At 52.7% G+C, this 72,089-nt stretch overlaps 1 protein-coding gene across 1 annotated transcript; it reads left to right on the top strand.

Moving 5' to 3' along the window:
* The first annotated feature begins 12,386 nt into the window (after nucleotides 1-12,386).
* Nucleotides 12,387-37,568, top strand: LOC140724677 (tumor protein p63-regulated gene 1-like protein). Its single transcript, XM_073039102.1, has 4 exons — nucleotides 12,387-12,461; nucleotides 12,922-13,017; nucleotides 14,025-14,351; nucleotides 36,863-37,568. The coding sequence occupies exons 1-4, from the start codon at nucleotides 12,387-12,389 to the stop codon at nucleotides 37,055-37,057; spliced, it is 693 nt and encodes a 230-aa protein (XP_072895203.1). The 3' UTR covers nucleotides 37,058-37,568.
* Nucleotides 37,569-72,089: the final 34,521 nt, after the last annotated feature.

Raw genomic sequence — 72,089 nt, 5'->3', positions numbered from 1 at the left:
ACAAAGTAATAACCCTCCTGCCACCTCCTTCAGTAGATCGATGGTAGCTGTCGGCAGGAAAAGCCCACAACAGTCTGACCTTTCCCTTGTGATCGATCACAGGACCCTGTTGGACACTGGTACTGCAGTTCACATTCACTGAGACCGAAGGCAGGGGAGGTGTGTGGCCTCGGTTGTAACGTGGACCTGTTGCAGCCGTCCGGGGAGGAGACACTGGGGGTGGTGTGGCATGGGGGTGTCCGTACTGGTGTGGGGGGCTGTGGGGTGTTCACACTGCAGAATGCATCAGACAGCGCAGAGTTGATCAGAGGGGAGGAGATAGTTACACCAGTAAGGGAAGTGATTAACATGAAGCTGCCTGTGTTAGACCAGGGTATGTGGACATTTGTCTTACAGATTTCCTCTTGATCCGTTAGAGGTCGAGGATGAGGACAGGCAGGCAACGACTTCTGTGATGCAACCGAGTCTCGAAGTAGGGCACATTACATTGTGGGAACATACTGACACAACAGAGGAAAGGTTTCTAAAGAAGCAATGTTCTTGCAAATACATTCAGAAGAACACTTGTTAGTCTATAGATGATCAAACCATAAGACATAGGAGCAGAATTAGGCCATTCAGCCCATTGAGTCTGCCCCACCATTCCATCATGGCTGATTTATTATCCCTCCTGATCCCATTCTCCTGCCTTCCCCCATAACATTTGACTCCCCGATTAATCAACAAGCAATTAAACTCTGCTTTAAATATACCCAGAGACTTGGCCTACAGAGCTTCCACAGATTCACCACCCTCTGTCTAAAGTAATTCCTCCTCATCTCTGATCCAAATGGACGTCCCTCCATTCTGAGGCTGTGCCCTCTGGACCTAGACTCTTCCACTATAGGAAACATCCTCTCCACATCCACTCTATCTGTGTCCCTAGACTCCCCCACTACAGGAAACATCCTCTCCACATCCACTCTATCTGTGTCCCTAGACTCCCCCACTACAGGAAACATCCTCTCCACATCCACTCTATCTGTGCCCTCTGGTCCTAGACTCCCCCACTATAGGAAACATCCTCTCCACATCCACTCTATCTGTGTCCTCTGGTCCTAGACTCCCCCACTACAGGAAACATCCTCTCCACATCCACTCTATCTGTGCCCTCTGGTCCTAGACTCCCCCACTATAGGAAACATCCTCTCCACATCCACTCTATCTGTGCCCTCTGGTCCTAGACTCCCCCACTATAGGAAACATCCTCTCCACATCCACTCTATCTGTGCCCTCTGGACCTAGACTCCCCCACTATAGGAAACATCCTCTCCACATCCACTCTATCTGTGTCCTCTGGTCCTAGACTCCCCCACTACAGGAAACATCCTCTCCACATCCACTCTATCTGTGCCCTCTGGACCTAGACTCCCCCACTATAGGAAACATCCTCTCCACATCCACTCTATCTGTGTCCTCTGGTCCTAGACTCCCCACTATAGGAAACATCCTCTCCACATCCACTCTATCTGTGTCCTCTGGTCCTAGACTCTTCCACTATAGGAAACATCCTCTCCACATCCACTCTATCTGTGTCCTCTGGTCCTAGACTCCCCCACTATAGGAAACATCCTCTCCACATCCACTCTATCTGTGACCCTAGACTCTTCCACTATAGGAAACATCCTCTACACATCCACTCTATCTGTGCCCTCTGGTCCTAGACTCTTCCACTATAGGAAACATCCTCTCCACATCCACTCTATCTGTGACCCTAGACTCTTCCACTATAGGAAACATCCTCTCCACATCCACTCTATCTGTGCCCTCTGGTCCTAGACTCTTCCACTATAGGAAACATCCTCTCCACATCCACTCTATCTGTGACCCTAGACTCTTCCACTATAGGAAACATCCTCTCCACATCCACTCTATCTGTGCCCTCTGGACCTAGACTCTTCCACTATAGGAAACATCCTCTCCACATCCACTCTATCTGTGCCCTCTGGACCTAGACTCTTCCACTATAGGAAACATCCTCTCCACATCCACTCTATCTGTGTCCTCTGGTCCTAGACTCCCCTACTATAGGAAACATCCTCTCCACATCCACTCTATCTGTGACCCTAGACTCTTCCACTATAGGAAACATCCTCTCCACATCCACTCTATCTGTGCCCTCTGGTCCTAGACTCTTCCACTATAGGAAACATCCTCTCCACATCCACTCTATCTGTGACCCTAGACTCTTCCACTATAGGAAACATCCTCTCCACATCCACTCTATCTGTGCCCTCTGGACCTAGACTCTTCCACTATAGGAAACATCCTCTCCACATCCACTCTATCTGTGCCCTCTGGACCTAGACTCTTCCACTATAGGAAACATCCTCTCCACATCCACTCTATCTGTGTCCTCTGGTCCTAGACTCCCCTACTATAGGAAACATCCTCTCCACATCCACTCTATCTGTGTCCTCTGGTCCTAGACTCCCCCACTATAGGAAACATCCTCTCCACATCCACTCTATCTGTGTCCTCTGGTCCTAGACTCCCCCACTACAGGAAACATCCTCTCCACATCCACTCTATCTGTGTCCTCTGGTCCTAGACTCCCCCACTACAGGAAACATCCTCTCCACATCCACTCTATCTGTGTCCTCTGGTCCTAGACTCCCCCCACTATAGGAAACATCCTCTCCACATCCACTCTATCTGTGTCCTCTGGTCCTAGACTCCCCCACTACAGGAAACATCCTCTCCACATCCACTCTATCTGTGTCCTCTGGTCCTAGACTCCCCCACTACAGGAAACATCCTCTCCACATCCACTCTATCTGTGTCCTCTGGTCCTAGACTCCCCCCACTATAGGAAACATCCTCTCCACGTCCACTCTATCTGTGTCCTCTGGTCCTAGACTCCCCCCACTATAGGAAACATCCTCTCCACATCCACTCTATCTGTGCCTTTAACTATTCAACAAGTTTCTGAATCGCAACCAGTTTATATGTCATGAAATTTGTTGTTTTGCAGCAATACAATAAAATCAAATCTATGAATGACAGTAAGAGATATATATATATATATATATATATATATAATATACACATCACAGACATACACACACATATATAAAACGTTAAATGAAATAACCACAGCAAAAAGAGGCAAAAAGTAGTTCGTAGGTTCATTGCCCATTCAGAAAGTTAATGGTGGCGTGGGACAAGCTCCTGAATCTGAGTGTGTGTCGTCAGGCTCCTGTACCTTCTCCCTGATGGTATCAATGAGATGTCCTGGGTGATGGGGGACGCCCATGATGGAAACTTTGAAGGTGTCCACAATGCTGTGGAGATTCATTTCTGTCATACTGCAAAGCTGCCAGCTGGGGGCGATGCTGCACCATAGATAGACTGCTGACCACAGCAGACACAGTGTCAATCTGCAGTCAGTGATCGAGGCGGTGGGACTGACCATTACAGAGTCCGGTGTGGATACAGGAGGGACTGACCATTACAGAGTCCGGTGTGGATACAGGAGGGACTGACCATTACAGAGAGTCCGGTGTGGATACAGGAGGGACTGACCATTACAGAGTCCGGTGTGGATACAGGAGGGACTGACCGGTCAGAGAGTCCGGTGTGGATACAGGAGGGACTGACCATTACACAGAGTCCGGTGTGGATACAGGAGGGACTGACCATTACAGAGAGTCTGGTGTGGATACAGGAGGGACTGACCATTACAGAGAATCCGGTGTGGATAGAGGAGGGACTGACCATTACAGAGTCCGGTGTGGATACAGGAGGGACTGACCATTACAGAATCCGGTGTGGATACAGGAGGGACTGACCATTACAGAGTCCGGTGTGGATACAGGAGGGACTGACCATTACAGAGAGTCCGGTGTGGATACAGGAGGGACTGACCATTACAGAATCCGAGTGTGGATGCAGGAGGGACTGACCATTACAGAGAGTCCGGTGTGGATACAGGAGGGACTGACCATTACAGAATCCGGTGTGGATACAGAAGGGACTGACCATTACAGAGAGTCCAGTGTGGATACAGGAGGGACTGACCATTACAGAATCCGGTGTGGATGCAGGAGGGACTGACCATTACAGAGAGTCCGGTGTGGATACAGGAGGGACTGACCATTACAGAATCCGGTGTGGATACAGGAGGGACTGACCATTACAGAGTCCGGTGTGGATACAGGAGGGACTGACCATTACAGAGAGTCCGGTGTGGATACAGGAGGGACTGACCATTACAGAATCCGAGTGTGGATGCAGGAGGGACTGACCATTACAGAGAGTCCGGTGTGGATACAGGAGGGACTGACCATTACAGAGTCCGGTGTGGATACAGAAGGGACTGACCATTACAGAGAGTCCAGTGTGGATACAGGAGGGACTGACCATTACAGAATCCGGTGTGGATACAGGAGGGACTGACCATTACAGAGAATCCGGTGTGGATACAGGAGGGACTGACCATTACAGAATCTGGTGTGGATACAGGAGGGACTGACCTTTACAGAGAGTCGGGTGTGGATGCAGGAGGGACTGACCATTACAGAGAGTCCGGTGTGGATACAGGAGGGTTCCCTGTCCTGGTGATGAGACCTCGGTGCTGACAGGGTATTCATTAGGCTTACAGCCTGAGGGAAGAAGCTGTTACCCAGTCTGACAGTCCCAGTCCTGATGTTCCTGAACCTCCTTCCTGATGGTAGTGAGTCAAAGAGATTGAGGGATAGGTGCTTCTTGCCCTTCCTATTCAGGGTGTGGAACTACTGTCAGGAGTGCAAGACATGGAATCTCCACTGTGGTTTAAAGGCTACAGAGAAGGAAGGGTACGTGGAGGACAGAGGTAAGGTCTATGATTGGTGGGAAGCACCCAGGGCATGCTGCGGGGGAAAGGTGACACGACTGACCGTTGGCCGGTGAATGTTCCTGCTGTCAGAACAAAGCTATTGTCAGATCCCTGTATACGTATAAGTGTGTGTGTGTGTGTGTGTGTGTGTGTGTGTGTGTGTGTGTGTGTGTGTGTGTGTGTGTGTGTGTGTGTGTGTGTGTGTGTGCACACTCACACACACTTTCACACATACTCTTACCCACACTGACACACAAAACACACACTCACACATACATAAACACACAGACTCTCTCACACACACATATATATGTATATACAGACTTGCACACACACACTCTTACACGCACACTCACACACACTTTCACACATACTCTTACCCACACTGACACACAAAAACACACACTCACACATACATAAACACACAGACTCTCTCACACACATATATATGTATATACAGACTTGCACACACACACTCACACAGACTGACACACACACAAACACTCACACATTCTCTCTCTCTCTCTCTCTCTCTCTCTCTCTCTCTCTCGCTCTCTCTCTAGATTGAAGTGTCTGCCCTTTCAACAGTTTACACCTCAGTGCCACGGGCCGAGTCCAGTGCTGTGTTTGTGTGTGGTGAGCAAAACAGCACAACAGAGCTCCAGTGGAGGGCTGGCAGTTCCTGACACCCTCAGCTGCCCTTTCTGCTTTCAAACATGTCTCCACTGGAGGTGGCGGAGGGTGGACAATCGTCTACATGGACTTTAGCCAGGCACTTGACAATGTCCCACATGGGAGGCTGGTTGAGAAGTTTCAGTCGCTCGGCATTCAAGATGAGGTAGTAAATTGGATTAGACATGGACTAAGTGGGAGAAGCCAGAGAGTGGTAGTGGAGGATTGCCTCTCTGACTGGAGGCCTGTGACTAGTCGTGTACCACAGGGATCGGACTGGGACCTTTGTGGTTTGTCTTCTATATCAATGACCGGGATCAGCAGATTTGTGAATGATGCCAATGTTTGTGGTGTTGTGGACAGTGAGGAAGACTATCAGAGCTTGCAGTGGGATCTGCATCAGCTGGAAAATGGGCTGCAAAATGGCAGATGGAATTTAATGCAGACAAGTATGAGGTTTTGCACTTTGCTAGGAGCAACCAGGGTACGGCAGTAAGGTAAGAGTGCAGTAAAACAAAGGATCTGAGAATACAGATCCATAATTCATTGGAATGGATGGCACAGGTAGTTGGGGTTGAAAAGAAAGCTTTTGGCACATTGACCTTCATAAATCAAAGTATTAAGTGCAGGAGTTGGGATGTTAAATTGCAGTTGTCTAAGACATTGGTGAGGCCTAATTTGGAGTATTGTTTGCAGTTTTGGTCACCTACCTTCAGGAAAGATGTAAATGAGGTTGAAAGAGTGCAGAGCAACTTTACAAGGATGCTACTGGGACTTGAAGGCCTGAGTTATAGGGCAAGATAGAATAGGTTAGTACTTTATCCTCGTCATGCAGAGATTGAGAGGAGATTTGACAGAGGTATACAAAATAATGAGAGGAAAAGAGAGTGTAAATGCAGGCAGGCTTTTTCCACTGAGGTTGAGTGGGACTACAACCATAGATCACGGGGAGAATGTGAGAGATGAAATGTTCAAGGGCAACGATGGATAGATACGACTTTTAAGCAGGTGGCTACACCCAGAGTGCAGAATTCAGGGAGTGGATGGGTGAACACTGAGGAAGGTAAAGGGAGAAGGAAGACAGTGCAGGGTCCCTCTGGGGCCATTCCCCTCAGCAACAGGTATCCCCCTTTGCATACTGATGACCTATCTGGGCAAGGCAGCAGCAGCCAGACCAATAGCACTGTGGTCAGCTCTGAATGGGAGGGTGAAGTCAGGCGGAGCAATAGTCATAGGGGACTCGATAGTTAGAGGGACAGATAGGAGATTCTGCAGCAGCAAAAGAGACGCTAGGATTGTGTGTTGCCTCCTGAGTGCCTTGGTCCAGGATGTCTCTGAGCAGCTGCAGAATGTTCTTGAAGGGGAGGGTGAGCAGCCAGAGGTTGTGGTACATGTTGGCACCAATGACACAGGCAGGAGAGGGGTAGAGGTCCTGTGCAGTAAGTTTAGGGAGTTAAGGAAGGAGGCTGAAGAGCAGGACCTCCAAGGTGGCAATCTCCTGATTACTCCCGGTGCCACGAGCTAGTGAAGGTCAGGACAGGAAGGTGGTGCCCATGAACGAGTGGCTGAGAAGGTGGTCCGGGGGGTGGGGGTGGGGGAGCAGGGTTTCAAGTTCCTGGATCGTTGGAATATTTTCTGGGGAAGGGATGCCCTGTACAAGTGGGATGGTTTGCACCTGAACTGAAGGGAACCAATATCCTGGGAGGGAGGTTTGCTAATACTATTGAGGAGGGTTTAAACTAGATTTTCTGTGGGAGTGGGAACCGAAGCGAAGAGGCAGAGAATGGGGAGGTTGGCACACAAGTAGAGTCAGCTTGTAGGGAGTTTGTGAGGAAGGATAGGCAGATGATAGAGCAAAGATGCACTCAGCCTGATGGTTCGAGATGTGTCTATTTTAATGCAAGGAGTATCATAAGCAAGGCAAATGAACTTAGATCAATACGTAGAACTATGATGCTGTGGCCATTTTACAGAGACTTGGATGTCTCAGGGACAAGAATGGCCGTTGAGTGTGTCGGGCTTTCGATGTTTCAAAAGGGACAGGGAGGGAGGCAGAAGAGGTGGGGGAGTGGCATTGCTAATCAGGGATAGTATCACGGCTGCAGAAAAGGAGGAAGTCATGGAGGGATTGTCTACTGAGTCATTGTGGGTGGAAGTCAGAAACAGGAAGGGGCAATAACTCTCCTGGGTGTTCTTTATAAACCCTCAACCCACCAATAGTAACAGAGACATCGAGAAGCAGATAGGGAGGCAGATTCTGGAATGGTGCAATAATAATAGGGTTGTTGTGATGGGGGATTTTATCTTTCCTAATATTGACTGGGATCTCCTCAGAGCAAGGAGTTTAGATGGGTTGGAGTTTGTTAGGTGTGTTCAGGAAGGTTTCCTGACACAATATGTAGATAAGCCAACTAGAGGAGAGGTTGTACTTGATCTGGTATTGGGAAATGAACCTGGTCAGGTGTCAGATCTCTCAGTGCGAGAGCATTTTGGAGATAGTTATCATAACTCTGTTGTCTTCACCATGGTGCTGGAGAGGGATAGGAGCAGACAGTTTGGGAAAACATTTATTTGGGGTAGGGGGAAATATGATGCTATTAGGCAGGAAGTTGGGAGTATAAGTTGAGAGCAGATGTTCTCAGGGAAATGCATGGCAGAAATATGGTAAATGTTCAGGGAAAACTTGCATGGATTTCTGCATAGGTACGTTCCATCGAGGGAGGGAAAGGATGGTAGGGTTAAAGAACCATGGTGTACAAAGAATGTGGAAAATCTAGTTAGGAAGAAAAGAAAAGCTTACGGAAGGTTCAAGAAACTAGGTACTGTTAGAACTCTGGAAAATTACAGGGGTTGCTAGGAAGGAGCTTAAGAATGGAATTAGGAGAACCAGAAGGGGCCATAGGAAGGCCTTTGTGAGCAGGATTAAGGAAAACCCAAAGGCATTCTACAAGTATGTGAAGAGCAAGAGGGTGAGCCGTGTGAGAATAGGACCAATCTGGTGCGATAGTGGAAACGTTCATGGAGCTGGAGGAGGTAGCAGAGGTACTTAATGAACACTCTGCTTCAGTATTCACCAGTGAAAGGGACCTTGGCACTTGTAGGGATGACTTACAGTGCACTGAAACACTTGAGAGTATAGACATTAAGAGGATGTGCTGGAGCTTTTGGAAAGCATCAAGTTGAATAAGTCACCGGGACCAGACCAGGCTACTGTGGGAAGTGAGGGAGGAGATTTCTGAGCTTCTGGCGATGATCTTTGCATCACCAATAGGGACAGAGAAGTATCAGAGGATTGGAGGGCTGCAAATGTTGTTCAAGAAAGGGAGTAGAGGTAACCCAGGAAATTATAGGCCAGTAGGTCTGATTTCAGTGGTGGGCAAGTTGTTGGAGAAGATTCTGAGAGGCAGGATCTATGAGTATTTAGAGAGACATCATCTGATTAGGGATAGAGAGCGTGGTTTTGTCAAGGGCAGGTTGCATCTTACGAGCCTGATTGAACTCTTTGAGGTTGTAACAAAACACATTGATGAAGGTAGAGCAGTGGATGGAGTTTATATGGATTTCAGTAAGGCATTTGATAAGGTTCCCCATGCAAGGCTCATTCAGAAAGTAATGAGGCATGGGATCCAGAATTGGCTTGCCCACAGATGGCAAAGGGTGGTTGTAGATGGTTCGTATTCTGCATGGAGGTCGGTGACTAGTGGTGTGCCTCAGGGATCTGTTCTGGGACCCCTCCTCTTCGTGATTTTTATAAATGACCTGGGTGAGGAAGTAGAAGGGTGGCTTAGTAAGTTTGTTGATGACACAAAGGTTGGAGGTGTTGTGGATAGTCTGGAGGGTTGTCAGATGATACAACAGGATATCAATAGGATGCAGAACCAGGCTAAGAAGTGTCAGATGGAGTTCAACACAGATAAGTGTGAAGTGGTTCATGTTGGTCGGTCAAATTTGAAGACAGCATATAGTATTAATGGTAAGAATCTTGGCAGTGTGGAGGATCAGCGAGATCTTGGGGTCCGAGTTCATAGGACACTCAAAGCTGCTACGCAGGTTGACAGTGTTGTTAAGAAGGCATACGGTGTGTTGACCTTCATCAACCAGGGGATTGAGTTCAAGAGCCATGAGGTAATGTTACAGCTATACAAGACCTTGGTCAGACCCCATTTCGAGTACTGTCGTCAGTTCTGGTTGCCTCACTACTATAGTGGGTACTATAGAGCGAGTGTAGAGGAGATTTCCAAGTGATTGGAGGAGATTGGAGAGCATGCGTTATGAGAATAGGTTGAGTGAACTTGGCCTTTTTTCCTTGGAGCACCGGAAGTGTACAAGATGATCAGAGGCATTGATTGTGTGGATAGTCAGAGGCTTTTTCCCAGGGCTGAAATGGCTAACACAAGGCAGCATAGTCTTATGGTGCTTGGAAGTAGGTACAAGGGGGATTTCCACACAGAGTGGTGGGTACGTGGAATGCACTGCTGGTGACGGTGGTGGAGGCGGATACGATAGGGTCTTCTAAGAGACTTTTGGATAGGTACATGGAGCTTAGAAAAATAGAGGGCTATAGGTAAGCCTAGTAATTTCTAAAGTAGGGTCATGTTCAGCACAACTTTGTGGGCCGAAGGGCCTGTATTGTGCTGTAGGTTTTCTATGTTTCTACCTCACACTTGTCTGCATTAAATTCCATCTGAGATGGAGAAGGCAGAATGAAGGAATTCTGAAGATTGACAACCTTTAGAGTGAAGACACTTGTCTACGTGTGTTGGAACTCAGGAAGAATCAGCCCAGATGACAGGCCTCTGACTGGAGGGAGAGAGGTATTATTCACTATATATTATTCCATCACTATAGTCTCTCTCTGGTCTGCAGAAAACTTGTGTGAAATCTAGATAGAGTAGGTTGGAGTGGAACCTAGGACCAGGGGGCCGAGACTCAGAATACAAGGAAATCCCTTTAGAACAGAAATGAGGAGAAGTCTCGTTAGCCAGAGGGTGGTGAATATGTGGACTCCATTGCCACTGATGTCTGTGGAGGCCGTCATTGGGTACATTTTTGTAAAGAAGTTAATAGGTTTTTGAGGTTAATCGGTATCAAAGGTTAAAGGGAGAACGGGGTTGACAGCACTATTATAGAGCTCTTATAGATAGTGGGGTCAAGGGATATGGGGAGAGGGCAGGAACGGGGTACTGGTTGTGTATGATCAGCCATGATCACAGTGAATGGTGGTGCTGGCTAGAAGGGCCGAATGGCCTACTCCTGCACCTATTGTCTATTAAATCAGCCATGATGGAATGCTGGAGCAGTCTTGGGCTGAGGGGGGAGAGGGGGAGCCTTCGAGTGGTGGTATAAGCTCAGATAACCCAGCCATCGGATCTTGCTGTTGTCCACCGAGGGTGTGAAGGATGTGGAGAGTTGGAAGGAGACTCAGGCCTGTGCAGAGGCCCACTGAGACAAATCGCTGATGTCACATTACTTAAGACTATTGTCAGCTTCAGACCTATCAGAGAAATCTGATCCCAACAGTTTGCGAGGCAGAACGAGGCTCGGCCTCTCATTTCCAAACACGTGTCACTCTGCGGTGCCCCAGGGTGAAGGGTGTAGCTACTGCACTCCACCCTCTGCTCGTAACCGCCCCCCCCAACACAACCGTACAGGTAAACTGACACAGCTCAGCAAGAGGAGGGTGGGATATCAAAAGGAGCGGGGGGGGGGGCAAGGGCAGAGACGTGAAATTTGTTAACAGCAGCAGCAGTTCAATGCAATACATAAAATAGCAGAGAGAGAAAAAAATAATAAGAAATAAACAAGTAAATCAATTATGTATATTGAATAGATTTTAAAATATGCAAAAACAGAAGTACTGTATATTTAAAAAAATGAGGTAGTGTCCAAGGGTTCAATGTCCATTTAGGAATTGGATGGCAGAGGGGAGGAAGTTGGTCCTGAATCACTGAGTGTGTGCCTTCAGGCTTCTGTACCTCCTACCCGATGGTAACAGTGAGAAAAGGACATGCCCTGGGTGCTGGAGGTCCTTAATAACAGATGCTGCCATTTTGAGACACCGCTCCTTGAAGATGTCCTGGGTACTTTGTAGGCTAGTACCCAAGATGGAGCCGACTAGAAAATGTCCTTGAATACTCCCGCTAGTTGGCTGGCACACCGGGTCCTCCAGCCTTGCAAGGGTTTACTCTCTTCAAAGAGAAGCATAGATCAAGTGGACAGAGGGTATCTGTTTCGCAGGGTTAAAATGTCTGAAACCAGAGGGCAGGCATTGAAATTGAGAGAGGGATGCAAGGGGTATATCGTCATTCAGAGAATGGTGGATACCTGCAATGCATTGCCTGGTATTGTGATAGAGGCAAGTACTTCAGAGGCTTTTAAGAGACGTTTGGATTGACACATGGATGTAAAGAAGATGGAGGGATATGGACATGGTGTAGGTTGGAGAGATTAGTGTTTGGGTGTTTTTGATTTGCTTTTAAGCTGGTTCAGCACAACATTGTGGGCCGAATGGCCTGTTCTTGTGTTCTATATCTAACTTACCTGTGTCTCCCGTAGTTTTAGAAACCTCGACCGTCTCTCCTCAGCTTCCGACCTTCCAGAGAAAACACTTGGTTTTGTATCATCGTGTGTACACTTCAATCTGAGTGAACCTCTTCTGCACCCCCTCCAAAGCCTCCATACCCTTCCTGTAAGGGTGTGACAGAAGTGCACTAGCTACTCCATATGTGACCTGCTGCATGCCTCTGATGTTCAATGCCCCGGTCACTAAGGCAAGCGTTACATGAGCTCCATTCGGTCTGCAAAAAGCAAGATGTCCCATGCCTAGCCATCCAAATTCCTATCCCACTCCTTTTCCAAAATGTCAATCCAGAGCCTCCTCTTCTGCCATGATGAGACCGCTGTCAGGGTGGAGAAGGAATACCTCATGTTCCGTGTAGATATGAACATCAATTTCTCCAATTTCTAATAATTTTTCCCCTCTGCTTCCCTCTTCATCATTTCCCCACTCTGGCCTCTTAAGATTCTCCTCACCTGCCTATCACCTTCCTCTGGTGTCCCCTCCTACCCTCTCTCCCATGGTCCATTCTCCTACCCTATCAGATTGCTTCTTCTTCAGCACTATGCCTTTTCCACCTATCACCTCCCAGCTTCTTATATCATACCCTCTCCTCCACCTATCACCTTCTAGTATGTCCTTCTCTCTCTCTCTCTCTCTCCCTCTCCCTCTCTCTCTCCACCTTCTTATTCTGGCACCTTCCCCCTTCCTTTCCAGTTCTGAAGAAGAGTCTCGGACTGAAGTGTCGAAAGTTTATTAATTTCCATTGATGCTGCCTGACCTGCTGAGTTCCTCCAGCATTTTCTGTGTGCTTTTTTTCTGCCTATTATACTTCCAGCCAGCTGTGGATTTGGGCCAGAAAAGGCCTCTGCTTATCAACACTGATGAGGGTCTTGTCATTTACTGTCTGCTGTTTGCCAATCTCACCGCTGAGGTACAACACTGGCCTGATTAAACTCCATCTGCCATTTCTCTCCCCTTAGCTGCTCTGATCTAAAACCTGCCGTACTGTTTGGCAGTGGCAGCCATAAGACTTAGGAGCAGAATTAGGCCATTTGGCCCATCGAGTCTGCTCTGCCATTCCATCATGGCTGACTTATTATTCCTCTCAACCCCATTCTCCTGCCTTCTCCACATAACATTTGATGCCCTGACTAATCAAGAACCTATCAAACAGTGACTTGGCTTCCACAGCTGTCTGTGGCAATGAATTCCACAGATTCACTACACTCTGGTTAAAGAAATTCCTCCTTGTCTCTGTTCTAACTGGACGTCCCTCTGCTCTGAGGCTGCCCTTTGGCCCTAGACTCTCCCACTATAGGACACATCCTCTCCATAACCACTATTTCTTGGCCTTTCAATATCTGATAGGTTTCAGTGAGATCCACCCTCATTCTTCTGATTTCTCAAGCTCAGGCTCAGAGCCTCTTACATTAACCCTTTCATTACGGGGATCTTGAACTTCATCTGAACCCTCTCCAATGTCAACACATCCTTTCTTAGTTATTGAGCCCAAAACTTCTCACAATACTCCCAGTGCAGTCTGACCAGTACCTTCTAAAGCCTCAGCATTACATCCTTGCTTTTACATTCTAGTCCTCTCAAAGTGAATGCTAACATTGCATTTGTCTTCCTCTCCAGACTCAACCTGCAAAATAATCTTTAGGGAAAACTGTACGAGGACTCCCAAGTCCCTTTGCACCTCTGATATTTGAATTTTCTCCCTGTTTACAAGAGGCAGTAGCCCATGCCTTTATTTCTTCTACTAAAGTTCATGACTACACTTCCCAACACTATATACCATCTGCCACTTCTTTGCCCATTCTCCTAATCTACCCAAGCCCTTCTGCAGCCTCCCTAGTTCCTCAACACCACCTGCCCCTCCACCTATCTTCATAATATATGCAAATTTGACCAAAAAGCCATCAATTCTGCAAAAAGGACTGGTCCCAACCACGTCCCTGCAGAACGGCAGGTGACCAGAAATCGCTCCCTTTATACCCATTCTCTGCTTTTATTCTCAGAAGCAATGCCAAGCTGGCTGTGAAGCAAGGTCCCATCACTCTGCTCTCTGGAACTGTATCACACAGGTCTGCGCTCTTCTCTCCTGACAGGAAGGAGGGCCATGGTCTGCGGGTTCACTGGGACAAACTACGAGAGGCTCATTTCTTATCCCGCTGGAATCCCTGGAGCAATGAGATTCCGTACACAACCTTCACTGAACACCCGGTTAAAGGAGCCAATGATATGTTCACCAAGATCTGTGAGGTACGAGTGGGCTCACAGGGAGGGAAGGGTCTCTGAGGTGCGAGTGGGCTCACAGGGAGGGAAGGGTCTCTGAGGTACGAGTGGGCTCACAGGGAGGGAAGGGTCTCTGAGGTACGAGTGGGCTCACAGGGAGGGAAGGGTCTCTGAGGTACGAGTGGGCTCACAGGGAGGGAAGGGTCTCTGAGGTACGAGTGGGCTCACAGGGAGGGAAGGGTCCGTGAGGTACGAGTGGGCTCACGGGGAGGGAAGGGTCTCTGAGGTGCGAGTGGGCTCACAGGGAGGGAAGGGTCTCTGAGGTGCGAGTGGGCTCACAGGGAGGGAAGGGTCTCTGAGGTACGAGTGGGCTCACAGGGAGGGAAGGGTCTCTGAGGTGCGAGTGGGCTCACAGGGAGGGAAGGGTCCATGAGGTACGAGTGGGCTCACAGGGAGGGAAGGGTCTCTGAGGTACGAGTGGGCTCACAGAGAGGGAAGGGTCTCTGAGGTACGAGTGGGCTCACAGAGAGGGAAGGGTCCGTGAGGTACGAGTGGCTCATAGGGAGGGAAGGGTCTCTGAGGTACGAGTGGGCTCACAGGGAGGGAAGGGTCTCTGAGGTACGAGTGGGCTCACAGAGAGGGAAGGGTCTCTGAGGTACGAGTGGGCTCACAGAGAGGGAAGGGTCCCTGAGGTACGAGTGGGCTCACGGGGAGGGAAGGGTCTCTGAGGTACGAGTGGGCTCACGGGGAGGGAAGGGTCTCTGAGGTGCGAGTGGGCTCACGGGGAGGGAAGGGTCTCTGAGGTACGAGTGGGCTCACAGAGAGGGAAGGGTCTCTGAGGTACGAGTGGGCTCACAGAGAGGGAAGGGTCTCTGAGGTACGAGTGTCTCACAGGGAGGGAAGGGTCCGTGAGGTACGAGTGGGCTCACAGGGAGGGAAGGGTCCGTGAGGTACGAGTGGGCTCACAGGGAGGGAAGGGTCTCTGAGGTACGAGTGGGCTCACAGGGAGGGAAGGGTCCGTGAGGTACGAGTGGGCTCACAGGGAGGGAAGGGTCTCTGAGATACGAGTGGGCTCACAGGGAGGGAAGGGTCCGTGAGGTACGAGTAGCTCACAGGGAGGGAAGGGTCTCTGAGGTACGAGTGGGCTCACAGGGAGGGAAGGGTCCGTGAGGTACGAGTGGCTCACAGGGAGGGAAGGGTCTCTGAGGTAGGAGTGGACTCACGGGGGTGGGGGGGGGAGGGTCTGAGACAGATCAATAGCTCAGGGTCTTTAAATGTCAGATGCAACCTCTTGAATCACCAGCCCTTGAAAATGTCGTTAATGGTGGGTAAGGATGAATGTGCAAGGGAAGATACGAATAAGCTGGAGATATTGTAATGAGAGACACAAAGATGACAGAGGAACTGAATGCGTTTTTTGCATCAGTCTTCACAGTGGAAGACATCTGCCATATACCAGATATTCAAGAGTGTCAGGGAAGTGAAGTACACACAGTAAAAATTACGACTGAGAAGGTGTTGAGAAAGCTTAATGGTCTGAGGGTGGCTAAATCTCCTGGACCTGATGGAATGCATCCTCAGTTTCTAAAGGAAGGAGCTGGAGAAATTGCAGAGGCATTAACGATGATCTTTCAAAAATCAATAGATTCTGACATTGTACCAGATGACTGGAAAATTGCAAATCTTACTCTGCTATTTAAGAAGGGTAGGAGGCAGCAGAAAAACCATAAGATTATAAGGTCATAAGACCATAAGATATAGGAGCAGAAGTAGGCCATTCAGTCCATCAAGTCTGCTCCACCATTCAATCATGGGCTGATCCAATTCTTCCAGTCATCCCCACTCCCCTGCCTTCTCCCCATACCCTTTGATGCCCTGGAAATCAAGAACCTATCTATCTCTCAACAAATTCCACGGATTTACCACCTTCTGACTAAAGTAATTTCTCCGCATCTCAATTTTAAAACGACATCCTTCAATCCTAAAGTTGTGCCCTTACATTCTTATATAGGAAGGAAACGGACCTGTTAACCTGACATCAATTGTAGGAATCAATTGTTAGGGATGAGATTACAGAGTACCTGGAGGCACATGACAAGATAGGCCAAAGCCAGCATGGTTTCCTGAAAGGAAAATCCTGCCTGACTAACCCACTGCAATTCTTTGAGGAAATTACAAGCAGGGTAGACAAAGGAAATGCAGTAGATGTGGTGTACTTGGATTTTCAGAAGGCCTTTGACAAGGTGCCACACATGAGGCTGCTTAGCAAGATAAGAGCCCATGGAATTACAGGGAAGTTACTAGCATGAGTGGAGCATCACCTGGTTGGCAGAAAACAGAGAGTGGGAATAAAGGGATCCTATTCTGGCTGGCTGCCGGTTACCAGTGGAGTTCCACAGGGGTCGGTGTTGGGACCGCTTCTTTTTATGATGTATGGAATGATTTGGAATTTGGGATTAATGGATTTGTGGCTAAGTTTGCCAATGATACAAAGATATGTGGAGGATCAGGTGTAATGTTGAGGAAACAGAGAGCCTGCGGAGAGATTTAAACAGTTTAGGGGAAAGGGCAAAGATGTGGCAAATGAAATACAATGTTGGAAAGTGTATGGTCGTGCACTTTGATGGAAGAAATAAATGGGCAGACTATTATTTATATAGTTATTTATATATATTATTTATATACTATTATTTATATGGGGAGAGAATTCAAAATGCAGAGATGCAAAGGGACTTGTGCAGGATACCCTAAAGGTTAGCCTCCAGGTTGAGTCAGTTGTGAAGAAGGCGAATGCAATGTTGACATTCATTTCTAGAGGTATAGAATATAAGAACAGGGATTTGATGTTGATGCTCTATAAGGCACTCATGAGACCACACTTGGAGTATTGTGTGAGTTTTGGGCTCCTTATTTTAGAAAGGATATACTGACATTGGAGAGGGTTCAGAGAAAATTCACGAGAATGATTCCAGGAATGAGAGGGTTACCATATGAGGAATGTCTGGCAGCTCTTGGGCTGTATTCCCTGGAGTTCAGGAGAATGGGGGGGGGGTCACATAGAAACATTCCAAATGTTAAAAGGCCTGAACAGATTAGATAATGGCAAAGTTATTTCCCATAGTAGGGGAATTTAGGACAAGAGGGCACGACTTCAGGATTGAAGGACATCCTTTTAGAACTGAGATGCAGAGAAATTACTTTAGTCAAACGGTGGAAAATCTGTGGAATTTGTTGCCACAAGCGGCTGTGGAGGCCAAGTCATTGGGTGTATTTAAGACAGAGGTAGATAGGTTTTTGATTAACCAGGGCATCAAAGAGTATGGGGTGAAGGCCGGGGAGTGGGAATGACTGGAAGAATCGGATCAGCCCATGACTCGATGGGCTGAATGGCCTAGTCCTGTTCCTATATCTTATGGTCATATGGACAAGGAGAAATTTACAAGGACGCTGTCAGGACCAGAGGTTCTGCGTTATTGGGAAAGGTTGAATAGGGGAGAATCGATGGAGGTATAGAAAATGACGAGGGTATCGATAGGGTAAATGTAATCAGGCTTTTTCCACTGAGGTTGGATGAGATTGGAACTGGAGGTCAGTGGTTCTGGAAGAAAGGTGTAGTGTTTCACTTGGGGGGAGAGAGCTTGACATGTGCTGCCAGTAGGAATGGCAGGTGCAGGTTCAATGTCGGAGTTGAAGTGAAATTTGGATAGGTACGTGGATGGGTGTGGTCCAGATGAGATGCCAGTTGATGGGACCAGGCAGATTAATGGACTAGTTGGGCCAAAGGCTCTGATTCTCTACTGTAGTGTTCTCTGACTGTGACTCTATTTAGGATCTAAAGATTAGCTTCATTTGTCACATGTACATTGAAACATTGAGTTAAAGGTGCCAGTTTGTGCAACTCGGTCGAAGGGTTTTGCTGGGGTTGGCCTACAGGTATCACACACTCCTGGTGTCATCAGAGCAAGCCGACAACCTACTAACCCTAACCCATGTGGGTGATAACTGGAGCACCGTGGTCACAAGGAGAACGAACAAACTCCTTACAGACACCAGCGGTAATATACGCTGGCATTGGACAGGGTCCAGAGGAGCATCACGAGAATGATTCCAGAAATCAAAGGCTTAACATACGAGGAGTGTGTGATGACTCTGGGCCTGTACTCACTGAAGGAGGGCCTCAGTAGAATGGACATGGAGAGGATGTTTCCCATAGTGGGGGAAATTCTGGATCAGAGGGCAGAGCCTCAGAATAAAGGGATGTCTGTTTAGACGAGGAGGAAGTTCTTTAGCCAGAGGTGAATCTGTGGAATTCATTGCCACAGGCAGCTGTGGAGGCCAAGTCGGGCTATATTTAAAGTGGAGATTGTTAGATTCTTGATTGGTTAGGGCATCAAAAGTTGCAAAGTAAATGGAATAAGCAAGCAGTATACAGATTATAGCTGAGAGCTTAATGTCCAAGGATACATATTGTATTGAAAGGACAAGCAGGAAGCAGGTGGTGTGGCTTTGTTGGTAGAAAATGAAATTAAATCATTAGAAAGGTGTTGAATCATTGTGGGTAGAGTTAAGGAACTGTAAGTGTAAAAGGACCTTGATAGGAGAAATATAGAGACCCCAAACAGTAGTAAGGATTTAGTCTACAAGTTACAAAGGGAGATAGAAAATGTATGCTAAAAGAGCAATGTTACAATAGTCATTTGGGATTTCAATATGCAAGTAGATTGGGAAAGTCAGGTTGGTGCTAGATTCCAAGAGGGGGAATTTCTAGAATGCCTATGAGATGCAGCTTGTGGTTGAGCCCACTAGAGGATCAGCTATTCTGGATTGGCTGTTGTGCAATGAACCAGAGTTAAAGGTAAAGGAACCCTTTGGGGAAGTGATCATCACATGTTCAAATTCACCCTGAAATTTGAGAAGGAGAAGCTAAAGTGAGATGTATCAGTATTACAGTGGAGTAAAGGGAATTACACAGGTATGAGAGAGGAGTTGGCCAGAACTGATTGGAAAAGAACACTGGCAGGGATGATGGCAGGACGGCAATGGCTGGAATTTCTGAAAGCAATTCGGAAGGCACGGGATATGTACATCCCAAAGGCAATATGACACAACTATGGCTAACAAGGGAAGTCAAAGACAATATAAAAGTGAAAAAGAGGGCATATAACAGAGCACAAATTAGTGGGAAGTTAAAGGATTGGGAAGATTTTAAATACCAGTAGTAGGCAACTAATAAAGCCATTAAGAAGGTAAACCTGGAATATACAAGTAAGCTAGCTAATAATTTCAAATAGGATACCAAAAGTTTCTTTGGATACACAAAGTGTAAAAGAGAGACGAGAGTGGACGTCAGACTACTGGAAAATGATGCGGGAGAGGTGGTAATGGGGGACAAGGAAATGGCGATCAAGTTGAATAAGTATTTTGCATCAGTCTTCACTGTGGAGGACGCTCGCAGTACGGTGGAAGTTCCAGGAGTCAGAGAGCATGAAGTGTGTGAAGCTACCATAACTAGAGAGAAGGTCCTTGGGAAACTGAAAGGTCTGAAGATAGATAAATCACCTGGACCAGATGGTGTCCACCCCAGGGCTCTGAAAGAGGTGGCTGAAGAGATCGTGGGGGCATCATTAGTGATCTTTCTAGAATCACTATATTCTCCCGAAAAACTAGAAAATTGCTAATGTCACTCCACTCTTCAAGAAGGAGAGAGGCAGAAGAAAGTAATTTATAAGCCACTTAGTCTGACCTCAGTGACTGGGAAGGTGCTGGAGTCGATTATTAAGGATGGGGTCTCAGGGTACTTGGTGGCAGATGATAAAATACACCTGACAAGGTAAAATCTTGCCTGACAAACCTGTTGGAATTCTTTGTAGAAATATCAAGCAGAATAGACAAAGGATTGATGTAGTGTACTTGGATTTTCAGAAGGGCTTTGACACAATGACAGACATGATGCTGCTTAACTAGCTATGAGCTCATGGCTTAGCAGGAAAGATCCCAGTATGGATAAAGCAATGGCTGATTGACAGGAGGCAAAGAGTGGGAATAAAGGGAGCCTTTTCTGGTTGGCTGCTGGTGACTAGTGGTGTTCCACAGGGGTCAGTGTTGGGATCAATTCTTTTTTACATTATGTCAATACATACGTCAATGATTTGGATGATGGAATTGTTGTAAAGTTTGCAGACGATATGAAGATAGGTGGAGGGGCAGGACGTACAGAGGATCTGAAGGACTTAGACAGATTAGAAGAATGGGCAAAAATGTGACAGATGGAGTGCAGTGTCAGGAAGTGTATGGTCATGCACTTTGGTAGAGAAATAAAAGCATTAACTAATTTCTAAATGGAAACAAAATACAAAAAAAATGAGGCTCCAAGGGACTTGGGAGTCCTTGTGCAGGACTCCCTGAAGGTTAATTTGTAGGGTGAGCCTGTGGTCTGCGATGTTTCCATTCATTTTGAAAGGACTAGAATATAAAAGTGAGGGTGTAATGTTGAGACGTTATAAACATAGAAACATAGAAAATAGGTGCAGGAGTAGGCCATTCGGCCCTTCGAGCCTGCACCGCCATTCAGTATGATCATGGCTGATCATCCAACTCAGAACCTTGTACCTGCTTTCTCTCCATACCCCCTGATCCCTTTAGCCACAAGGGCCATATCTAACTTCCTCTTAACTATAGCCAATGAACCGGCCTCAACTGTTTCCTGTGGCAGAGAATTCCACAGATTCACCACTCTCTGAGTGAAGAAGTTTTTCCTCATCTCAGTCCTAAAAGGCTTCCCCTTTATCCTTAAACTGTGACCCCTCATTCTGGACTTCCCCAACATCAGAAACAATCTTCCTGCATCTAGCCTGTCCAATCCTTTTAGAATTTTATACGTTTCAATAAGATCCCCCCTCAATCTTCTAAATTCCAGTGAGTAGAAGGCTAGTCGATCCAGTCTTTCTTCATATGAAAGTCCTGCCATCCCAGGAATCAATCTGGTGAACCTTCTTTGTACTCCCTCTATGGCAAGAATGTCTTTCCTCAGATTAGGGGACCAAAACTGCACACAATATTCTAGGTGCAGTCTCACCAAGGCCTTGTACAACTGCAGTAGAACCTCCCTGCTCCTGTACTCAAATCCTTTTGCTATGAATGCCAACATACCATTTGCCTTTTTCACTGCCTGCTGTACCTGCATGCCCACCTTCAATGACTGGTGTACAATGACACCCAGGTCTCGTTGCATCTCCCCTTTTCCTAATCGGCCACCGTTCAGATAATAATCTGTTTTCCTGTTCTTGCAACCAAAGTGGATAACCTCACATTTATCCACATTAAATTGCATCTGCCATGAATTTGCCCACTCACCTAACCTATCCAAGTCACCCTGCATCCTCTTAGCATCCTCCTCACAGCTAACACCGCCGCCCAGCTTCGTGTCATCCGCAAACTTGGAGATGCTGCATTTAATTCCCTTGTCTAAAATCATTAATATAAATTGTAAACAACTGGGGTCCAGGCACTGAGCCTTGCGGTACCCCACTAGTCACTGCCTGCCATTCTGAAAAGGTCCCATTTACTCCCACTCTTTGCTTCCTGTCTGCCAACCAATTCTCTATCCACATCAATACCATACCCCCAATACCGTGTGCTTTAAGTTTGCACACTAATCTCCTGTGGGACCTTGTCAAAAGCCTTTTGAAAATCTAAATATACCACATCCACTGGCTCTCCCCTATCCACTCTACTAGTTACATCTTCAAAAAATTCTATAAGATTCGTCAGACATGATTTTCCTTTCACAAATCCATGCTGACTTTGTCCGATGATTTCACCTCTTTCCAAATGTGCTGTTATCATATCTTTGATAACCGACTCTAGCATTTTCCCCACCACCGATGTCAGACTAACCGGTCTATAATTCCCCGGTATCTCTCTCCCTCCTTTTTTAAAAAGTGGGGTTACATTAGCCACCCTCCAATCCTCAGGAACTAATCCAGAATCTAAGGAGTTTTGAAAAATTATCACTAATGCATCCACTATTTCTTGGGCTACTTCCTTAAGCACTCTGGGATGCAGACCATCTGGCCCTGGGGATTTATCTGCCTTTAATCCCTTCAATTTACCTAACACCACTTCCCTACTAACATGTATTTCCCTCAGTTCCTCCATCTCACTAGACCATCGGTCCCTTACTATTTCCAGAAGATTATTTATGTCCTCCTTAGTGAAGACAGAACCAAAGTAGTTATTGAATTGGTCTGCCATGTCTTTGTTCCCTATGATCAATTCACCTGTTTCTGACTGTAAAGGACCTACATTTGTCTTGACCAATCTTTTTCTTTTCACGTATCTGTAAAAGCTTTTACAGTCAGTTTTTATGTTCCCTGCCACTAGTACTAGTGAGGCCTGACTTGGAGTATTGTAAGGAGTTTTCAGCCCCTTAGTGCTGCAACTGGAATGGGTTCAAAGAAAGTTTATGAAAATGATTCCAACGTTAAACTTTTGATAGCTCTGGGTCTGTATTCACTGGAGTTTAGAAGAATGAAGGGAGATCTCATTGAAGCCTACCGAATGGTGAAAGGCCTTGACAGAGTAGATGTGGAGACGATGTTTCCTGTGGTGGGGGAGCCAAGACCAGATGACGCAGCCTTAGATTAAGCAGCATCCTTTTAGAATGGAGATGAGGAGGAATTTCTTTGTCAGAGAGTGGTGAATCTGTGGAATTCTTTGCCACAGGCAGCTGTGGAGGTCTTTATGTATATAAGGCAGAGGTTGATACACTCTTGATTGATCAGGGCATGAGGGGATACGGGGGGGGCAGAGGGAGAGGCAGGTTTGGGGCTGACGTATAATGAATCAGCCACAATGAAATGGTGGAGCAGACTCGATAAGCCAAATGGCTTAATTCTGCACTGTTTTATAGTCTTCTCGTCCTGAACAGAGAGGCTGGATGTTCAGGTCTCTATTAATTGGAGCTTAGAAAAATGAGAGTAACTTTATTCAAACAGATGAGATGTCAAGTGTGCTGGATGAAGGGTAGATGGTGTGACACAAGAGAATGGAGAGGCCCAATTGGCTAGAGTAACAACACTACAATATCCACAAAATGAGTTTGATTCCCATCGCTGTGTGAGGAGTTTGTACGTTCACCCCATGACCATCAGGGTTTCCTCCAGCTGCCTGCCGACCTCACACATCCTGAAGCATTCCAGGACACAGTTCATAAGTAGTCGGCATGCTACGTTAGTGTTGTAAGCCTGTAGGCACGTGGGCAGCCAGCAGACTCCTCATCAACTTGACTCAGGACAACACATCTCACATGACAAATAAAGCTATCATGTTATAAAGGACAAATAAAGGCATAAACTGTGCACCTGTCACCCAGACACAGTCACCGAGAGTGTCACAATCATAAACTGTACACCTGTCACCCAAACACAGTCACCGAGAGTGTCACAATCATAAACTGTACACCTGACACCCAGACACAGTCACCGAGAGTGTCACAGGCATAAACTGTGCACCTGTCACCCAGACACAGTCACCGAGAGTGTCACAATCATAAACTGTACACCTGTGTCACCCAGACACAGTCACCGAGAGTGTCACAGGTATAAACTGTACACCTGACACCCAAACACAGTCACCGAGAGTGTCACAGGTATAAACTGTACACCTGTCACCCAAACACAGTCACCGAGAGTGTCACAGGCATAAACTGTACACCTGACACCCAGACACAGTCACCGAGAGTGTCACAGGTATAAACTGTACACCTGTCACCCAAACACAGTCACCGAGAGTGTCACAGGCATAAACTGTACACCTGACACCCAGACACAGTCACCGAGAGTGTCACAGGTATAAACTGTACACCTGTCACCCAAACACAGTCACCGAGAGTGTCACAGGCATAAACTGTACACCTGTCACCCAAACACAGTCACCGAGAGTGTCACAGGCATAAACTGTACACCTGACACCCAGACACAGTCACCGAGAGTGTCACAGGTATAAACTGTACACCTGTCACCCAGACACAGTCACCGAGAGTGTCACAGGCATAAACTGTACACCTGACACCCAGACACAGTCACCGAGAGTGTCACAGGTATAAACTGTACACCTGTCACCCAGACACAGTCACCGAGAGTGTCACAGGTATAAACTGTACACCTGTGTCACCCAGACACAGTCACCGAGAGTGTCACAGGTATAAACTGTACACCTGTCACCCAGACACAGTCACCGAGAGTGTCACAGGTATAAACTGTACACCTGTCACCCAGACACAGTCACCGAGAGTGTCACAGGTATAAACTGTACACCTGACACCCAGACACAGTCACCGAGAGTGTCACAGGTATAAACTGTACACCTGTCACCCAGACACAGTCACCGAGAGTGTCACAGGCATAAACTGTACACATGACACCCAGACACAGTCACCGAGAGTGTCACAGGTATAAACTGTACACCTGACACCCAGACACAGTCACCGAGAGTGTCACAGGTATAAACTGTACACCTGTCACCCAGACACAGTCACCGAGAGTGTCACAGGCATAAACTGTACACCTGTCACCCAGACACAGTCACCGAGAGTGTCACAGGCATAAACTGTACACCTGTCACTCAGACACAGTCACCGAGAGTGTCACAGGCTTAAACTGTACACCTGTCACCCAGACACAGTCACCGAGAGTGTCACAGGTATAAACTGTACACCTGTCACCCAGACACAGTCACCGAGAGTGTCACAGGTATAAACTGTACACCTGTCACCCAGACACAGTCACCGAGTGTGTCACAGGTATAAACTGTACACCTGACACCCAGACACAGTCACCGAGAGTGTCACAGGTATAAACTGTACACCTGTCACCCAGACACAGTCACCGAGAGTGTCACAGGTATAAACTGTACACCTGACACCCAGACACAGTCACCGAGAGTGTCACAGGCATAAACTGTACACCTGTCACCCAGACACAGTCACCGAGAGTGTCACAGGTATAAACTGTACACCTGTCACCCAGTCACAGTCACCGAGAGTGTCACAGGTATAAACTGTACACCTGACACCCAGACACAGTCACCGAGAGTGTCACAGGTATAAACTGTACACCTGTCACCCAGACACAGTCACCGAGAGTGTCACAGGTATAAACTGTACACCTGACACCCAGACACAGTCACCGAGAGTGTCACAGGTATAAACTGTACACCTGACACCCAGACACAGTCACCGAGAGTGTCACAGGCATAAACTGTACACCTGTCACCCAGACACAGTCACCGAGAGTGTCACAGGCATAAACTGTACACCTGACACCCAAACACAGTCACCGAGAGTGTCACAGGTATAAACTGTACACCTGTCACCCAAACACAGTCACCGAGAGTGTCACAGGCATAAACTGTACACCTGTCACCCAGACACAGTCACCGAGAGTGTCACAGGTATAAACTGTACACCTGACACCCAGACACAGTCACCGAGAGTGTCACAGGTATAAACTGTACACCTGACACCCAGACACAGTCACCGAGAGTGTCACAGGCATAAACTGTACACCTGTCACTCAGACACAGTCACCGAGAGTGTCACAGGCATAAACTGTACACCTGTCACTCAGACACAGTCACCGAGAGTGTCACAGGCTTAAACTGTACACCTGTCACCCAGACACAGTCACCGAGAGTGTCACAGGCATAAACTGTACACCTGACACCCAGACACAGTCACCGAGAGTGTCACAGGCATAAACTGTACACCTGACACCCAGACACAGTCACCGAGAGTGTCACAGGTATAAACTGTACACCTGTCACCCAGACACAGTCACCGAGAGTGTCACAGGTATAAACTGTACACCTGTCACCCAGACACAGTCACCGAGAGTGTCACAGGCATAAACTGTACACCTGTCACTCAGACACAGTCACCGAGAGTGTCACAGGCATAAACTGTACACCTGACACCCAGACACAGTCACCGAGAGTGTCACAGGCATAAACTGTACACCTGACACCCAGACACAGTCACCGAGAGTGTCACAGGCTTAAACTGTACACCTGTCACCCAGACACAGTCACCGAGAGTGTCACAGGCATAAACTGTACACCTGTCACTCAGACACAGTCACCGAGAGTGTCACAGGCATAAACTGTACACCTGTCACTCAGACACAGTCACCGAGAGTGTCACAGGCTTAAACTGTACACCTGTCACCCAGACACAGTCACCGAGAGTGTCACAGGCATAAACTGTACACCTGACACCCAGACACAGTCACCGAGAGTGTCACAGGCATAGACTGTACACCTGACACCCAGACACAGTCACCGAGAGTGTCACAGGTATAAACTGTACACCTGTCACCCAGACACAGTCACCGAGAGTGTCACAGGTATAAACTGTACACCTGTCACCCAGACACAGTCACCGAGAGTGTCACAGGCATAAACTGTACACCTGTCACTCAGACACAGTCACCGAGAGTGTCACAGGCATAAACTGTACACCTGACACCCAGACACAGTCACCGAGAGTGTCACAGGCATAAACTGTACACCTGACACCCAGACACAGTCACCGAGAGTGTCACAGGCTTAAACTGTACACCTGTCACCCAGACACAGTCACCGAGAGTGTCACAGGCATAAACTGTACACCTGTCACCCAGACACAGTCACCGAGAGTGTCACAGGCATAAACTGTACACCTGTCACCCAGACACAGTCACCGAGAGTGTCACAGGCATAAACTGTACACCTGACACCCAGACACAGTCACCGAGAGTGTCACAGGCATAAACTGTACACCTGACACCCAGACACAGTCACCGAGAGTGTCACAGGCTTAAACTGTACACCTGTCACCCAGACACAGTCACCGAGAGTGTCACAGGTATAAACTGTACACCTGACACCCAGACACAGTCACTGAGAGTGTCACAGGTATAAACTGTACACCTGTCACCCAGACACAGTCACCGAGAGTGTCACAGGTATAAACTGTACACCTGTCACCCAGACACAGTCACTGAGAGTGTCACAGGCATAAACTGTACACCTGTCACTCAGACACAGTCACCGAGAGTGTCACAGGCATAAACTGTACACCTGACACCCAGACACAGTCACCGAGAGTGTCACAGGCATAAACTGTACACCTGACACCCAGACACAGTCACCGAGAGTGTCACAGGCTTAAACTGTACACCTGTCACCCAGACACAGTCACCGAGAGTGTCACAGGCATAAACTGTACACCTGTCACCCAGACACAGTCACCGAGAGTGTCACAGGCATAAACTGTACACCTGTCACCCAGACACAGTCACCGAGAGTGTCACAGGCATAAACTGTACACCTGTCACCCAGACACAGTCACCGAGAGTGTCACAGGCATAAACTGTACACCTGACACCCAGACACAGTCACCGAGAGTGTCACAGGCATAAACTGTACACCTGACACCCAGACACAGTCACCGAGAGTGTCACAGGCTTAAACTGTACACCTGTCACCCAGACACAGTCACCGAGAGTGTCACAGGTATAAACTGTACAGCTGACACCCAGACACAGTCACCGAGAGTGTCACAGGTATAAACTGTACACCTGACACCCAGACACAGTCACCGAGAGTGTCACAGGTATAAACTGTACACCTGTCACCCAGACACAGTCACCGAGAGTGTCACAGGTATAAACTGTACACCTGACACCCAGACACAGTCACCGAGAGTGTCACAGGTATAAACTGTACACCTGTCACCCAGACACAGTCACCGAGAGTGTCACAGGTATAAACTGTACACCTGACACCCAAACACAGTCACCGAGAGTGTCACAGGTATAAACTGTACACCTGACACCCAGACACAGTCACCGAGAGTGTCACAGGCTTAAACTGTACACCTGTCACCCAGACACAGTCACCGAGAGTGTCACAGGCATAAACTGTACACCTGTCACTCAGACACAGTCACCGAGAGTGTCACAGGCATAAACTGTACACCTGTCACTCAGACACAGTCACCGAGAGTGTCACAGGTATAAACTGTACACCTGACACCCAGACACAGTCACCGAGAGTGTCACAGGTATAAACTGTACACCTGTGTCACCCAGACACAGTCACCGAGAGTGTCACAGGCATAAACTGTACACCTGACAGCCAGACACAGTCACCGAGAGTGTCACAGGCATAAACTGTACACCTGACACCCAGACACAGTCACCGAGAGTGTCACAGGTATAAACTGTACACCTGACACCCAAACACAGTCACCGAGAGTGTCACAGGTATAAACTGTACACCTGACACCCAGACACAGTCACCGAGAGTGTCACAGGTATAAACTGTACACCTGACACCCAGACACAGTCACCGAGAGTGTCACAGGCATAAACTGTACACCTGTCACCCAAACACAGTCACCGAGAGTGTCACAGGTATAAACTGTACACCTGTGTCACCCAGACACAGTCACCGAGAGTGTCACAGGCATAAACTGTACACCTGTGTCACCCAGACACAGTCACCGAGAGTGTCACAGGTATAAACTGTACACCTGTCACCCAGACACAGTCACCGAGAGTGTCACAGGCATAAACTGTACACCTGTCACCCAGACACAGTCACCGAGAGTGTCACAGGTATAAACTGTACACCTGACACCCAGACACAGTCACCGAGAGTGTCACAGGCATAAACTGTACACCTGACACCCAGACACAGTCACCGAGAGTGTCACAGGTATAAACTGTACACCTGACACCCAGACACAGTCACCGAGAGTGTCACAGGTATAAACTGTACACCTGTCACCCAGACACAGTCACCGAGAGTGTCACAGGTATAAACTGTACACCTGACACCCAGACACAGTCACCGAGAGTGTCACAGGCATAAACTGTACACCTGACACCCAGACACAGTCACCGAGAGTGTCACAGGTATAAACTGTACACCTGACACCCAGACACAGTCACCGAGAGTGTCACAGGTATAAACTGTACACCTGTCACCCAGACACAGTCACCGAGAGTGTCACAGGTATAAACTGTACACCTGTCACCCAGACACAGTCACCGAGAGTGTCACAGGTATAAACTGTACACCTGACACCCAGACACAGTCACCGAGAGTGTCACAGGTATAAACTGTACACCTGTGTCACCCAGACACAGTCACCGAGAGTGTCACAGGTATAAACTGTACACCTGTCACCCAGACACAGTCACCGAGAGTGTCACAGGTATAAACTGTACACCTGACACCCAGACACAGTCACCGAGAGTGTCACAGGCATAAACTGTACACCTGACACCCAGACACAGTCACCGAGAGTGTCACAGGCATAAACTGTACACCTGACACCCAGACACAGTCACCGAGAGTGTCACAGGCTTAAACTGTACACCTGTCACCCAGACACAGTCACCGAGAGTGTCACAGGTATAAACTGTACACCTGTGTCACCCAGACACAGTCACCGAGAGTGTCACAGGCATAAACTGTACACCTGTCACCCAGACACAGTCACCGAGAGTGTCACAGGTATAAACTGTACACCTGTCACCCAGACACAGTCACCGAGAGTGTCACAGGTATAAACTGTACACCTGACACCCAGACACAGTCACCGAGAGTGTCACAGGTATAAACTGTACACCTGACACCCAGACACAGTCACCGAGAGTGTCACAGGCATAAACTGTACACCTGTGTCACCCAGACACAGTCACCGAGAGTGTCACAGGCATAAACTGTACACCTGTCACTCAGACACAGTCACCGAGAGTGTCACAGGTATAAACTGTACACCTGACACCCAGACACAGTCACCGAGAGTGTCACAGGCATAAACTGTACACCTGTGTCACCCAGACACAGTCACCGAGAGTGTCACAGGTATAAACTGTACACCTGACACCCAGACACAGTCACCGAGAGTGTCACAGGCATAAACTGTATACCTGTCACCCAAACACAGTCACCGAGAGTGTCACAGGCATAAACTGTACACCTGTCACTCAGACACAGTCACCGAGAGTGTCACAGGCATAAACTGTATACCTGTCACCCAAACACAGTCACCGAGAGTGTCACAGGCATAAACTGTACACCTGTCACCCAGACACAGTCACCGAGAGTGTCACAGGCATAAACTGTACACCTGTCACCCAGACACAGTCACCGAGAGTGTCACAGGCATAAACTGTACACCTGTCACCCAGACACAGTCACCGAGAGTGTCACAGGCATAAACTGTACACCTGACACCCAGACACAGTCACCGAGAGTGTCACAGGCATAAACTGTACACCTGACACCCAGACACAGTCACCGAGAGTGTCACAGGCTTAAACTGTACACCTGTCACCCAGACACAGTCACCGAGAGTGTCACAGGTATAAACTGTACACCTGACACCCAAACACAGTCACCGAGAGTGTCACAGGTATAAACTGTACACCTGACACCCAGACACAGTCACCGAGAGTGTCACAGGTATAAACTGTACACCTGTCACCCAGACACAGTCACCGAGAGTGTCACAGGTATAAACTGTACACCTGACACCCAGACACAGTCACCGAGAGTGTCACAGGTATAAACTGTACACCTGTCACCCAGACACAGTCACCGAGAGTGTCACAGGTATAAACTGTACACCTGACACCCAAACACAGTCACCGAGAGTGTCACAGGTATAAACTGTACACCTGACACCCAGACACAGTCACCGAGAGTGTCACAGGCTTAAACTGTACACCTGTCACCCAGACACAGTCACCGAGAGTGTCACAGGCATAAACTGTACACCTGTCACTCAGACACAGTCACCGAGAGTGTCACAGGCATAAACTGTACACCTGTCACTCAGACACAGTCACCGAGAGTGTCACAGGTATAAACTGTACACCTGACACCCAGACACAGTCACCGAGAGTGTCACAGGTATAAACTGTACACCTGTGTCACCCAGACACAGTCACCGAGAGTGTCACAGGCATAAACTGTACACCTGACAGCCAGACACAGTCACCGAGAGTGTCACAGGCATAAACTGTACACCTGACACCCAGACACAGTCACCGAGAGTGTCACAGGTATAAACTGTACACCTGACACCCAAACACAGTCACCGAGAGTGTCACAGGTATAAACTGTACACCTGACACCCAGACACAGTCACCGAGAGTGTCACAGGTATAAACTGTACACCTGACACCCAGACACAGTCACCGAGAGTGTCACAGGCATAAACTGTACACCTGTCACCCAAACACAGTCACCGAGAGTGTCACAGGTATAAACTGTACACCTGTGTCACCCAGACACAGTCACCGAGAGTGTCACAGGCATAAACTGTACACCTGTGTCACCCAGACACAGTCACCGAGAGTGTCACAGGTATAAACTGTACACCTGTCACCCAGACACAGTCACCGAGAGTGTCACAGGCATAAACAGTACACCTGTCACCCAGACACAGTCACCGAGAGTGTCACAGGTATAAACTGTACACCTGACACCCAGACACAGTCACCGAGAGTGTCACAGGCATAAACTGTACACCTGACACCCAGACACAGTCACCGAGAGTGTCACAGGTATAAACTGTACACCTGACACCCAGACACAGTCACCGAGAGTGTCACAGGTATAAACTGTACACCTGTCACCCAGACACAGTCACCGAGAGTGTCACAGGTATAAACTGTACACCTGACACCCAGACACAGTCACCGAGAGTGTCACAGGCATAAACTGTACACCTGACACCCAGACACAGTCACCGAGAGTGTCACAGGTATAAACTGTACACCTGACACCCAGACACAGTCACCGAGAGTGTCACAGGTATAAACTGTACACCTGTCACCCAGACACAGTCACCGAGAGTGTCACAGGTATAAACTGTACACCTGTCACCCAGACACAGTCACCGAGAGTGTCACAGGTATAAACTGTACACCTGACACCCAGACACAGTCACCGAGAGTGTCACAGGTATAAACTGTACACCTGTGTCACCCAGACACAGTCACCGAGAGTGTCACAGGTATAAACTGTACACCTGTCACCCAGACACAGTCACCGAGAGTGTCACAGGTATAAACTGTACACCTGACACCCAGACACAGTCACCGAGAGTGTCACAGGCATAAACTGTACACCTGACACCCAGACACAGTCACCGAGAGTGTCACAGGCATAAACTGTACACCTGACACCCAGACACAGTCACCGAGAGTGTCACAGGCTTAAACTGTACACCTGTCACCCAGACACAGTCACCGAGAGTGTCACAGGTATAAACTGTACACCTGTGTCACCCAGACACAGTCACCGAGAGTGTCACAGGCATAAACTGTACACCTGTCACCCAGACACAGTCACCGAGAGTGTCACAGGTATAAACTGTACACCTGTCACCCAGACACAGTCACCGAGAGTGTCACAGGTATAAACTGTACACCTGACACCCAGACACAGTCACCGAGAGTGTCACAGGTATAAACTGTACACCTGACACCCAGACACAGTCACCGAGAGTGTCACAGGCATAAACTGTACACCTGTGTCACCCAGACACAGTCACCGAGAGTGTCACAGGCATAAACTGTACACCTGTCACTCAGACACAGTCACCGAGAGTGTCACAGGTATAAACTGTACACCTGACACCCAGACACAGTCACCGAGAGTGTCACAGGCATAAACTGTACACCTGTGTCACCCAGACACAGTCACCGAGAGTGTCACAGGTATAAACTGTACACCTGACACCCAGACACAGTCACCGAGAGTGTCACAGGCATAAACTGTATACCTGTCACCCAAACACAGTCACCGAGAGTGTCACAGGCATAAACTGTACACCTGTCACTCAGACACAGTCACCGAGAGTGTCACAGGCATAAACTGTATACCTGTCACCCAAACACAGTCACCGAGAGTGTCACAGGCATAAACTGTACACCTGTCACTCAGACACAGTCACCGAGAGTGTCACAGGTATAAACTGTACACCTGTGTCACCCAGACACAGTCACCGAGAGTGTCACAGGCATAAACTGTACACCTGTCACCCAAACACAGTCACCGAGAGTGTCACAGGCATAAACTGTACACCTGTCACTCAGACACAGTCACCGAGAGTGTCACAGGTATAAACTGTACACCTGTGTCACCCAGACACAGTCACCGAGAGTGTCACAGGCATAAACTGTACACCTGTCACCCAAACACAGTCACCGAGAGTGTCACAGGCATAAACTGTACACCTGACACCCAAACACAGTCACCGAGAGTGTCACAGGTATAAACTGTACACCTGTCACCCAAACACAGTCACCGAGAGTGTCACAGGTATAAACTGTACACCTGTCACTCAGACACAGTCACCGAGAGTGTCACAGGCATAAACTGTACACCTGACACCCAGACACAGTCACCGAGAGTGTCACAGGTATAAACTGTACACCTGACACCCAGACACAGTCACCGAGAGTGTCACAGGTATAAACTGTACACCTGTCACCCAGACACAGTCACCGAGAGTGTCACAGGTATAAACTGTACACCTGTCACTCAGACACAGTCACCGAGAGTGTCACAGGTATAAACTGTACACCTGTGACTCCTGAGGATGGTGTCACAGAGACTGACACGTCTGAGAACATGCTCAGCCATGTTTCTCTTGCACAGAGGGTGAGATCTGAGTGTCTGCTGCCTCAGAATCAGGTTTAATATCACTGATTGTCATGAAATTTACTATTTTCTAACAGCAAGACATTCCAATACACAATAATAAAGTTAAAGTAAGAAATAAATATTAAATAAAATAATTAAATAATGTGAAAAGAGAGCAAAAAATAGTGAGTTTGTGTTCATGGGTTCATTGTCCGTTCAGAAATCTGATGACAGTGGGGAAGAAGCTGTTCCTGAAACGCTGGCCTCCTGTCCCAACTCTCTGATGGTAGCAGTGGGAAGAGGGCATGTCCTGGGTGATGGGGTTACTTAATGACAGATGCCACCCTTTTTGAGGTATCGCCTTCTGAAGATGTCCTCAGGCTCGTGGCACTGATGGAGCTGGCTGAGTTTCCAACTTTCTGTGGGTTTTCCTGATGCTGTTCAGGGACTGCTGCCCCACAGAGTGTTAACACACTCAACTAACAGTGATGCAACCGACTCAGAACAAACCCTTTCCAAGAATAGCTCAGCGTTTAGTTACACCCAGTTCCCACAGTTTAAGCCTGCACTCTGAACTCCACCTTAGGCAAGTGAGCTTTAATGAAATTATCACCCACAATCACTGTTTAATGTCTTTATTGGCATACAGTCACTGAACTTGATTTAGTTCTCACAGTATTTAAATGAACTGGCTCACTTTTCTACCGGTTTGGCAATGCCCAGAGCTCCATGTGTTTTTAGCAAAATCACCTGTAAATTGCTAAATCTCAGCAGCTAATCCAATGATAATTAAAGACAATTACAGCTCAATCTATGTGCAGTCACCAGGGAGACTGGTTATTGAAAAGTTCAATAATCAGCTTCTTAAAACTCTAGTTGGGCTGTATCTGCATACAGTTCTGGTTGCCCCATACAGGAAGGATGCCCGTCAGACCTGGTCCATTCAGCTGATCGAGTCTGCTCCACCATTCCATCATGGCTCTTTTATTATCCCCATTCTCCTCATCTTGTACATCTCCATCACCACCTCTCATTGTTCTTCACTCTAGCTCACTCAGCCTATCCTCATAAGACGTGCTCTGTAATTCAGGCAGCATCCTGGAAAATCTCTTCTACACCCTCTCTGAAGCTTCACATTGCTTCGTATAATGAGGTGACCAGAACTGAACACAATATTCCAGAGTTTTAGAGAGCTGCAAAATTGTCTCATGGCTCCTGAGTTCAATTCTCTGAGTAATGAGGCCTACACACCCTACTTCTTTACCACCCTAGGCTTCGGAGAGGATGCAGAAGAGGTTTACTAGGGTGTTGCCTGAATTGTTGGCTGTTTATTCATTTCCATAGATGCTGCCTGGCCTGCTGAATTCCTGCAGCATTTTGCTTGGATTTCCTGCATCTGCAGAATCTCTTGTGTCAATGAGCCTTGGGCTGCAGGATGATGGGGTGAGGGTGGTGCTCCATTATGACCTGTACAGAGAGTGATTAGTTTGACCACAGTTGGGAGCATTGTGTTCAGTTCTGGTTGCCTCATTATAGGAAGGATGAGGACGTTTTAGAGAGGGTGCAGAGATTTACCAGGATGCTGCCTGGATTAGAGAGGGTGCAGAGATTTACCAGGATACCGCCTGGATTAGAGAGGGTGCAGAGATTTACCAGGACACTGCCTGGATTAGAGAGCATGTCTTATGAGGAGAGGTTGAGTGAGCTCAAGCTTCTCTCTCCGGAGTGAAGGAGGATGAGAAGTGATTTGCTAGAGGTGTACAAGAAGCAGAGATCGAGTGGTCAGCCAAGGACTTTTTTTCAGGGCAGAAATGGCCCCAATATAATGGGGCATAATGTTAAGGTGATTGGAGAAAAGTAGAGGGAATGTGGTTTGTTTTAAGTTTTGTGTAAGTGTTACACTCTGCCAGGGATGGTGGTAGATGTAGATACATTAGGGACATTTACAAGACTCTTAGGCACATAGATGATAGGAAATCAGAGAGGTATGTGGGAGGGAAGAGTAGTTTAAAAGGTTGGTGCAACACCATGGGCCTAAAGGCCTGGACTCTGCTGTGTGCGGTGAAGGAGATGTTGCTCTCACATGTTCTGATTCGGTGGTCTGCGCCATGACAGTGTCGTGGTGAGTACAACACTATTATGACTCGGGGCGTTGGAGTTTAAATTTGAATGCCAGCTGTAAGGAGGCCTCCCAGGGAATGCCACCATTTCCTCTGGTGCTCAAGTTTCCTCCAGCAGTCCAAAGATGACCCTGTTAGTAGGTAAATTTGTCTTTGTAAGTTGCCCTGTGACTAGTCCAGGTTAAACTGGGTGTTGCTGGGTAGCGGGACTCAAAGAGCGGGAGAGCCTATCAGGCCATGAGACACAGGAGCAGAATGAGGCTATTTGGCCCATCGAGTCTACTCTGGCATTTCATCATGGCTGATCCAATTTTCCTGTCAGCCCCAATCTCCTGCTTTCTCCCCGTATCCTTTCATGCCCTGACCAATCAAGTCTATCGACTTCTGCCTTAAATATACATAAAGACAGCAGCCTGTGGCAACGAGTTCCTCAGATTCACCACTCTCTGACGAAAGAAATTCGTCATCATCTCCATTTTAAAAGGACACCCCTCTGTTCTGAGGCGGTGTCCTCTGGTCTTAGACTCTCCACCATAGGAAACATCCTCTCCACAACCACTCTATCAATGTCTTTCACTGTTCGATAGATTTCAGGGAGTTCCAGTGAATATTCTATGCTAAATCTCTAAATAAAATAAATATCTAAGCTGTGTGCGTTGTGTTGCTGGTGCACTGGCTCCCACTCTGAACATCTCATTTTTTCCTCCACAGCTCGAGAACTTCAAGGAGCAGCTGGCGCAAGCGGTTCAACGGGCCTACGAAGTGGACCCAGTCCCCGGCCGAGCCAACGGTGCCGTGGTACTGGACCGCCCGATCCCCATCGAGACATACGTCGGGGTCGTTTCCCTCATCAGCAACCAGAACAAGCTGGGATACTCGCTGGCACGTGGCTCAGTGGGGTTCTAGTGTTGCTGGATCATGTGTGAATATCCCCACCCATGCACAAAGCCCGTCAATCTGTCAATACACACTGTCCGCACTCTGCACCGTGTGAATGACATTCCCCACCCACTCAGCCCATGCACAATACACACTGTCCGCACTCTGCACTGTGTCAGAACAAGACCAGGAGCCACTCGGCCCATTGAGTCTGCTCTGTATTCCATCACGTCTGATTTACTATCCCTCTCAACCCCATTCTCCTGCCTTCTCCCCATAACCTTTGACACACTAATCCAGAGCCTATCAAACTCCACTTTAAATATACTCAAAGACTTGCCTCCACAGCCATCTGTAGCAATGATTTCAAAGTTCAAAGTATATTTATTATCAAAATATCTGTACATTATACAAGCTTGAGATTTGTCTCCTTACACACAGCCACAAAGCAAAGAAACCCAAATGAACCCATTGAGAAAACACTGTCAAACATCCTATGTGCAGAAAAACAATAAAAGTAAGCAAGTAACACTTGGAACTGAAGTTCGTGAAAGTACTTCCAGAGCCAGTCGCGGGCCACGGCCTCAACTCAGTGCAGAGACAAGTAAACGTCGCGATGTGTGAGCTGAACACCAGCCCATTCCTCGCCTCCAGCCCCGATCCACCTCGCCCAGTGCTGGCTTATTCCTGGCTCTCAGACGCCAGCAGTACCCCTTCAGTACGCCCTTGGGACTGGGCTCCACCGGCTCGATTTCTAATCTGGCCCTATGCTTAAACTGGCCACATAGTGGTTCATTTCACTCGCGGGCCGGTCCCCTCAGCGTCAACTCTGCCACTTAGAGAGTCTCTGAGTCTGCTCCAGCAGTGACTCCTTTCCTACTATTGGGCCTAGGCCCTGACACCTCAATTTGGCAAAACACACCACTCTGGGGGGGACATCACGTGATGACGTAGGATCGAGACGCAGGGACCCAGCTCTCCCGTAAAAAGTTAATAAATTAATGTTTAAATGAAGAAAAGTTAGTCAATACTTTCTAAAAGTTACTTATAAACGACTCCGGACTGTGTCAAGCTATGCCTCAAGGAAGGAAGATGAAGAAAACTAATACCGGGAAGACTACGCAAGTTGGAACAAGAACAAGGCCCACGTCTACCGAGGAACCGCGGGCTCAGGTACATTATATCACCGGCGATACGGAACAGGAGACTGTGGCAACATTGGCCACTTCCAAAGGAAAAAACCATCGTGAACTGCGCAAACGCGAAGGATGGAGCATGCGCAAACGGGAGCAACAAGAACTACAAAGCCCAGCTACCACTGCAACTGAAAGTGATAGCGAATCGGAGGGAGAGTCAAATCTCTCGGAAGGATCAGATGAAGAGGGAGTTAAAAGTCCTTCTAGAAATATAGAAAAGACTTTGAGGCAAATAATGCGTAAATTAGACACATTAAAAGTAATTAAAAATAATCAATGCTTGATAAAATGACAAAGAGACAGGAAAAAATGGAAAAAAGAATTACGGACTTGGAAACTACAACGGAAGACATGGTTGAAAGAATGGACAAAATGGAAAAGGAAAATACTGCTTGGACATCAGAAAGAAAACAATTTATGGAAAAAATTGATAAGCTTGAAAATCTCAGTAGACGAAATAATATTAAAATTGTTGGACTTAAAGAAGATATAGAAGGAGAAGATCCAATAAATTTTTTTCAAAAATGGATCCCTGAAAAATTGGAAATGGAAAGAGAAACTCCAATTGAGATTGAAAGGGTGCATAGATCTTTAAGGTCAAGACCTCGAGCTGATCAAAACCCACGATCAATTTTGATAAAATGCTTACGATACCAAGACAAAGAAAAGATCCTGAAGGCCGCTGCCCAATGTGCCAAAAATAGAAACGGGCCACTGATGATAGCAGGGAAACCAGTTCTTTTTTATCCTGATATAAGTTACAACCTTTTGAAGAGAAAGAAGGAATTTAACCCAGCGAAAAAAGCCTTATGGGTAAAGGGTTATAAATTTACAATGCGTCATCCAGCAACACTGATAATTTTCTTGGAGGGAGGAAAAATTTTTTTTTCCGATTATCGAAAAGCGGAGGAGTTTGTACAAGAACTTCCATCTATTCGCTAATTACACATAGAGGCTTCCAAACGTAATGGATTAAAGATGAAGATAGACCCAAGGAACAGAAGTGATGGACATTTATGGATAATATAGAAGAGAAAAGCAAAATTTTAGAAATACTAAATGAGAATAGTATTTTTTTTCTCTTCTTATAATATACTTTTTTATGTTGCGGGGGGGCTGGGAGGCTGTGGATCGGTTACTGCGGGATTCACATGTGTAATCATGGCGGTTGCCATGACCCATACAGCAGAGGGGGGTAATGTTGTGTCTTTTTTTTCCACAACATTAGTAGGGGGGTATTTTGTTTTTTTTTTCTTTATATTTTAATTTTTTTCTATCTTTTTGCCTGGATGATTGGTGGGGACACACATAGCAACATGGAGATTTTTATAAAGATTTCCCAGGATACCACGAAAGTGGAAAGATTAGGTATTATTATAGATTGGAGTAATATAATATAAAAAAAATAATGACTAATCTACTAAATTTTTAAAGTTTTAATGTTAATGGGCTTAATGGGCCAGTAAAAAGAAAAAGAATTTTAATATATATTAAAAAAAATGAGAACTCCATGGAGCATGTGGGGATCTTCCAACATCCAGGCATTCCCTTTTTTTTTCTTTCTTATTTTTTTAATAGGGATGTTAGGGGGGGAGGGGTTAAGGGGAGGGGGGCTGGGTAACACTTTTTTTTTCATACACATTTATTCTGTAACTATTTGAAAACAATAAAAAAAGTTTAAAAAAAAACAAAACACACCACTCTGAACAAACCTGCACCTTTGAGACACGGTTCACACTGCAAAACTGCCATTCATACAGAACCACCACCCTTTGGTAAAGAAATCGCTCCTTACCTGCGATCTACAAAGTTCGTAGATGGATGTCCCACTAATCTGAGGCTGTGTCCTCTGGTCTTAGACCCCCCCCCCCCATAGTGAGGATCCATGTCATGTCCATTCTATCAAGGCTTTTCAAAATTCAATAGATTTCAATTAGATACCCCCCACCCCTCATTATTCCAAAGTCCAGACCAGAGCAATCAAAGCTGCCTCTTCTATTAACCCTTTCATTGCAGAAAACAAGCTCAATTACTCACAGGCAAGTGGCTCAATGGGCTTCGACTGCTACTCGCCTGTATCTGCACTGTACACACGCCCCATCCACACGCTGCCCACACCCCCATCCACACTGCCCACACCCCCACACGCTGCCCACACCCCCATCCACACGCTGCCCACACCCCCATCCACACCCTGCCCACACCCCATCCACACGCTGCCCACACCCCATCCACACGCTGCCCACACCCCCACACGCTGCCCACACCCCATCCACACGCTGCCCACACCCCCACACGCTGCCCACACCCCCACACGCTGCCCACGCCCCATCCACACGCTGCCCACACCCCCACACGCTGCCCACACCCCCATCCACACGCTGCCCACATCCCCACACGCTGCCCACACCCCCATCCACACGCTGCCCACTCCCCCACACGCTGCCCACACCCCCACACGCTGCCCACACCCCCACACACTGCCCACACCCCCATCCACACGCTGCCCACGCCCCCACACGCTGCCCACACCCCCACACGCTGCCCACACCCCCATCCACACGCTGCCCACACCCCCACACGGTGCCCACGCCCCCATCCACACGGTGCCCACACCCCCATCCACACGCTGCCCACACCCCCACACGCTGCCCACACCCCCATCCACACGCTGCCCACACCCCCACACGCTGCCCACACCCCCATCCACACGCTGCCCACACCCCCACACGCTGCCCACACCCCCATCCACACGCTGCCCACACCCCCATCCACACGCTGCCCACACCCCCATCCACACGCTACCCACACCCCCACATGGTGCCCACACCCCCACACGCTGCCCACACCCCCATCCACACGCTGCCCACACCCCCACACGCTGCCCACACCCCCACACGCTGCCCACACCCCCACACGGTGCCCACACCCCCACAAGCTGCCCACACCCCCACACGCTGCCCCACACCCCCATCCACACGCTGCCCACACCCCCACACGCTGCCCACACCCCCACACGCTGCCCACACCCCCATCCACACGCTGCCCACACCCCCACACGCTGCCCACACCCCCATCCACACGGTGCCCACACCCCCACACGCTGCCCACACCCCCATCCACTCGGTGCCCACACCCCCACACGCTGCCCACACCCCACACGCTGCCCACACCCCATCCACACGCTGCCCACACCCCCATCCACACGGTGCCCACACCCCCACACGCTGCCCACACCCCCATCCACACGCTGCCCACACCCCCACACGCTGCCCACACCCCATCCACACGCTGCCCACACCCCCACACGCTGCCCACACCCCATCCACACGCTGCCCACACCCCCATCCACACGGTGCCCACACCCCCACACGCTGCCCACACCCCCATCCACACGCTGCCCACACCCCCACACAGTGCCCACACCCCATCCACACGCTGCCCACACCCCCACACAGTGCCCACACCCCATCCTCACGGTGCCCACACCCCCACACGCTGCCCACACCCCCACACGCTGCCCACACCCCCATCCACACGCTGCCCACACCCCCACACGCTGCCCACACCCCCACACAGTGCCCACACCCCCATCCACACGCTGCCCACACCCCCACACAGTGCCCACACCCCATCCACACGCTGCCCACACCCCCACACAGTGCCCACACCCCCATCCACACGCTGCCCACACCCCATCCACACGCTGCCCACACCCCCACACGCTGCCCACACCCCCATCCACACGCTGCCCACACCCCCACACGCTGCCCACACCCCCACACGCTGCCCACACCCCCATCCACACGCTGCCCACCCCCATCCACTCGGTGCCACACCCCCACACGCTGCCCACACCCCCACACGCTGCCCACACCCCATCCACACGCTGCCCACACCCCCATCCACACGGTGCCCACACCCCCACACGCTGCCCACACCCCCATCACACGCTGCCCACACCCCCACACGCTGCCCACCACCCCATCCACACGCTGCCCACCCCCCACACGCTGCCCACACCCCATCCACACGCTGCCCACACCCCCATCCACACGGTGCCCACACCCCCACACGCTGCCCACACCCCATCCACACGCTGCCCCACACCCCCCACACAGTGCCCACACCCCATCCACACGCTGCCCACACCCCCACACAGTGCCCCACACCCCATCCTCACGGTGCCCACACCCCCACACGCTGCCCACACCCCCACACGCTGCCCACACCCCCACACAGTGCCCACACCCCATCCACACGCTGCCCACACCCCCACACAGTGCCCACACCCCATCCACACGCTGCCCACACCCCCACACAGTGCCCACACCCCCCATCCACACGCTGCCCACTACCCCATCCACACGCTGCCCACACCCCCCACACGCTGCCCACTACCCCCCATCCACACGCTGCCCACACCCCCACACGCTGCCCACACCCCCACACGCTGCCCACACCCCCATCCACACGCTGCCCACACCCCCACACGCTGCCCACACCCCATCCACACGGTGCCCACACACCCCTCACACGCTGCCCACACCCCCATCCACTCGGTGCCCACACCCCACACGCTGCCCACACCCCCCACACGCTGCCCACAACCCCATCCACACGCTGCCCACACCCCCATCCACACGGTGCCCCACAACCCCCCACACGCTGCCCACACCCCCATCCACACGCTGCCCACACCCCCACACCCCCTGCCCACACCCATCCACACGCTGCCCACACCCCCACAACGCTGCCCACACCCCATCCACACGCTGCCCACACCCCCATCCACACGGTGCCCACACCCCCCACACGCTGCCCACACCCCCATCCACACGCTGCCCACACCCCCACACAGTGCCCACACCCCATCCACACGCTGCCCACACCCCCACACAGTGCCCACACCCCATCCTCACGGTGCCCACACCCCCACACGCTGCCCACACCCCCACACGCTGCCCACACCCCCATCCACACGCTGCCCACACCCCACACGCTGCCCCCCCCCCACACCCCCCCACACAGTGCCCACACCCCATCCACACGCTGCCCACACCCCCACACAGTGCCCACACCCCATCCACACGCTGCCCACACCCCCACACAGTGCCCACACCCCCATCCACACGCTGCCCACACCCCATCCACACGCTGCCCACACCCCCCACACGCTGCCCACACCCCCATCCACACGCTGCCCACACCCCCACACGCTGCCCACACCCCCACACGCTGCCCACACCCCCATCCACACGCTGCCCACACCCCCACACCACGCTGCCCACACCCCCATCCACACGGTGCCCACACCCCCACCCGCACCACGCTGCCCACACCCCCATCCACTCGGTGCCCACACCCCCTCACGCTGCCCACACCCCCACACGCTGCCCACACCCCATACCCACACGCTGCCCACACCCCCATCCACACGGTGCCCACACCCCCCACCCACGCTGCCCACACCCCATCCACACGCTGCCCACACCCCCACACGCTGCCCACACCCCCATCCACACGCTGCCACACACCCCACACACGCTGCCCACACCCCATCCACACGCTGCCCACACCCCCATCCACACGGTGCCCACACCCCCACACACACGCTGCCCCACACCCCCATCCACACGCTGCCCACACCCCCACACAGTGCCCACACCCCATCCACACGCTGCCCACACCCCCACACAGTGCCCACACCCCCCATCCTCACGGTGCCCACACCCCCACACGCTGCCCACACCCCCACACGCTGCCCACACCCCCATCCACACGCTGCCCACACCCCCACACGCTGCCCACACCCCCACACAGTGCCCACACCCCATCCACACGCTGCCCACACCCCCCACACAGTGCCCACACCCCATCCACACGCTGCCCACACCCCCACACAGTGCCCCACCCCCCCCATCCACACGCTGCCCACACCCCATCCACACGCTGCCCACACCCCCACACGCTGCCCACACCCCCCATCCACACGCTGCCCACGCTGCCCACACCCCACACCCCACACGCTGCCCACACCCCCATCCACACGCTGCCCACAACCCCCACAACGCTGCCCACACCCCCACACAGTGCCCACACCCCATCCACACGCTGCCCACACCCCCACACAGTGCCCACACCCCCATCCACACGCTGCCCACACCCCATCCACACGCTGCCCACACCCCATCCACACGCTGCCCACACGCCCCATCCACACGCTGCCCACGCCCCCACACGCTGCCCACACCCCCATCCACACGCTGCCCACACCCCCACTACGCTGCCCACACCCCCACATGCTGCCCACACCCCCACACGCTGCCCACACCCCCATCCACACGCTGCCCACACCCCCACACGCTGCCACACCCCCACATGCTGCCCACACCCCCACACGCTGCCCACACCCCATCCACACGCTGCCCACACCCCCACACGCTGCCCACACCCCCACACGCTGCCCACACCCCCACACGCTGCCCACGCCCCCACACGCTGCCCCACCCCCATCCAACACGCTGCCCACACCCCCACACGCTGCCCACACCCCCACATGCTGGCCCACGCCCCATCCACACGCTGCCCACACCCCCACACGCTGCCCACACCCCCACACGCTGCCCACACCCCATCCACACAGTGCCCACACCCCATCCACACGCTGCCCACGCCCCATCCACACGCTGCCCACACCCCCACACGCTGCCCACACCCCCCACACGCTGCCCCACACCCCCATCCACACGCTGCCCACACCCCCACACGCTGCCCACACCCCCACACGGTGCCCACACCCCATCCACACGCTGCCCACACCCCATCCACACGCTGCCACACCCCCACACACGCTGCCCACACCCCCACACGCTGCCCACACCCCATCCACACAGTGCCCACACCCCCCACACGCTGCCCACACCCCACACGGTGCCCACACCCCCCACACGCTGCCCACACCCCCATCCACACGCTGCCCACACCCCCATCCACACGCTGCCCACACCCCCACACGCTGCCCACACCCCCACACGGTGCCCACACCCCATCCACACGCTGCCCACACCCCATCCACACGCTGCCCACACCCCCACACGCTGCCCACACCCCATCCACACAGTGCCCACACCCCCACACGCTGCCCCACACCCCCACACGGTGCCCACACCCCCACACGCTGCCCACACCCCCACACGCTGCCCACACCCCCATCCACACGCTGCCCACACCCCCACACGCTGCCCACACCCCCACACGCTGCCCACACCCCATCCACACGCTGCCCACACCCCCACACGCTGCCCACACCCCCACACGCTGCCCACACCCCATCCACACAGTGCCCACACCCCCACACGCTGCCCACACCCCCACACGGTGCCCACACCCCCACACGCTGCCCACACCCCCATCCACACGCTGCACACACACCCATCCACACGCTGCCCACACCCCCCACACGCTGCCCACACCCCATCCACACCCTGCCCACACCCCATCCACACGCTGCCCACACCCCATCCACACGCTGCCCACACCCCCACACGCTGCCACACCCCATCCACACCCTGCCCACACCCCATCCACACGCTGCCCACGCCCCCACACACGCTGCCCACACCCCCCACACGCTGCCCACACCCCATCCACACGCTGCCCACGCCCCATCCACACCCTGCCCACATCCCATCCACACGCTGCCCACACCCCATCCACACCCTGCCCACACCCCATCCACACGCTGCCCCACACCCCATCCACACCCTGCCCACACCCCATCCACACGCTGCCCACACCCCATCCACACCCTGCCCACACCCCATCCACACGCTGCCCACACCCCATCCACACGCTGCCCACACCCCCACACGCTGCCCACACCCCATCCACACCCTGCCCACACCCCATCCACACGCTGCCCACGCCCCCACACGCTGCCCACACCCCCACATGCTGCCCACACCCCATCCACACGGTGCCCACACCCCCATCCACACCCCCATCCACACGTTGCCCACACCCCATCCACACCCTGCCCACACCCCATCCACACGCTGCCCACACCCCATCCACACGCTGCCCACACCCCCACACCCCATCCACACCCTGCCCACACCCCCATCCACACGCTGCCCACACCCCATCCACACCCTGCCCACACCCCATCCACACGCTGCCCACACCCCCACACGCTGCCCACACCCCCACACGCTGCCCACACCCCATCCACACCCTGCCCACAACCCCATCCACACGCTGCCCACGCCCCCACACGCTGCCCACACCCCCACACGCTGCCCACACCCCATCCACACGCTGCCCACACCCCCACACGCTGCCCACACCCCCACACGCTGCCCCACACCCCCATCCACACGCTGCCCCACACCCCCATCCACACGCTGCCCACACCCCCACACGCTGCCCACACCCCATCCACACGCTGCCCACGCCCCCATCCACACGCTGCCCACTCCCCCACACGCTGCCCACACCCCCACACGCTGCCACACACACCCATCCACACGCTGCCCACTCCCCCACACGCCACGCTGCCCACACCCCCACACGCTGCCCACACCCCCATCCACACGGTGCCCACACCCCCACACGCTGCCCACACCCCCATCCACACGGTGCCCACACCCCCATCCACACGCTGCCCACACCCCCATCCACACGCTGCCCCACACCCCATCCACACGCTGCCCACACCCCCATCCACACCCTGCCCACACCCCCATCCACACCCTGCCCACACCCCCATCCACACGCTGCCCACCAACCCCATCCACACGCTGCCCACACCCCCACACAGTGCCCACACACCCCATCCACACGCTGCCCACTCCCCCACACGCTGCCCACACCCCCACACGCTGCCCACACACCCATCCACACGCTGCCCACTCCCCCACACGCTGCCCACACCCCCATCCACACGCTGCCCACACGCTGCCCACACCCCCACACGCTGCCCACACCCCCATCCACACGCTGCCCACCCCCACACGCTGCCCACACCCCCACACGCTGCCCACACCCCCACACGCTGCCCACACCCCCACACGCTGCCCACACCCCCATCCACACGCTGCCCACGCCCCCACACGCTGCCCACACCCCCATCCACACGCTGCCCACAACCCCATCCACACGCTGCCCACACCCCATCCACACGCTGCCCACGCCTCCACACGGTGCCCACACCCCATCCACACGCTGCCCACACCCCATCCACACGCTGCCCACACCCCCCACCCGGTGCCCACACCCCATCCACACGCTGCCCACACCCCCACACGCTGCCCACACCCCCATCCACACGCTGCCCACACCCCCACACGGTGCCCACACCCCATCCACACGCTGCCCACACCCCCACACGCTGCCCACACCCCCATCCACACGGTGCCCACACCCCCACACGCTGCCCACACCCCCACACGCTGCCCACCACCCCCATCCACACGCTGCCCACACCCCCCACACGGTGCCCACACCCCATCCACACGCTGCCCACACCCCATCCACAACGCTGCCCACACCCCCACACGGTGCCCACACCCCATCCACACGCTGCCCACACCCCCCACACGCTGCCCACGCCCCATCCACACGCTGCCCACACCCCCATCCACACGCTGCCCACACCCCCATCCACACGGTGCCCACACCCCATCCACACAGTGCCCACACCCCCATCCACACGCTGCCCACACCCCCACACGCTGCCCACACCCCCACACCGCTGCCCACGCCCCATCCACACGCTGCCCACCCAGCCCCATCCACACGCTGCCCACACCCCCATCCACACGCTGCCCCACACCCCCATCCACACGGTGCCCACACCCCATCCACACGGTGCCCACACCCCCATCCACACGCTGCCCACACCCCATCCACACTCTGCCCACACCCCCATCCACACGCTGCCCACACCCCCACACGCTGCCCACACCCCCACACGGTGCCCACGCCCCCCATCCACACGCTGCCCACACCCCCACACGCTGCCACACCCCCACACGGTGCCCACGCCCCCATCCACACGCTGCCCACACCCCCATCCACACGCTGCCCACTCCCCCACACGCTGCCCACACCCCCACACGCTGCCCACACCCCCCATCCACACGTTGCCCCACACCCCCACACGGTGCCCACACCCCCATCCACACGCTGCCCACACCCCCATCCACACGCTGCCCACACCCCATCCACACGCTGCCCACACCCCCACACAGTGCCCACACCCCATCCACACGCTGCCCACACCCCCACACGGTGTCCACACCCCATCCACACGCTGCCCACACCCCCACACGGTGCCCACACCCCCACATGCTGCCCACACCCCATCCACACGCTGCCCACACCCCCACACGCTGCCCACACCCCCATCCACACGCTGCCCACACCCCCATCCACACGCTGCCCACACCCCCCACACGCTGCCCACACCCCATCCACACGCTGCCCACGCCCCCACACGCTGCCCACACCCCCATCCACACGCTGCCCACACCGTTGCAAAACACCCAATCTAGAATCACTTACTGGGCTCAGCCAGGAGCTGCTCTAAAAAGCCAATCTCAAAGGCATTCTAAAAATTCTCTCTCTTGGGATCCAAAATCAGCACCAACTTGATCTTCCCAGTTTCCTGCATATTAAAGTCCTCACGATTTTGGTGACATAGCACTTTCGTAGCGCCTTTTCTAGTTAAACCATTGAGAAAGCACTTGCTCAGATACTGCAGTACTAAGAGAAGCTTCCAGAATTATGCCACTATTACAACTAGAGCCACAGTGGGGTTCGAGTGTTTTTTTTACAAAATGACAGTTTGCTCACACGTAAAATGCCAACATTAGGAATTTACAAGACTGTTAACAATTTCAAATTAAAATATGGTTACTACTATATATAACACGCAAAAATTCTCATTTCCCTGGGGACCCACTGATCCCGGAAATCCACCACAGTATCCATAGTGACTGCATATTCTCTCCCCAAGGACCTAACCCCGGAACAGGAGGCAGCTTTGGCAGTCGGTTCCGGCAGAGCCACTGACTGGCGGCCACCTGGGACCATGAACGGCCATCTTGGGTACGCCACGCCCAGGCAGCAAACCCACAAGTAGACCTGAGCAACTCACATCCTGCTCACCCCCCACCCCCACCCCTCTACAGGGGGCCCATATATCAGGAGCGAGGCAGAGGGGCAACCACAACCTGAAGAGCAGGTACTGGAACCAGAGGCGACACCCTCCTCACACTCCACACGGGGTCAGAGTACTCGCTGTTCACGACTCTGCGGCGTTGGAGTACTGCCGGACTGTGGCCGCAAACGCACCAAACATCATGACATGCGAGCGTTGTGCTTAGTGCAATGCTATTACAGCTCCGAGATCACCGTTCAATTCCCGTGTCCTCTGGAAGAGAGTTTCTCCATTCCTTCCCTCAGATGCTCCGGTTTCTGCCCACAGACCAAAGGCGGTCTGTGGGCAGACCGGTCAGTGGGTGAAATGTCCAGTCATTAGGCGATGGTTAAAATGGTGGGTTGCTGCACAGTGCGGTTCGAAGAACCAGAAGGGACTGTTCTACCAGAAAATAAAATAAAATAAAGGTCAGAATGAATGTCCCCACATCATAATGTGTACCCACACACTGTACCATGTCCCCCTACACCATACTGCATACCCCCACAAACCACACTCTGTCTAGAGTTCCCAGTACACACACCACAACCTATACACATATCTTGTACACACACCACACCTTGAACACACACCTTGTATACACACCACAACCTGTACACACACCACACTCTGTACACACACCGCTCTCTGTACACACACCACACTCTGTACACACACCACAACCTGTATACACACCACACCCTGTACATACACCACACCCTGTACACACACCTTGTAAACACACCACAACCTGTATACACACCACACCCTGTACATACACCACACTCTGTACACACACCGCTCTCTGTACACACACCACACCCTGTACAGACACCACACCCTGTACACACATCTTGTACACACACCACACCCTGTACAGACATCTTGTACACACACCACACCTTGTACAGACACCACACCCTGTACACACATCTTGTACACACACCACACCCTGTGTACACACACTGCATCCTGTACACACAGCACACCCTGTACACACACCACACGCTGTACACACATCACACCCTGTACACACACCACACCCTGTACACACACCTTGTAAACACACCACACCCTGTACATACACCACACCCTGTACACACACCACACGCTGTACACACATCACACCCTGTACACACACCACACCCTGTACACACACCTTGTAAACACACCACACCCTGTACATACACCACACTCTGTACACACACCGCTCTCTGTACACACACCACACCCTGTACACACACCACACCCTGTACACACACCTTGTAAACACACCACACCCTGTACATACACCACACTCTGTACACACACCGCTCTCTGTACACACACCACACCCTGTACAGACACCACACCCTGTACACACATCTTGTACACACACCACACCCTGTGTACACACACCGCATCCTGTACACACAGCACACCCTGTACACACACCACACGCTGTACACACATCACACCCTGTACACACACCTTGTACATACACCACACTCTGTACACACACCACACCCTGTACACACACCATACCCTGTACACACACCGCTCTCTGTACACACACCACACCCTGTACACACACCACACACTGTACACACATCACACACTGTACACACATCACACCCTGTACACACACCACACCCTGTACACACACCGCTCTCTGTACACACACCACACCCTGTACACACACCACACTCTGTACACACATCACACCCTGTACACACACCACATCCTGTACACACACCATACCCTATACACACATCACACCCTGTACACACACCACACCCTGTACACACACCACACACTGTACACACATCACACACTGTACACACATCACACCCTGTACACACACCTTGTACATACACCACACTCTGTACACACACCACACCCTGTACACACACCACATTCTGTACACACATCACACCCTGTACACACACCATACCCTATACGCACACCGCTCTCTGTACACACACCACACCCTGTACACACACCACACTCTGTACACACATCACACCCTGTACACACACCACAGACTGTACACACATCACTCCCTGTACACACACCTTGTACATACACCACACTCTGTACACACACCACAGACTGTACACACATCACTCCCTGTACACACACCTTGTACATACACCACACTCTGTACACACACCACACTCTGTACACACATCACACCCTGTACACACACCACAGCCTGTACACACATCACTCCCTGTACACACACCTTGTACATACACCACACTCTGTACACACACCACAGCCTGTACACACATCACTCCCTGTACACACACCTTGTACATACACCACACTCTGTACACACACCACAGACTGTACACACATCACTCCCTGTACACACACCTTGTACATACACCACACTCTGTACACACACCACACTCTGTACACACATCACACCCTGTACACACATCACACCTGTACACACACCACACTCAGTACACACATCGCTCTCTGTACACACGGGGGTGCCTCCACCCCTTCTCCACCTCCACAGCAGATGCTGGGCTTTCCTGCCAAGCGGCTGTCCTCAATCTGCATTGACCATAGGATCAGAATTAGGCCATTTGGCCCATCGAGTCTGCTCTACCATTCCATCATCACTGATTTACTATCCCTCTCAACCCCATTATCCTGCCTTCTCCCTGTAAACTTTAACACCCTGAATAATCAAGAACCCACCAAGCTCTGCTTTAAATGTCCCCTGTTTGCTGCCATTCCGAGAGTTGTCTGGCAGAGTGATGTGTACTGGAGCTCGATGTGCCCATGACAAGGCTTTGGTGCTGGCAGGGTATTTATTAGTCTCACAGCTAAGTATGTGCCGGGTGCAGCCCTCAAGTCATAGGGCACAACAGCTCAGAAACAGGCCCTTTGGCCCATCTAGTCTATGCTAAATATTAATCTGCCACACATTCCAGCACCATCATAGCATGTCCTCCACGTTTGGCAGAACAACAATATAATAACCACAGCATGATCCCTTCCCCCACCCACACACAGAGCTGTCCTCCAACACCAGGACAGACCTCCAGTGGACACCGGGCCTCCAGTTTCCAAGGTGGGCTTGCAGATTTACAGACCCTAGGCTTCAATATCCAGATTTCTGATCTGTCATGGATTTAAAATTTGAGTAATGTTGTAAATATATTATTCAATTAAGTATTCTTTGTTCTTTACATAACTGATCATTCATATACTTCACGTAAAAATACGTAAACAACATACGTCATTATGCCACCGCATCATAGGTGCATGCCTTGCTAAAAGTAAAAATGAAGAGTGCACGTTTGTCCCCGTCTCCCCATTTCTTTCATTCAATTAGTTTTATGTTTTGGAGCTACAAAACATAACAGTGGTGGGGAGGAAGTTTTAACCAAACCTGAGACGACTGTCTACCTGCTGAAGCGCAGCAAGACATTGAAAACATTTGTGAAAACAGAGAAACCTCTTTGTCCTTTATTAGGGAGAGAGAGAGCCTGTGGTATGCCGTATGCCGGGTGAACAATGTAGTCTTTGGGGTACCGCAAGTCTGTGTCTTTAGTATTGCTTTGCTCACACTTGAGTGCTCGGTGGTGGGTGCCGATGAGGGGAGGGGGGATTGTTGCTTGCTGCCGCTTACGCACGGGAGAGAGGGGAGCTGGGGTGAACTTTGGGTCTCTAACATTTAACTGTCGTTCATTCTTTGGGGCACTTCTCTGTTCTCATGGATGAATGTGAAGAAAAAGCATTTCAGAATGTATATTGTGTACATTTCTCTGACATTAAAGGTACCTTTGAAACCTTTGAGTTATAAAACGGGAGCCAGAAATGGTTGAGTAGTACAATACACGCTTCTTCAGAAGAGACAGAAAACGTTGAGTTAAAAAAAGGCAGAAAATGGAAAATTCGTGAGTTCATAAACAATGAGGACTAGATGATAATAATCTCAAATAAAATGGCTGGCTAGTTCAGAAAGAAAGAGAACTACAAAGTGATCGATCACACAAAAGATAATGGGATATTGTATACTGAGTGAATTGAACAGTATTGTGAAGCAAATGAAATAGCTAATATGGCTGAGTGCATTGGGTTTAAAGGCATAGCGTTAGCTTAGAAGTTTAATTGCTCCAACCAAACCAGCGGAAATGAGGTTGGCTGATATTATAAAAGTAATGCAGGAGCATTTAGAACGGAAACCATCGTTGATTTCAGAACAGGTTAGCTTTCATAAGTGGAAGCAAAAGGAAGCAATGAGAAATTCCTGCTTATTTTGGTTTAAATGGAAGTCTCTCTATTCTGAGGCTGTGCCCTCTGCTCCTAGACTCCCCACTATAGGAAACATCCTCTTGACATCCATTCTACCCAGGCCTTTCAATATTTGACAGGTTTCAATGAGATTCCACCCCCACCCCCATTCTTCTAAACTCCAGTGAGTTCAAGCGCAGAGCAATCATATGCGAACCCTTTCATTCCTGGAATCATTCTTGTAAACTTCCTCTGGACATTCTCCACTACCATCACGTCCTTCCTTAGATTGCTCGGCAGTTATGCCTACTGACACTCGGAGTAAATTTACTATCGAAGTACATATATGCCACCATGTACAACCCTGAGATTTATTTTCTTACATACATACTCAATAAATTCAATAACTATAATAGAATCAGTAAAAGACCACACCAAAGGGTGGACAACCGTGTGCAAACAACAATGACTGTACAAACACAAAAAGAAAGAAAAAATAATAGTATTAAATAGATGAGCAAAATATTGAGAACATGAGATGAAAAGTCCTTGAAAGTGAGTCCGTAGGTTGTGGGAACGGTTCAGTGTTGGGGTGAGTGGAGTTGAGTGAAGTTATTCCCTCTGGTTCAAGGGCCTGATGGGTGGTAATAACTGTTGAGGGATTGAGGGGTAATAACTGTTGAGGGGATGGGGGACAGTAGCTGTTTCTGAACCTAGTGAAGTGAGTCTTGAGGTTCCTGTCCCTCCTTCCTGACAGCAGCAGCAAGAAAGGGTGGTGTGTGTCCTGATGCTGATGCTGCTTTTCTAACTCAGCGCCCCATGCACTCGTGCAATAGTGAGGTGGTGGGGAGGGCTTTACCCATGATGGACTGGGCCTGTATTCACTACTTTTTGTAGGATTTTCCATTCAAGAGCATTGGTGTTTCTGATGCAACCAGTCAATATACTCTCAACCACACACCTAATTTAATGCTAGGAGTATTATGGTTGAGGGTGATGGACTTAGAACATGGATCAGTACATGGAATTAAAATAGTGAAACCAATCCTGAAACTTGGTTGAGAGAGCAGCAGGAATGGGTGATTAATGTACCAGGTTGTCAAAGTTTTAGAAAAGATAGAGCAGGAGGTAAAAGAGGTGTGGGGAGGGGGAGGTACACTACTAATCAGACAATATCACGGCTATACTCAGAGGCAACATAATGGAAGGTTAGCATCAGTCCATTTGGGTAGAACTCAGGAATAGGAAGGGTGTCACACTCATCTTCAACTGTTTCTAGGAAGTCCGTGACAACCAGGGTGTATTCATTCAGATCCACAGATGAGTCTTTGAACCTGGCCCAGTCCATCGGCTCAAAGCAATCCCATAGCCTCTCCTGTTCCTCCCATGACCACTTCTCTGTTGTCCTCATCTCTGGAGCCTCTGCCTGAATGCAGGTAAGGCAGCAATGAAGACCCATCTTGTCTGTCTGTCTTTGGCCAACTTCTCTATTATGTCCCAGATGTGGTCTCTATCGTACGGCACAAAGTTGTCTTTGGTCTCCTATGTTTCCTCCCAACCAGTTGTGGTTTTGATCTTGATGACGTTCAGAGCTTTCTTCATCACGTCAGTAGCTTCCTCTTGGTTTTCATTACTGTCATCCGTGCAAGCCCTGGGTGAAGTCTCGGGAATACCATCGCACTCCAATGTAGAAGAATTCTTCATCACTACTTCCATTACAATTCTCTTTGACCGGTCGCTGTTGTTAGCCCAGAGCTGACCGGTGGACCACTGTCAGTCTGGCCTATAACCTTTCACCTGTTTGACATGGGTGACCCCACCAAGAGCCAGAGCATAAAACGCTGACTCTAGTCAACACCACTCTCCAGGTCACTGAGGCACGCAAGTCCCCAAACCACGACAATCAACGGAGGTCCCTCCGCCCCTCCAGTCAGGCACCCCTCCACCACTACCCCCACCTACTACCACCATGACTACTTTAGGTACGAAACTAGAGTCACAGAGACATAGTGTCATCAAACACTACGGTACAGAAACAGACTCTTTGGCCCATTGAGTTCATGCTGTACTGTTAACCTGCCTAATCCTATCGCCCTCCCATCCATGTACCTATCCAGATTTCTCTTCAAAGTTAAATCCGAACCCACATCTGCCTCTTCCACTGACAGCTCATTTCACACTCTCACCACCTGAAGAAGTTACCCTTGAGTATTTCCCCTTTCACCCTTAACCCATGACCTATAATTCCAGTTTCCCCCAACCTCAGTGGAAAAAGCCTAGCTACATTCACCCTATCTATACCACTCATAATTTTATATACTTGATGTACCATCAATAACTCACTCTGAGACGTAAGAAGCAAGATATCGGCTTTTATTGACTGGAAGAATGAACAACACTACATCCTGGAGAATGAGGCCGGGCTCAGGCCTCAATCGCCTTTATACAGGGGTCTGTGGGAGGAGCCACAGGAGCAGTCCAGACAGGTATATGTAGTTCACCACAATACTTCTATCAATTCTCCCCTCAATCTCCTCTTCTTTGGGGAATAAAACTCAACCATAGGTGTCATCCAGGGATTCCAACATGGCTTGGGATGTGCTTTCAGTAAGAGTGAAGCACCCTGACAACACCTTGTCAAGCTGGTGAATCAGCGCTGACAATAAGCCGATGAAGTATCCCTGGTCAGTTCCTTAAGGTTGTCATAGCCGCAGGTGGTTGTGAGGATCAGCCTCCTGTTAAATATTCTTCGCTACTAAGCCCAGTGGGTTTCTACTGACACGAGAAGGGGCAAAGGTGGTTTACTGGCACCTTAAAACCAGTTGCTTTGTGCAGATGGGACTCACCAGACATGTTTGGCAGCTCATCTAGGAGAAGGAAAGCTCTGATATGAAACCTTCACTGTCTCACGGCTGTACCTACCCATGGGGAAGGCTCCAGGAGTAAACCCAAAGAAAAGTCTGGAGCTGGAGTCCCGAAGAGTTCAATGCTGACTGGCAACTCCTATGATGCCACAAATGCCAAACTGCACGGCAACAGCTTTCCTTTTCTCCAGCACTGCTGACGGGTTTCAGCCAGAAACATCCACTGCCTGGCCTGCTGAGTTCCTCCAGCATTTTGTGTGTGTTGGTTAAATTTAACTGTTAACGAGGTCAGACCACCGACTGATCCAGACAGCAGAAGTTTGAGAAGCGGGGATTTCAATCTGGTCGACTGACCGAGTAGAAAAAACCAGCATCAGATAGTGGCAGCGAAATCTGAGCTCTGACAGGTGACCAATCGGTGTTCGGGATTGCTTAGCAAGATCAAATTAAAGGAAGGCAGGGGCAAGGGCAATGGGGTATGGGGATAGGAGAGGTGTATGTGGGCAGAGGAGTATTATGGAGGTAGACAAGGGGTATGGGGATAGAACATAGAAAACCTACAGCACAATACAGGCCCTTCAGCACACAATGCTGTGCCAAACATTCACTTACTTTAGAAATTACTCAGAGTTACCCATAGCCCTCTATTATTCTAAGCTCCATGTACCTATCCAGGAGTCTCTTAGAAGACCCTATCGTATCCGCCTCCACCACCATCGCCAGCAGCCCATTCCACACAATCACCAGTCTCTGCATAAAATACTTACCCCTGACACCTACTTCCAAGCACCTTAAAACTGTGCTGTCTCTTGTTAGCCATTTCAGCCCTGGGGAAAAGCCTCTGATTATCCACACAATTAATGCCTCTCATCATCCTATACATCTCTATCAGGTCACCTCTCATCCTCCGTCGCTCCAAGGAGAAAAGGCCAAGTTCACTCAACCTATTTTCATAAGGCCTACTCCCCAATGGAGGCAACATCCTTGTAAATCTCCTCTGCACCCTTTCTATGGTTTCCACATCCTTCCTGTAGTGAGATGACCAGAACTGAGCACAGTACTCCAAGTGGGGTCTAATGTTATATAGCCGTAACATTACCTCTTGACTGTTGAACTCAGTCCCATGGTTGATGAAGGCCAATACACTGTGTGCCTTCTTAACCACAGAGTCAACCTGCGCAGCTGCTTTGAGTGTCCTATGGACTCGGACCCCAAGATCACTCTGACCCTCCACACTGCCAAGAGTCTCACCATTAATACTATATTCTGCCATCATATTTGACCTACCAAAATGAACCACTTCACACTTATCTGGGTTGAACTCCATCTGGGATAAGGGGATAGGGGAGGGGTATCTATATAGGGAAAGGGTATAAGTATAGGGGAGGGGTGTCAGTGTTGTGGAGGCATTAACGATGATCTTTCAAGAGTCGATAGACTCTGACATTGTACCGGATGACTGGAAAATTGCAAATGTTACTCCGCTATTTAAGAAGGGTGGGAGGCAGCAGAAAGGAAACTATAGACCTGTTAGCCTGACATCAGTGGTTGGGAAGTTGTTAGAATTGATTGTTAGGGATGAGATTACAGTGTACCTGGAGGCACATGACAAGATAGGCCAAAGCCAGCATGGTTTCCTGAAAGGAAAATCCTGCCTGACTAACCTACTGCAATTCTTTGAGGAAATTACAAGCAGGGTAGACAAAGGAGATGCAGTAGATGTGGTGTACTTGGATTTTCAGAAGGCCTTTGACAAGGTGTTGCACATGAGGCTGCTTAGCAAGATCAGAGCCCATGGAATTACAGGAAAGTTACTAGCATGGGTGGAGTATTGGTTGGTCGGCAGAAAACAGAGAGTGGGAATAAAGGGATCCTATTCTGGCTGGCTGCCGGTTACCAGTGGAGTTCCACAGGGGTCGGAGTTGGGACTGCTGCTTTTTACGATGTATGCCAATGGTTTGGACTACGGTATTAATGGATTTTGTGGCTGAATTTTCTGATGATACAGATAGGTGGAGGAGTGGGTAGTGTTGAGGAAACAGAGAGCCTGCAGAGAGACTTAGATAGTTTAGGGGAATGGGCAAAGAAGTGGCAAATGAAATGCAGGATTGGAAAGTGTATGGTCATGCACTTTGGTGGAAGAAATAACCAGGCTATTATTTAGATGGGGAGAGAATTCAAAATGCAGAGATGCAAAGGGATTTGGGAGTCCTTGTGCAGGATTCCCTAAAGGTTAACCTCCAGTTTGAGTCTGTGGTGAAGATGGCGAATGCAATGTTGGCATTCATTTCTAGAGGTATAGAATATAAGAGCAGGGATGTGATGTTGAGGCTCTATAAGGCACTCGTGAGACCACACTTGGAGTATTGTGTGCAGTTTTGGGCTCCTTATTTTAGAAAGGATATACTGACATTGGAGAGGGTTCAGAGAAGATTCACGAGAATGATTCCAGTAATGAAAGGGTTACTGTATGAGGAATGTCTGGCAGCTCTTGGGCTGTATTCCCTGGAGTTCAGGAGAATGAGGGGGGATCTCGTAGAAACATTTCAAATGTTAAAAGGCCTGAACAGATTAGATAAGGAATAGTTATTTCCCATGGTAGAGGATTCTAGCACAAGAGTGACAACTTCAGGATTGAAGGACGTCCATTTAGAACAGAGATGCAGAGAAATTACTTTAGTCAGAGGGTGGTAAATCTGTAGAACTTTTTTGTCACAAGCAGCTGTGGAGGCCAAGTCACTGGGTATATTTAAGGCAGAGATAGATAGGTTCTTGATTAACCAGGGCATCAAAGGGTATGGGGTGAAGGCAGGTGAGTGGGGATGACTGGAAGAATTGGATCAGCCCATGATTGAATGGTGGAGCAGACTCGATGGGCTGAATGGCCTACTTCTGCTCCTATATCTTATAGTCTTATGGAATTAACAGATTCAGGAACAGTTTCTTCCCCTCTGCCATCCGAATCGTGAGTGGACATTGAAGCTTTGGACAGTACCTCACATTTTTTAATGTACAGTATTTCTGTTTTTGCACATTCTTATAAATTCTATTCAATATACGTAATTGATTTACTTGTTTATTTATTATTGTTTTATTTTATTTATTATTTTTTATCTCTGTTAGATTATATATTGCATTGAACTGCTGCTGCTAAGTTAACAAATTTCACGTCACATGCCGGTGATAATAAACCTGATTCTGATTGTGATTCTGGGTATGGGGATCAGAGAGGGCTATGGAGATAGGAGGGGTATGAGTATAAGGGAGGGCTATGGAGATAGGAGAGGGGTATGAGTATAAGGGAGGGCTATGGAGATAGGAGAGGGGTATGGGGATCAGAGAGGGCTATGGAGATAGGAGAGGGGTATGGGGATCAGAGAGGGCTATGGAGATAGGAGAGGGGTATGGGGATCAGAGAGGGCTATGGAGATAGGAGAGGGGTATGGGGATCAGAGAGGGCTATGGAGATAGGAGGGGTATGAGTATAAGGGAGGGCTATGGAGATAGGAGAGGGGTATGAGTATAAGGGAGGGCTATGGAGATCAGAGAGGGCTATGGAGATAGGAGAGGGGTATGAGTATAAGGGAGGGCTATGGAGATAGGAGAGGGGTATGAGTATAAGGGAGGGCTATGGAGATAGGAGAGGGGTATGGGGATCAGAGAGGGCTATGGAGATAGGAGAGGGGTATGAGTATAAGGGAGGGCTATGGAGATAGGAGAGGGGTATGAGTATAAGGGAGGGCTATGGAGATAGGAGGGGTATGAGTATAAGGGAGGGCTATGGAGATAGGAGAGGGGTATGAGTATAAGGGAGGGCTATGGAGACAGGAGAGGGGTATGAGTATAAGGGAGGGGTATGGGGATAGGAGAGGGTTATGAGTATAGGGGAGTGGTATGGGGATGAGGAGGGTATGGTGATAGGGGTGGGGTATGAGTATAGCGGAGGGGTATGAGGATAGGAAATGGATATGGGGATGAGGAGAGCATGAGGGTGGGGAAGGGGTCAGGATAGTGGAGAGGTATGAGGATAGGAGATGGATTTGGGTATGAGGAGGGTGTGGGGATAGGGGGCATGAGTATAGTGGAGGGGTATGAGGATAGGAGATGGATTTGGGTATGAGGATGAGTGAAATCTTGAGCAACACACACAAAATGCTGGAGGAATTCAGCAGAACTATGCAAGGGGTTAAAAAAAACGATGTTTTAGGATGAGATCCTTCATGCTGTTATTGCACATGCAGCGTAAAACAGGAACAGGCCGCTCGGCCCACAGTATTGTGCTGAGCCAATTAAATTAGTAATCAAATGACCAACTAAACTAATCTCTTCTGCCTACGCAATGTCCATAGTTTCATTTTCCTCACATTCATCTAAACGTCTCTTGAAAGTCTCTAATGTATCTGCCTCTACCACCTCCCCAGGCAGCACATTCCAGATACCCACCCCACTCTGTGTGAGAAAAGCTTGCCCCTTACGCGATCTTTGAAATTACCCCCTCTCAGCTTAAATGCATGCCCTGTGGGAGTAGGCATTTCAACCCCGGGAAAACGATTCTGTCTGTGGCTCATGATCTTGTCATCTCATAATCAGATCTCGTCTCAGCTCTGGCAGTCCAGAAAGAACCAAGGTTTGTCCAACCTCTCATTATCACATGCCCTTTAAACCAAGCAGCATTCTGGGAACCCTCCCCAAAGCCTCAACATTCCCCCTGTAATGAGGTGATCAGAACTGTAAACAATACTCCAGATGCAGCCACACTTCAGTTTTATAAAGCTGCAGCATAACTTCCTGACGATTGAACTCAGTGCTTAGACTAATAAAGGCAAGCATGCTCTATGCCTAGAGTTACACTATGGTCCTCAGGCCCAGTCCGTCCTTGCTGACAAAGCGGCCTACCTGAGTTAGGCCTGCCTGCCCCTGAAGTGCCCATCAGCCTCATTCCTGCTTATTCTGATGAACTCAGTAATGTCTCACCATGCCAGCCCAGGAGGCTCCGGACGCGTCCACTGGGCCAGAGTAGTACTTCCTGAGACAGGAGCTGGTTCTGGGGTGGGGGTGCGAGGCATTGTCTTGTGTGGGTGGGGGCCTCTGCAGATGTAGAGAACATTCTGACTGGTTGCATCATTGTCAAGTTTGGAGGGTCCTCTGCACAGGATCAGAAAAAGCTGCAGAAAGTTGTGGACTCAGCCTCCCCAGCACCATCACCGGCACTCGCCTCCCCATCACCATCACCGGCACTGACCTCCCAATCACCATCACCGGCACTCGCCTCCCCATCACCATCACCGGCACTCACCTCCCCATCACCATCACCGGCACTCGCCACCCCATCACCATCACCGGCACTCGCCTCCCCAGCACCGGCACTCGCCTCCCCATCACCATCACCGGCACTCGCCTCCCCATCACCATCACCGGTACTGACCTCCCCATCACCATCACCAGCATTCACCTCCCCATCACCATCACCGGCACTCGCCTCCTCATCACCATCACCGGCACTGACCTCCCCAGCACCATCACCGGCACTCGCCTCCCCAGCACCATCACCGGCAATGACCTCCCCATCACCATCACCGGCACTCGCCTCCCCAGCACCATCACCGGCACTCGCCTCCCCATCACCATCACCGGCACTCGCCACCCCATCACCATCACCGGCACTCGCCTCCCCATCTCCATCACCGGCACTCGCCTCCCCATCACCATCACCGGCACTGACCTCCCCATCACCGTCACCGGCACTGACCTCCCCATCACCATCACCGGCACTCGCCTCCCCATCACCATCACCGGCACTCGCCTCCCCATCACCATCACCGGCACTGACCTCCCCATCACCATCACCGGCACTCGCCTCCCCATCACCATCACCGGCACTGACCTCCGCATCACCATCACCGGCACTGACCTCCCCATCACCATCACCGGCACTCGCCACCCCATCACCATCACCGGCACTCGCCTCCCCATCACCATCACCGGCACTCACCTCCGCATCACCATCACCGGCACTCGCCTCCCCATCACCATCACCGGCACTCGCCACCCCATCACCGGCACCGGCACTCGCCTCCCCATCACCATCACCGGCACTCGCCTCCCCATCACCATCACCGGCACTCACCTCCCCATCACCATCACCGGCACTGACCTCCCCATCACCATCACCGGCACTGACCTCCCCATCACCATCACCGGCACTCGCCTCCCCATCACCATCACCGGCACTGACCTCCCCAGCACCATCACCGGCACTCGCCTCCCCATCACCATCACCGGCACTGACCTCCCCAGCACCATCACCGGCACTCACCTCCCCATCACCATCACCGGCACTGACCTCCCCAGCACCATCACCGGCACTCGCCTCCTCAGCACCATCACCGGCACTCGCCTCCTCATCACCATCACCGGCACTCACCTCCCCAGCACTGGCACTCGCCTCCCCATCACCATCACCGGCACTCGCCTCCCCATCACCATCACCGGCACTCGCCTCCCCATCACCGGCACTCGCCTCCCCAGCACCGGCACTCGCCTCCCCATCACCATCACCGGCACTCACCTCCCCATCACCATCACCGGCACTGACCTCCCCATCACCATCACCGGCACTCGCCTCCCCATTACCATCACCAGCACTCGCCTCCCCATCACCATCACCGGCACTCGCCTCCCCAGCACCGGCACTCGCCTCCCCATCACCATCACCGGCACTGACCTCCCCATCACCATCACCGGCACTCGCCTCCCCATCACCATCACCGGCACTCACCTCCCCAGCACCATCACCGGCACTCGCCTCCCCAGCACCGGCACTCACCTCCCCAGCACCATCACCGGCACTCGCCTCCCCATCACCATCACCAGCACTCGCCTCCCCATCACCATCACCGGCACTCGCCTCTCCAGCACCATCACCGGCACTCGCCTCCCCATCACCATCACCGGCACTCGCCTCCCCATCACCATCACCAGCACTCGCCTCCCCATCACCGACACTCGCCACCCCATCACCGGCACTCACCTCCCCAGCACCGGCACTCGCCTCCCCAGCACCATCACCGGCACTCGCCTCCCCAGCACCATCACCGGCACTCACCTCCCCATCACCATCACCGGCACTGACCTCCCCATCACCATCACCGGCACTCGCCTCCCCATCACCGACACTCGCCTCCCCATCACCGGCACTCGCCTCCCCAGCACCGGCACTCGCCTCCCCAGCACCATCACCGGCACTCGCCTCCCCAGCACCGGCACTCGCCTCCCCATCACCATCACCGGCACTCACCTCCCCATCAACATCACCGGCACTGATCTCCCCATCACCATCACCGGCACTCGCCTCCCCAGCACCATCACCGGCACTCGCCTCCCCAGCACCATCACCGGCACTCGCCTCCCCAGCACCGGCACTCGCCTCCCCATCACCATCACCGGTACTGACCTCCCCATCACCATCACCAGCACTCGCCTCCCCATCACCATCACCGGCACTTGCCTCCCCATCACCATCACCGGCACTCGCCTCCTCATCACCATCACCGGCACTCGCCTCCCCAGCACCATCACCGGCACTCGCCTCCCCAGCACCGGCACTCGCCTCCCCATCACCATCACCGGTACTGACCTCCTAATCACCATCACCGGCACTCGCCTCCCCATCACCATCACCGGCACTTGCCTCCCCATCACCATCACCGGCACTCGCCTCCTCATCACCATCACCGGCACTCGCCTCCCCAGCACCATCACCGGCACTCGCCTCCCCATCTCCATAACCGGCACTCGCCTCCCTATCACCATCACCGGCACTCGCATCCCCATCACCATCACCGGCACTCACCTCCCCATCACCATCACCGGCACTGACCTCCCCATCACCATCACCGGCACTCACCTCCCCAGCACCATCACCGGCACTCGCCTCCCCAGCACCATCACCGGCACTCGCCTCCCCAGCACCATCACCGGCACTCGCCTCCTCATCACCATCACTGGCACTCGCCACCCCATCACCATCACCGGCACTCGCCTCCCTATCACCATCACCGGCACTCACCTCCTCATCACCATCACCGGCACTCGCCTCCCCAGCACCGGCACTCGCCTCCCCATCACCATCACCGGCACTCGCCTCCCCATGAACATCACCGGCACTCGCCTCCCCAGCACCATCACCGGCACTCACCTCCCCAGCACCATCACCGGCATTCGCCTCCCTATCACCATCACCGGCACTCACCTCCCCAGCACCATCACCGGCACTCACCTCCCCATCACCATCACCGGCACTCGCCTCCCCATCACCAACACCGGCACTCGCCTCCCCATCACCATCACCGGCACTCGCCTCCCCATCACCATCACCGGCATTCGCCTCCCTATCACCATCACCGGCACTCACCTCCCCAGCACCATCACCGGCACTGACCTCCCCATCACCATCACCGGCACTCGCCTCCCCATCACCAACACCGGCACTCGCCTCCCCATCACCATCACCGGCACTCGCCTCCCTATCACCATCACCGGCATTCGCCTCCCTATCACCATCACCGGCACTCGCCTCCCCATCACCATCACCGGCACTCGCCTCCCCATCACCATCACCGGCACTCGCCTCCCCAGCACCATCACCGGCATTCGCCTCCCCAGCACCATCACCGGGACTCACCTCCCCATTACCATCACCGGCACTCGCCTCCCCATCACCATCACCGGCACTCGCCTCCCCATCACCATCACCGGCACTCGCCTCCCCATCACCGGCACTCACCTCCCCAGCACCATCACCGGCACTCACCTACCCAGCACCATCACCGGCACTCACCTCCCCAGCACCATCACCGGCACTCGCCTCCCCAGCACCATCACCGGCACTCGCCTCCCCAGCACCATCACCGGCACTCGCCTCCCCATCACCGGCACTCACCTCCCCAGCACCATAACTGGCACTCACCTCCCCAGCACCATCACCGGCACTCGCCTCCCCAGCACCGGCAATCGCCTCCCCATCACCATCACCGGCACTCGCCTCCCCATCACCATCACCGGCACTCACCTCCCCATCACCATCACTGGCACTCGCCTCCCCATCACCATCACCGGCACTCGCCTCCCCATCACCATCACCGGCACTCACCTCCCCATCACCATCACCGGCACTCACCTCCCCAGCACCATCACCGGCACTCGCCTCCCCATCACCATCACCGGCACTCACCTCCCCAGCACCATCACCGGCACTCACCTCCTCATCACCATCACCGGCACTCGCCTCCCCAGCACCATCACCGGCACTGACCTCCCCATCACCATCACCGGCACTCACCTCCCCAGCACCATCACCGGCACTCGCCTCCCCATCACCATCACCGGCACTCGCCTCCCCAGCACCATCACCGGCACTCGCCTCCCCATCAACATCACCGGCACTCACCTCCCCAGCACCATCACCGGCACTCGCCTCTCCAGCACCATCACCGGCACTCACCTCCCCAGCACCATCACCGGCACTCGCCTCCCCAGCACCATCACCGGCACTGACCTCCCCATCACCATCACCGGCACTCACCTCCCCAGCACCATCACCGGCACTCGCCTCCCCATCACCATCACCGGCACTCACCACCCCAGCACCATCACCGGCACTCACCTCCTCATCACCATCACCGGCACTCACCTCCCCAGCACCATCACCGGCACTCACCTCCTCATCACCATCACCGGCACTCACCTCCCCAGCACCATCACCGGCACTCACCTCCTCATCACCATCACCGGCACTCCCCTCCCCAGCACCATCACCGGCACTCACCTCCCCAGCACCATCACCGGCACTCGCCTCCCCATCACCATCACCGGCACTCACCTCCCCAGCACCATCACCGGCACTCACCTCCTCATCACCATCACCGGCACTCACCTCCCCAGCACCATCACCGGCACTGACCTCCCCATCACCATCACCGGCACTCACCTCCCCATCACCATCACCGGCACTCACCTCCCCATCACCAGCACCGGCACTCGCCTCCCCATCACCAGCACCAGCACTCGCCTCCTCATCACCATCACCGGCACTCGCCTCCCCATCACCATCACCGGCACTCGCCTCCCCATCACCATCACCGGCACTCACCTCCCCATCACCATCACCGGCACTCGCCTCCCCATCACCATCACCGGCACTCGCCTCCCCAGCACCATCACCGGCACTCCCCTCCCCAGCACCATCACCGGCACTCGGCTCCCCATCACCATCACCGGCACTCGCCTCCCCATCACCATCACCGGCACTCACCTCCCCATCACCATCACCGGCACTCGCCTCCCCATCACCATCACCGGCACTCGCCTCCCCATCACCAGCACCGGCACTCGCCTCCCCATCACCTTCACCGGCACTCGCCTCCCCATCACCGGCACTCGCCTCACCAGCACCATCACCGGCACTCGCCTCCCCATCACCATCACCGGCACTCGCCTCCCCATCACCATCACCGGCACTCGCCTCCCCAGAACCATCACCGGCACTCGCCTCCCCAGCACTGGCACTCGCCTCCCCATCACCATCACCGGCACTCGCCTCCCCATCACCATCACTGGCACTCGCCTCCCCATCACCATCACCGGCACTCGCCTCCCCATCACCATCACCGGCACTCGCCTCCCCATCACCATCACCGGCACTCGCCTCCCCATCACCGGCACTCGCCTCCCCATCACCAGCACTCACCTCCCCATCACCGGCACTCGCCTCCCCAGCACCGCCACTCGCCTCCCCAGCACCATCACCGGCACTCGCCTCCCCAGCACCGGTACTCGCCTCCCCATCACCATCACCGGCACTCGCCTCCCCAGCACCATCACCGGCACTCGCCTCCCCAGCACCGGCACTCGCCTCCCCATCACCAGCACCGGCACTGACCTCCCCATCACCATCACCGGCACTCGCCTCCCCATCACCATCACCGGCACTCGCCTCCCCATCACCATCACCAGCACTCGCCTCCCCAGCACCATCACCGGCACTGACCTCCCCATCACCATCACCGGCACTCTCCTCCCCATCACCATCACCGGCACTCACCTCCCCATCACCATCACCGGCACTCGCCTCCCCATCACCATCACCGGCACTCGCCTCCCCATCACCATCACCGGCACTCACCTCCCAATCACCATCACCGGCACTCACCTCCCAATCACCAGCACCAGCACTCGCCTCCTCATCACCATCACCGGCACTCACCTCCCAATCACCATCACCGGCACTCGCCTCCCAAGCACCATCACCGGCACTCGCCTCCCCATCACCATCACCGGCACTCGCCTCCCCATCACCATCACCGGCACTCGCATCCCCAGCACCATCACCGGCACTCGCCTCCCCATCACCATCACCGGCACTCGCCTCCTCATCACCATCACCGGCACTCGCCTCCCCATCACCATCACCGGCACTGACCTCCCCATCACCATCACCGGCACTGACCTCCCCATCACCATCACCGGCACTCACCTCCCCAGCACCATCACCGGCACTCGCCTCCCCATCACCATCACCGGCACTGACCTCCCCATCACCATCACCGGCACTCGCCTCCCCATCACCATCACCGGCACTCACCTCCTCATCACCATCACCGGCACTCCCCTCCCCAGCACCATCACCGGCACTCACCTCCCCAGCACCATCACCGGCACTCGCCTCCCCATCACCATCACCGGCACTCACCTCCCCAGCACCATCACCGGCACTCACCTCCTCATCACCATCACCGGCACTCACCTCCCCAGCACCATCACCGGCACTGACCTTCCCATCACCATCACCGGCACTCACCTCCCCATCACCATCACCGGCACTCACCTCCCCATCACCAGCACCGGCACTCGCCTCCCCATCATCAGCACCAGCACTCGCCTCCTCATCACCATCACCGGCACTCGCCTCCCCATCACCATCACCGGCACTCGCCTCCCCATCACCATCACCGGCACTCACCTCCCCATCACCATCACCGGCACTCGCCTCCCCATCACCATCACCGGCACTCGCCTCCCCAGCACCATCACCGGCACTCCCCTCCCCAGCACCATCACCGGCACTCGGCTCCCCATCACCATCACCGGCACTCACCTCCCCAGCACCATCACCGGCACTCGCCTCCCCATCACCATCACCGGCACTCACCTCCCCATCACCATCACCGGCACTCGCCTCCCCATCACCATCACCGGCACTCGCCTCCCCATCACCAGCACCGGCACTCGCCTCCCCATCACCTTCACCGGCACTCGCCTCCCCATCACCGGCACTCGCCTCACCAGCACCATCACCGGCACTCGCCTCCCCATCACCATCACCGGCACTCGCCTCCCCATCACCATCACCGGCACTCGCCTCCCCAGAACCATCACCGGCACTCGCCTCCCCAGCACTGGCACTCGCCTCCCCATCACCATCACCGGCACTCGCCTCCCCATCACCATCACTGGCACTCGCCTCCCCATCACCATCACCGGCACTCGCCTCCCCATCACCATCACCGGCACTCGCCTCCCCATCACCATCACCGGCACTCGCCTCCCCATCACCGGCACTCGCCTCCCCATCACCAGCACTCACCTCCCCATCACCGGCACTCGCCTCCCCAGCACCGCCACTCGCCTCCCCAGCACCATCACCGGCACTCGCCTCCCCAGCACCGGTACTCGCCTCCCCATCACCATCACCGGCACTCGCCTCCCCAGCACCATCACCGGCACTCGCCTCCCCAGCACCGGCACTCGCCTCCCCATCACCAGCACCGGCACTGACCTCCCCATCACCATCACCGGCACTCGCCTCCCCATCACCATCACCGGCACTCGCCTCCCCATCACCATCACCAGCACTCGCCTCCCCAGCACCATCACCGGCACTGACCTCCCCATCACCATCACCGGCACTCTCCTCCCCATCACCATCACCGGCACTCACCTCCCCATCACCATCACCGGCACTCGCCTCCCCATCACCATCACCGGCACTCACCTCCCAATCACCATCACCGGCACTCACCTCCCAATCACCAGCACCAGCACTCGCCTCCTCATCACCATCACCGGCACTCACCTCCCAATCACCATCACCGGCACTCGCCTCCCAAGCACCATCACCGGCACTCGCCTCCCCATCACCATCACCGGCACTCGCCTCCCCATCACCATCACCGGCACTCGCATCCCCAGCACCATCACCGGCACTCGCCTCCCCATCACCATCACCGGCACTCGCCTCCTCATCACCATCACCGGCACTCGCCTCCCCATCACCATCACCGGCACTGACCTCCCCATCACCATCACCGGCACTGACCTCCCCATCACCATCACCGGCACTCACCTCCCCAGCACCATCACCGGCACTCGCCTCCCCATCACCATCACCGGCACTGACCTCCCCATCACCATCACCGGCACTCGCCTCCCCATCACCATCACCGGCACTCACCTCCCCAGCACCATCACCGGCACTCGCCTCCCCATCACCATCACCGGCACTCGCCTCCCCCATCACCATCACCGGCACTCACCTCCCCAGCACCGGCACTCGCCTCCCCATCACCATCACCGGCACTCGCCTCCCCATCACCATCACCGGCACTCACCTCCCCAGCACCGGCACTCGCCTCCCCATCACCATCACCGGCACTCGCCTCCCCATCACCGGCACTCGCCTCCCCAGCACCATCACCGTCACTCGCCTCCCCATCACCATCACCGGCACTCGCCTCCCCATCACCATCACCGGCACTCGCCTCCCCAGCACCATCACCGTCACTCGCCTCCCCATCACCATCACCGGCACTCGCCTCCCCATCACCATCACCGGCACTCGCCCCTCCAGCACCATCACCGGCACTCGCCTCCCCAGCACCATCACCGGCACTCACCTCCCCAGCACCATCACCGGCACTCGCCTCCCCAGCACCATCACCGGCACTCGCCTCCCCAGCACCATCACCGGCACTCGCCTCCCCATCACCGGCACTCGCCTCCCCAGCACCATCACCGGCACTCGCCTCCCCATCACCATCACCGGCACTGACCTCCCCATCACCATCACCGGCACTCGCCTCCCCATCACCATCACCGGCACTCACCTCCTCATCACCATCACCGGCAATCACCTCCCCAGTACCATCACCGGCACTGACCTCCCCATCACCATCACCGGCACTCGCCTCCCCATCACCGGCACTCGCCTCCCCATCACCATCACCGGCACTCGCCTCCCCATCACCATCACCGGCACTCGCCTCCCCAGCACCATCACCGGCACTCGCCTCCCCAGCACCGGCACTCGCCTCCCCATCACCATCACCGGCACTCGCCTCCCCAGCACCATCACCGGCACTCGCCTCCCCATCACCATCACCGGCACTGACCTCACCAGCACCATCACCGGCACTCGCCTCCCCATCACCATCACTGGCACTCGCCTCCCCAGCACCATCACCGGCACTCGCCTCCCCATCACCATCACCGGCACTCACCTCCCCAGCACCATCACCGGCACTCGCCTCCCCAGCACCATCACCGGCACTCGCCTCCCCAGCACCATCACCGGCACTCGCCTCCCCATCACCATCACCGGCACTCACCTCCCCAGCACCATCACCGGCACTCGCCTCCCCAGCACCATCACCGGCACTCGCCTCCCCAGCACCAGCACTCGCCTCCCAATCACCATCACCGGCACTCACCTCCCTATCACCATCACCGGCACTCGCCTCCCCAGCACCATCACCGGCACTCGCCTCCCCAGCACCATCACCGGCACTCGCCTCCCCATCACCATCACCGGCACTCACCTCCCCAGCACCATCACCGGCACTCGCCTCCCCAGCACCATCACCGGCACTCGCCTCCCCAGCACCAGCACTCGCCTCCCAATCACCATCACCGGCACTCACCTCCTTATCACCATCACCGGCACTCGCCTCCCCATCACCATCACCGGCACTCACCTCCATATCACCATCACCGGCACTCGCCTCCTCATCACCATCACCGGCACTCGCCTCCCCAGCACCGGCACCGGCACTCGGCTCCCCATCACCATCACCGGCACTCGCCTCCCCATCACCGGCACTCGCCTCCCCATCACCATCACCGGCACTCGCCTCCCCATCACCATCACCGGCACTCGCCTCCCCATCACCATCACCGGCACTGACCTCCCCATCACCATCACAGGCACTCGCCTCCCCAGCACCATCACCGGCACTCCCCTCCCCAGCACCATCACCGGCACTCGGCTCCCCATCACCATCACCGGCACTCACCTCCCCAGCACCATCACCGGCACTCGCCTCCCCATCACCATCACCGGCACTCGCCTCCCCATCACCAGCACCGGCACTCGCCTCCCCATCACCTTCACCGGCACTCGCCTCCCCATCACCGGCACTCGCCTCCCCAGCACCATCACCGGCACTCGCCTCCCCATCACCATCACCGGCACTCGCCTCCCCATCACCATCACCGGCACTCGCCTC

The sequence above is a fragment of the Hemitrygon akajei genome, chromosome 3 (genome assembly GCF_048418815.1).
Source record: "Hemitrygon akajei chromosome 3, sHemAka1.3, whole genome shotgun sequence".
NCBI classification, from domain to species: domain Eukaryota; kingdom Metazoa; phylum Chordata; class Chondrichthyes; order Myliobatiformes; family Dasyatidae; genus Hemitrygon; species Hemitrygon akajei.
Note: the sequence above shows the minus strand (reverse complement) of the source record. Positions and strands in the feature narration are given on the sequence as shown.

Excerpts from the sequence above, each read along its gene's own strand:
- LOC140724677 (XM_073039102.1), top strand. The coding sequence starts at position 12,387 with ATGTCAATCCAGAGCCTCCTCTTCTGCCATGATGAGACCGCTGTCAGG. Across the intron at positions 13,018-14,024 it reads TTGCCAATCTCACCGCTGAG|GACTGGTCCCAACCACGTCC; the intron begins GTACAACACTGG and ends TTCTGCAAAAAG. Across the intron at positions 14,352-36,862 it reads TGTTCACCAAGATCTGTGAG|CTCGAGAACTTCAAGGAGCA; the intron begins GTACGAGTGGGC and ends TTTCCTCCACAG.